The following is a 72,089-nucleotide window of genomic DNA, read 5'->3' on the forward strand; positions in this document are numbered from 1 at the left end:
TTTTTCCCTGTCTTTCCTTCCATTCTTTCTTGGTCTCCTTGCTGGTATGCCTCATCAACTTTTAGTTATGAACTATGTCAGGGTGCAAAGTAAATTTCTGTCCATTTATTCCCAATTGACTCTGTGACCTCATCTTGCCTTTCAGCTTTAGGAAACATCTGTAGCTAAGAAGCTTCAATTTGATCTCTCTAACTTGGATCCCAGGCTTGGATACCCAACAGTCTCATCAATATATCCACTTGAACATCTTACTAGGTGTCTTAACTTTAACATGTCTAAAACAAATTAAAATGCTCACTACTAAACTCCCAATTACCACCCCAACCCCTCTACCCATCTTGAAATCCTTCCCATCTCAACTAAGGGACACTTCAATTTCATCATTCCCATTCTTAGGCCATAACTCTTGGAACTACCCTCAACTCTTCTTTACATAGACACTCCTTTCAAAATACATCCAGAATCTGATTATTGTTTTTTTTTTCTATCACTTCCATTGATACCATTCTTGTCTACATTTCTGTCATTTCTCACCTAAATTATTGCAACAGCATTCTAATTGGTCTTCCTGCTTCTGCCTTGGCCTTCCTTGAGAATCTCTTCTGAATAAATTGACCAGAGTGAGCCTCTTAATATTTAAGTCAGACCATTTTATGCCTCTGCTCAAAACTTTCCACTGGTTTTCCCATCTTAGAGTGGAAGCCAGAAGCCCTACAAAGCACTACATAGGGCCTCACTCACTGACCCTCACCACCTACTGCTTGCTCAGTGCACTGTGACTCCGCTAAAGCCCTTCAAGATCTCTCACTGCACTAGGAACATTTCTGCCTCAGGGCTTTCCATGCTTGTCATGCTTTTCTGCTTTCCATGCTCTTCCCTAGGTAAGGAACCCTTTGAAAACAACCCTCTGACTCTCACTCTCCTGCCAGTCCACCACGTAAATATTCCGTTGCTTAAGGTATTATTCTTATTTCCTTTACAGTTTCTCCCCTTCTCTAGAATGTAGGTTCTACAGAGCAGGAATTTTTGTGGGTTCTCTAGGCAGCAAATTGAATAGTGCCTTGCACAAGGCAGGGACTAAATTCAATATTGGCTAAATGAATATATAAAACAAAAGTGTTTCGAAAATGGCTCTGGAAAGTGTTCTAAATAGATCTACTGTCAAAACTACTTTAACTGCTTACTTAAACTGGAATCAGGCAATGGGGCAAAAAGCATCAGGGAAAGCATAGGCAAATCCAATTCCCTCTGCTTGTTCACCTGTTTTCCTTAGTAGAACACATTCAAGGGTCATTGGTGTACATGTATTAGAACTTCCTTCCCTTTTATGGCCAAATAATATTCCACTTTTCACCAGGTGAAAAGTAATTGCATTGTTTCCAATTTTTGTTATTTTAAATAACACTGCTATGAACACTTTGTATATGTTTTGTGTGAATATGTGCTTTTATTGCCTTTTTTTCTTTTGTCAGTGCTGTGAACTGACCCAGGGCCTGATAGGCACTCTACCATTAAGCTACATCTCCCACTCCATTGACATATGCTTTTTATTAATTTATTTATTTTTATTTAATTTTCTGCTTTGATGTGGTGCCAAGATTGGAAACCAGTGCCCCACACATGCAAGGCAAGCATGCTTCTACTTATCCACAACTCTTGCCCTGGACATATGCTTCTAATTCTCTTGGATATATATCTAGTAGTAGTAGTGCTAGTTTATACGGTAACTCAATATTAGCTTTCTGAAGAACTTTTTATGACCTCCTCTTTCTAAGAGAGTGGATAATACAAAATCATATAAAATATTAAGTATAACCAGAAAAGTGGGAAAATGCATAAAGAACAAATGCAAAATGGAGAAAGCAGATATAAATACATTAAATACTACTCCAACTCTACCAATAATCACTTTAAATGTGACTAGTCTAAAATGACAATTAAAGAAAAAGTTTCAAACTGAATAAAGAAACAAGACTCTACCATATATTGTCTATAAGAAACCACTTTGATTAATAAGACTCAGATACAATTACAGCCAAAAGATGAACAGAGCTGCACTATACGAACTAATCAATAAGAAATCTGCAATAGCTTTATTAATTTTATATAAAGTACATTTCAGAATATGGAACATTATCAGGGATAAAGTGGGACAAACTCCAAGAAGACATAACAATTCTAAATATGTAAGCATTTAACAACAGACTTCTAAATATGTGACACTAAAACTGATATAACTCAAGGAGAAATTGAAAAAATTTACTCCTAAAGTTGCAAACTTCCAAACACATCTCTCAGGGCTTAATAGATGAAGGAAGCAGAAAATCAATAAGGATATAGTTGACCTGAGTGGCGCTGTCAATCAACTTAATCTTATTGGCATTTCTAAAATACTCTACTCCAAAAGAATAGAGTACACATTCTTTTCAAGTTTACATAAAATTCAGAAAGGTTCACCATGTCCTGTGCCATAAAAGAGTCAGCAATGAATTTAAGACATTAGAAATAAAATAAAACATATTTTTATATCACAATGAAATTAAGCTAAAAATCACTAATAGAACGAGAACTGAAATATCCTAAAATATTTGGGAATTCAATAATACATTTATAAATAACACATGAGTAAAAATAGTCTTAAGGGAATTTTTTAAATATTTTGAATTAAAATGAAGAAAATACAATGTATTTTAATTTCACAATTTATCTAAAGCACTGTGTAAGCATTTAGAGCACTTAGGGGAATTTATGACATTAAATATACAGATGAGAGAAGAAAAAGGAGATAATTCAGTAATCTAGCTTTTAGAGGCCAAAGCCAAAAAAACAATTTAAGTTAAAGGAAGCAAATGAAAAAAAAAAAAAGGAAAAAGAAAAAAAGGAAACAGAAAGAAAGAAAAAGAACAATCAATGAAATTTAAAACTATATGCCAGCTATATGCCAGCTTCATCATTCCTAATATCTGATCATAACATTATTCTAATGGCTAAATTGATAGTGCCTTAATATGGGTGTTTTCATAATTTAACCAATACCTTTTTTAAAAAATTTTTATTGTTGTTTGTTCAAAATATTACATAGTTCTTGATATATCATATTTCACACTTTGATTCAAGTGGGTTATAAACTCCCATTCTTACCCCATGTACAGATTGCAGAATCACATCGGTTACACATCCATTGATTTACATATTGCCATACTAGTGTCTGTTTTATTCTGCTGCCTTTCCTATCCTCTACTATCCCCCCTCACCTCCCCTCCCCTCCCCTCTTCTCTGTCTACCCCCTCTACTGTAATTCATTTCTCCCCCTTGTATTTTTTCCCTTTCCCCCCACTTCCTCTTGTATGTAATTTTGTATACCCCTGAGGGTCTACTTTCATTTCCATGCAATTTCCCTTCTCTCTCCCTTTCCCTCCCACCTCTCATCCCTGTTTAATGTTAATCTACTTCTCATGCTCTTTGTCCCTACTCTGTTCTTAGTTACTCTCCTTATATCAAAGAAGACATTTGTCATTTGTTTTTTAGGGATTGGCTAGCTTCACTTAGCATAATCTGCTTTAATGCCATACATTTCCCTCCAAATTATATGATTTTGTCATTTTTTAATGCAGAGTAATACTCCATTGTGTATAAATGCCACATTTTTCTATCCATTCATCTATTGAAGGGCATCTAGGTTGGTTCCACAGTCTTACTATTGTGAATTGTGCTGCTATGAACATTGATGTAGCAGTGTCCCTGTAGTATGCTTTTTTTAGGTCTTTAGGGAATAGACCAAGAAGGGGAATAGCTAGAGGTAAATAGGGAGCCAACATTTTGGGAACAAATATTTTCTCCTCACACTTCAGATAGATCCCTAATATCCAGAGTATACAAAGAACTCAAAAAATTAGACAATAAGATAACAAATAACCCAATCAACAAATGGGCCAAGGACCTGAACAGACACTTCTCAGAGGAGGACATACAATCAATCAACAAGTACATGAAAAAATTCTCACCATCTCTAGCAGTCAGAGAAATGCAAATCAAAACCACCCTAAGATACCATCTCACTCCATTAAGATTGGCAGCCATTAGGAAGTCAAACAACAACAAGTGCTGGCGAGGATGTGGGGAAAAGGGTACACTTGTACATTGCTGGTGGAACTGCAAATTGTTGTGGCCAATTTGGAAAGCAGTATGGAGATTTCTTGGAAAGCTAGAAATGGAACCACCATTTGACCTAACCAATACCCTTTAGAAAATCTTTGTAGACTTTAATTTGTGGTTATTACCTTTAAGTTTCTAGAAATAAAATTATATCTAATTAATGGATTTTTTAGTATAAATTTTAGGTTTTAAAATTGAGTAGACAATAGAGACCCTCACTGAGTTGCCTGTGACACAGGAAGAATACTTTAAGGGATCTTGCTGATCTTCTTCAAAACTGAAAAGACAACTAGAGAGCCTTGAAATATTTTTTATTTCAATGTCTATGCAGTTATAAAGCAAAACCTCCTTCTATGCCACTGACAATAAACTTATTTCTAGCATAAACATGTCTATAAATTGAACTTTTTCTTTCTAAACTGAAAATCATTTAAGGCAGTAAGGAGAGGAAACACCCCAAGTAAATGCAACAACTTGGAACAAGTGTCAGTCCCACTACCATGTTTAATTATAATGTATAAGAAATATGGAAAAAAGTAAAACATCCAATTCAATTTCTAACAAAACTATGAGATCAAAGTAATCCTCAGGTTCCAGAAGATGTTCAAGAGCCATTCAGACAGTTGAGAAAAAGCAGTTTCTATGTAGGAGAAAGTAGAGACAATATAGCTTAGCCTTTTATTTTTCCAGAAATGATCTTTTCATCTATCAGTGCTTCACAAGTTTCCATGTGATTCAGTGTTTTACCACTGTCTGATGTCTTACCAGGGGGAGTAAAGCTTAGATGTTTCTGCTTCACTGTGTTGAAGTCACGCCCACTGCTCTGGCATGCCATAACAAAGAGAAATTCAGAAATTAGTTGTGGTTTCAATTGCTCTAATAAATCATTTTCAGAGATTAATGTCAAGCATACATAAAACTAATCAATACACATAATTTTAGATTTGACTAAATTCTAAATGGTCTAGCTTTCTAAAATTCTATGTTTCTATATCTATTTTGCAAATGAACAGGAATGTTCAAAACGGAGTACTAGGAATGGAGTGCTGGGTTTTTTTGGGGAGAGGGACAGAAGTGTCAAATTTGTATTTCCTCCTGTTAATCACCCACTAGAGTAGTTCCTAATTTAAAAGGCTTAAGCTAAGAGCAAAAGTCAGGGGACAGCAAACAGGAAGGAAGATGCTTGCTTATGTCTGGTTCTGGTATAGGCTTTAGACCAATACAGAACACAGGGCAGCAGGCCCATTCCAATTTCAGCATTTCAGGAAATAAAAAATTAGGGTTTCTAAACCAGGAAGCCACCTTATACAGTGTTTACTGTTTCATATCTTTTTTTGGATGGAGAGGGAGGAAGGGGTACCAGGGATTGAACTCAGGGGCACTCAACCACCAAGCCATATCCTCAGCCTTTATATTTTTTAAGACAGGGTCTCACTAAATTGCTTAGTTTCTTTCTTAGTTGCTGAGTCTGGCTTTGAATTTGCAAACCTCTTAAGTCAGTTTCACAAGCTGCTGGAATTATAGTCATACTCCACTGATCCCAGCAATATATAACAGTTTTTTACCCCTAAATTCATTTAAAATAACCAAGTAGTACATTAAATGGTCATGCCACATTTTAACCAATTTACCACTAATAATATTTGAGTTGAGTTTTTGCTACATTTTGCTATCTAAATAATGGGACAAAACTCTTAATATATGCTGTTCTATTGTTTCCCTAGGACACATATGCTAAAAATTACATTTCTGGGTCAAAAGGTATACAGGTGAAACTAACATTTTTATTTGTGATTTGGGAAATATACATAAAGTTTTTAAAATTGTTTTTATTGTTTTCTTGGTGTTTGGGATTAAACCAGGGCCTCAAGCTGCTAAGTGTAAGCTAAACACACTACAAGTTACACATCTAGTCCCAAGATTTTAATGTTATGGAGTCATTTCCTCCCCCATCTCCTGGACTGAATCCAGGGGTGCTTTACCACTGAGCTTCATCCCCATCCCACAACCCTTTTTTAAATTTGAAGACAAGAGTCTTATTAAGATCCCAACACCTGCATCCTCCTACCTAAACCTCTGGAGATTCTGGGATTAAAGGGGTGAACACAGTGCTTGGCTTCACAAATTATTATTATTATTATTATTATTATTATTATTATTATTATTATTATTATTTAGTGTGTTTTTTTTCTTGAGACATAAGATCTCACTTTTTTCACAGGCTTATCTCAAAATCATGGACTCAAGTGATCTTTGTGTATGGGTCTGCAGAGTAGCTGGAACTACAGGCATGTGTCACCAAGCCCAGCTTTAAAGTTTATTCTTTTTTAAAAAAAATATTTAGTTGTAGATGGACACAATACCTTTGTTTTACTTATTTTTATGTGGTACTGAGGATAGAACCCAGGGCTTTGTGCATGCTAGGCAAGTATTCTACCATTGAGCCACAACTCTAATGTTTTTATTCTTTGTTTTGGGCAGTACTAGGTATTGAAGCCAGGATCATTATACCACTGAGCTACATTTACAACCCTTTTTACTTTGAGTTAGAGTCTTGCTAAATTGCCCGGGCTGGTCTCAAACTTAAGTTCCTTCTGCCTCAGGCTCCTGAGCTGCTGGGATGATAGGCTTATGATACTATGCCCAGTCATCTTAAATTGCTGTATTTTTATTCTGGGTTTCCTGTCACATGTAAAAGGTCTTATCAATATGAAATTATACAGCCAGGTATGGTGGTATGTACCTGTTGTCCCACCTGATCAGAAAGCAGCAGCAAGAGAATAACTTGAACCTACAAATTTGAGACCAGTCTGAGAATCACAGAAAGCCCCACAAGACCCCCAAAGAAAATGGGAAAAAAGATAAAAGTGGGGTGCTTCAATAACTAACAGGGAGAAAATAACCTAAATTTAAATGTAAGGTCTCTGGTTTGACTCAATGCCTAGCATGATCAAGGACAAGAGTTTCCATGCTTATTCATATTAGCCCCAAAGCAGAAATCTAAACTCTCAAATTCCTTCTATATGATAGAATATGTATGTATGTATGTATGTATGTATGTATGTATGTATGTATGTATATCCCTCCCCCAGAACTGGGGCATTGACCCCAAGGACATCCTACCACTTAGCTTTATCCCTAGCTCTTCTTATTTTGGGATACAGTCTTGCTAAATTGCAGAGGCTGGCCTAAAGCATGTGATTCTGCTGCCTCAATTTCCTGAGTCGCTAGAATTAGTCATGTGCCACCAAACCCAGTTTACAATCTCTTTTCTAGCCAGTCCAGTGGTGCACACCTGCCTTCCAGCACTCAGCACATTGACATAGGAGCACTCAGCACATTGACCTCAGGAGTTCAGGACTGGCCTGGCCAATATACTGAGACTCCACCTCAAACAAACATAAAAACCACAAAACTGATTGTCAATTTTTCTTTCCTTCTCCACCTCTGTGGATTGAATCCAGGAGTGTGTTACCATTGACCTACAGTCCTATGATTTTTAGTTGTTTTTATTTTTTATTTTGAGACTTAATCAATTATCTTTCAGTTACTGATCCTTGACTTGTGATCCTCCTACCTCAGCCTCTTGAGTAGCTGAACTTATAGATGTGCACCCCTGTACCCAACTCTATTATTAGTTTTTAAGTATGCAATAAATTAACTGCAACAACCATATTGACCACTATATCTCCAATACTTACTCATGTTTAACTGAAACTTTGTAATTTATGACTAATATACTAGCCTATTAGGACTAATAATAAACAAGTTCCCTCCCTATTTTATGAAATAGTTTGAGGTGCACTTGGTATTATCCAGGCTGGTAGGCATCTGCCCCTCTCCAGCCCTTGCCAGGAAGGCAGCCAGGTCAGTTGCTGTGATTATTACTGTTGCCACATTTTTAGAGTGAGAGACATGCTGAATGTTTTGCCCAAGGTCAAAGAGTCAGGCAGTGTTGAGCTTGAGTTCCTGAGCTTGAGTCTCCAGAGTGCAAGGATCTTCCCTTCCAGGAGGGCTCTATCCTAGCCCCTCTGAGCCTCCACTCATGCCCAGAAAACCCACTTCTCTGAACCTAGGACAGACAGCACAGAAGCCATAAGAAGCAGCAAAAAATATGAGTATATAACAGGTGTGGGGGTCTTAGCACTCTTATCAGGAGAGTGAGTGAGGGCTCAGGCACAAATCCCCCACATGTGGCTCAGGAGATGAACTTCTGTGTGTGTCCTGGCATTGCTGGGTATGAAGGGAGAATGGGAGGCCAAGCCTCCCCTGAAAGCCTCCCAATACACCACTGAGTTAATGGTAAGCTAAACACAGAGTAAGTACATGGGGGCTCTCCTTAATCTTCATCCCACAGATCACATTCAAGTCTCTGCGTGCCTAGAGGCAGGACAAGAAAGAGGGCTGGAACCACATCACTGCAAGAGACCATGGGGGGCACTGTTGGTGACCCATCCCATTGCACTTCTAATGCTCCACTCTAAATGTTTTATATCATATGTCAAAAAAATTCCAATAAAAGGTAAATCTGGGGGTGCTGGGGTTGTGGCCCAGTGGTAGAGTGCTTGCCTAGCATCATGAGGAACTAGGTTCAATTCTTGGTACCATATAAAAACAAACAAGTAAAATAAATATATGTGTCCATCTACAACTAATACACACACACACACACACACACACACACACACACATAAATATAAAAGAAACAGAATTTTCTTTAAAAAAACTATTGGAATAGTCTCAGTCCTCATTAATAGCTGAGAAAACTGGGAACAAAAAATGTAAGGACTGGCCCAAAGCCAATTAGAAAGTTAGTGTTTCAGTCTTTTCTTTCTCTTTCCAGGGACACCTTAGTGTGCTCTGAAGCCCTGTGACCTGGACCCTGCATCCTCCAAGTCCATAATCCCACTCTTATGCCCCAAGTGCTTCAGCTTCAGGGCCAGCCTGACATCAGGGGCTTCCCCCAACACATGTGCCACACACAGGCCCCCATGTTTCAAAGCACACCCAATACTCCTCACCTCCTGTAAGGGTGCAGACTTGCCACTCCTTGAGGAGACCTGAGTTGCAGACCTGGGCCCAGGAAGGTCTTTAAGATGGTGTGCTGAGTAGTGCACATCCATTGGCCCCCAGTTGGTACCCTGCTCCACTTGAAGGCATATAGCCTCCAACATGTACCTGCGAAGCAACAGACCAAATGCAAGGAGTCACTACCCACCTTGGCCTGGTCTCCTTGACCACTCTCACCCCTCAGCTAGAAAAGCACAGAGCCGAGGGCTCTCATCCAGGAGCCTTATCCAGGCTGCCATTCCCCTCTACCACATTTCTTGGGGCAAGAACCTACAATGACAAGGAAGAGTGAAATTCCCAGAAACTCCTAGAGCACCCTGGAGAAAACCCCAAAGGATAGGAACAGTGAGTGTCAGGGCCTGGGAGCTGGGGTCAGGGATCAGTTAAAAAGATCTGTCTTCACCCCACCCCACCAGCCCCAGGCAGGGTCCACCACTTGAGCCCTTGGTTTACCAACTCACTTGGGTCACAGGGGAGCACATATCATGATGGAACAGTTCCTGGTAAAGCCCTGGTCAAATGGATTATCATTATGGAGGGAGATGAGAAAGGGAAGAGGAGCTCAGAATCAGAAGGACTACATAAGACAATCTCCCAGTGACTCTCCCTAAGTTGGTCAGGTAAGCCAGGGCTCAACCTGGGCCTGAGGCCAGGCTCTAGGTACAGGGGTGCCCAAGAGTGAGTGACTCAGGGCCTCCTGCATTCCGAGGCTCCTAGGAAGAGTGACCTCCCTAGACCCACTTGTAAGTAGCTCTCCCCAGACAGTGCTGACCCAGCACCCACCTCTCCTACCTTCTCAGGGTTCCTCATTCCCTTGTGCCTCCCTTTGCAGGATCCTTGCTCTGTCTCCATTGGCCAAACCTGTTCTCCCACCATGTTCTTCCATGTACCTTTTAAGATTTTTCTAGTGCTGTTCTGCTCGCTAAACTGATCCAAAGATGGTGTCACCACCCTGCTCCTCCTTTACTCTCTGAATCTTGATTTTTTTCTAAAAATCTACCTTAACTGAATTTCACCATCTGGGAGAGCAGGGGCAGTGGAGGATACCCAGACATATTTTCCTAGTCAAAAATCAGATTTTCCAGAAAAACATGGGCTGCAGGCCTTCAGTATACAAAGCAGGAAAGGTCAAGCTCAAAGGTCATTTCCTTCCCTGGACACTGACTGGCATCTCCTCTCCCTTATTCCACTTTCTTCTTCTGCTGAGTCCATCCATCAGCCTCAACCCCTCCTCCTTCCAGACCAGGTTGAATTTCACCCCAACTTCAAGAGCTTCAGCTAGCAAACACTCTGTTATAATGGAAAGTGGCCCAGTAGCACCTCTATCCACCCCCAATTCTCCCATGGCAAACATATGAAGACTTTGATCTTCAATACTATTCTCCACCAGAAGGAAAGATGATTCCACATCAGAACAGTTCTGGAATATGTCCAAAAACAACATGAATCATGTCTTTTATGAGGTTCTGCCTCTTTTAAGGTGTTCACAGCACTTAAGAAATGAGTATACCACCAGGTGCAGTGGCGCACACCTGTAATCCCAGTGACTTGGAGCATCACAAGTTCAATGCCAGGCTCAACAACTTAGAAAGGGCCTCAACAATTTAGTGACACCCAATCAGAAAACAAAATATAGCAAGGTTGTGGATGCATCTTTGGTGGTAAAGTACCCCTGAGTTCAATCCCTAGTACCAGAAGAAAAAAATTAATAATGGCAGATTATTTTAAAAATTACAGAATTTTTAAACCTAGAGAAAAAATTTTGATTATAATACATATATATATTGTATAGAAAATATTGATTGTACATAAGGTATAGAAAATGCTTCAAGGAATGATAATAAATTCTTAAGAACTTATCAGTAAATGTGAATACCTTCCTCCCCCCACATGGAACCCTATCACACAACTGGAATCCAACAGCTCTGAGGCACATAGACCAGCCTCTCTCACTGGCTCTACTCCTGGCACTCCTGCTTCAATTCTGTGTCTTAAACACCCTCACACTCCACAGGACCAAAATCCAACAGCATCTTTTTCTTGCCCCATCTTCTGACCAACTTCCTGCTGCCTCTCCTTCTTCCCCTTATTCTGGGGGATCAGGGAATCAGGCTTCTCTGTTCCTTTCTCTCTTTCCTTCTATCCCCAAATGTTGATTCTTCTGTTTATTGGTTCACTCATTTATCCAGGTGTCTTTTCTTTGTGTGCTGGGATTGAAGAATTCAGGCCCTTGTACATGCTAAGCACAAACTCTATCACTGAGATGCACCCCCATCAAAAGTATGGGAAAGCCTTGAGCAAGCAAGAACCAATCCACTTACCAATCCACTTTAAGGTTGCTGAGCAGGATCCTTAAAGTCACAGAAATTACTTCCTTTATGGATAGGATTGGAGGCTTCTGTATAAGCACCTATCAGGTCTTGGCATCCCCAAGCTACTGCAGATGAGGTCCTAGTCCCAAGAGATCAATGCATGCAAAAGTACAGAAGGGAAGATGAGCCTGTTGGACACCACATATGTCTCCCAGGGGAATTCCCACAGCTTTTTTGGTCTTTGAAACCCATTTCTATTTCAGATCCACTGCCCTGGGCCGCCAGCCCCACACAGGAGCCCTGCAGATTCACACCTTCCTTGTTTGGGTTGGAAGGTACAAGGTGGAGTGGTGCCCAAACTGAACCTGGAATATCCAGCTATAGTAGCGTCTTGGTGCAGGCACACTTTCCATCTGTGTCCTTCGTATTCTAGACCTTTAGGAAGATTTTCAGATTAAATCAGCCTCTTTTGGTCTATAATAATATAATGAGATTTGTATTAATGGATTATAGTAATTGTGAGGGATTTTCTAAAAATATTTATTTAGTTGTAGATGCACACACAGTATCTATGTATTTTTATGTGGTACAGAGGATTAAACCCAGTGCATCACACGTGTGAAGCAAGCACTTTACCACTGAGGTATGGCCCAGGGAATTTTTCTAAATGACATTTTATCCCCTCTTTAAATAAAAGATAAAAAAGTAAGTAGTTATTTCATGAATTTAGTCAGTTAGTTGTAAAGCAGAAGAGCAAATTCCTCAGTGAATGGCAAAACAAAAGCCCCTTTTTTTGACATTTGCCTTTAGGTTAAGCCCCAACTTTTGTCTTGCCATTTTCAAACTTAAGCTCTTACCAGCACCAGATTCTGAGTTGGGCCCTGGCTACTATGCTACTCCTATCATTCAGAATCCTATAAGTGAGTTATCATTAGGTTTATCATAGAAAGCATATCATTTCTTATGAAAAATTGACATTTTCCCTTTTATCTTGTTTTATTCAGAGTGAGAAAACTAGAGGGAAATATGAAAAGCAAAGGGTAAAATATGAAAAAAATGGTCTCCTTTCAAGAATGAAGGAACTGGCAGGGGTTGTAGTTCAGTGGTAGGGGGCTTGCCTACCATGTGTGAGGCACTGGGTTGGATTCTCAGCACCACATAAGAAATAAATAAATAAAATAAAGCTATTGTGTCCATCTGCAACTAAAAACTTTTTAAAAAAGGAAGGAACTTAAATTTGATTAACAATTAGAAGTGTTTGGATAAATGATCTGCACACTTCTTTTACTGTCATTAGATATAAAAAGACAGACTCTTGATCTCCCATTGTTTATTAATGTTCTAGGTTTATGAAAAAGTTTTTAGAAAATAGAAAAAATATCTTAACTCATTGCTTAAGAGATCCTGACAAATCGTAGAGTGTACTTATTAATCACTAAAGGCCACTAAAATGAAAACAATGTTACTGAGATGTAAAAAAATTTTAACTACCTAAAATAAAACTTTCTTTCCCAGCAACATTAATACACCAGAGTATATCCTAACATTTGAAAGGGTGGATGTTGGAGCATCAGGGTGCTGAAGACCAGTGTGTCTCACTGATTCAAAGCAGAATCAAGAGGCAGAGGTTGTGTTGTCTTGCCTGCATAATGGCTCATTCCAACCACGCCTATTCACACCTCACCAAGCAAATATCTTCACTTTTGTTTTTTTTTTAATTCATTAAATTTTATTATTACTATATAATTCAACTGTATAAAAATTATGTTTTCTTTATTATAATTTCTTTTCAGTGGTGGTAGGTGTGCTGCAGCAGCCAGCAACAGGGTCCTGTTTGTGAATGAAAAACAGATAAGGCTATTTTAGCCTTCCCACTTTCTGCCCTGTGGGCCTGGGTCTCATTGGCTGTGGATTGTAGTCTAATGACTGCTGTGAGCTGTTCCCTGCTGGGAGGCCTTCACCTGAGAGCAGGCTGGAACTGCACTCTCGGGCTCCCCACAGACCAACTGAATCAGAATCTCCTGTTAAAGTATGAGCAGGTGATTCCTTTTGGTATTAGAGTTTGGGGAGCACTCTGGGAGTTAAAGAACGATTTTCTAAGGGTGTGGAAACCAGAATTAGACAGACATCAGTATAGATAAGTAAATAAAGTCAGGTCACATCTAGGAGGCCAATTTTGAGTGAGTCTGGAAAGTGGGAGACTGTCCCTGAGGGATCTTATCAGGAACCTGCCCCTGCTCCAACCTGTTGTCAAAGTAACCAGTCTCAGGAAAATCTCTGCTCTACAAGGAGCTATAAGGTTATTAGGGTGTTTTTCCTTTATTCCATCCTGCCCTTCCGCCTTCAGCCTACCTATTTCCCACCTTTTGGCCATCCAACCAAGCATTCCTGGGCCTAGTCATGACCACAGGAAGGAGAAAAATAAGGAGGGAAGGAGAACATCAAAGGAAGCCTAGGACATATAAAAAGGGCAGAACACCTGGCTTCTTGGGATACCAGGATAGCAGCTATGCCCCCTTTCTCCCTCGCAAGAGTAGTCTTTTAAATTAACCCTGCTTCATTTGCTTGCCTTGGCCTTCTTCTCTAATGTTCAAACTTCAACATGTGCAGAAGCAGCAGTCTTCACCAATAACCAGCAATATCATATTTGGAGGTTCATATTTTGAGGAGCTTACCTCTATACTGAGGTAAGCTCCTCTCCATACAACCCACATCAGTTTGAGGTACATCTTTCTTTCTCTTATTTTGGAGGATGATGGGTACCTGTCTGCTATTTAAATGCAGTTAGTGCAGCCACCACTCTTCAAGACTAGGGTGAAAGGTTTCTGCCCTAGGCAGCTGTTAATCACCTGTTAAACACAGAGCAGGTATGTTGGGGTCTGCTGAAGCCTCTTCCTACTCTTCTTTCCAGGCTCAGAGAGCAATTGGCTTGAGTACACAGTGTCCCTAGTCCCCATCTTCCTTGGATGTGTGGAAGTGGATGAAGAAGTATGGAACAACATGAGGAATTTCTGGCCTGAGCTACAGTCAGGGGAAAATCCTAAGGTTCCTTCTCTGAAAATTCCTCCCGGCTGCCCTAAGAGGTATAAAAGGTGATCTGTAGATGAATGACACTGAGGGAAAGCCCCAGTTACATTTGCCTCCATTTGAGCCACACAACACTCCCAACCGCATGTCCATTCCCTCCTGAATGCTCCCTTCCTTTGCAAATCAGAAACACTGGAAAACACTGGAGAAGGAGGAAAGGGTGGGGTGGGGTGGGGGGGCGCAAGAGGCACCGAGGGGAGTGCGTGCGGTAGGGGGCCCAAGCAAGGGGCTCCCGGTTTGACACGACGACCAAGAGCGACGCCACCCGACCCCACAGCACGCCACGAGACACGACGACGAACACGCGCATAGGGGCCCGGCACAGGAGCCAGGCCCCAGGACTGGAGCTTAAGGCTCCATGGTTAGGGAGGGCTGGCTTGGGTTAGGGGCAGCAGGCAAGGCAAGAGAGCAGGGAAGGGAAGGGAGAGGATCGCGCAGGCCAAGTTCAGCGCAGCGCCCACATCGACTGCCAGGTGTAAGGCTACGGGCAGCCAAGGGGGCCCAGGCGAGGGGCAGGGCTGTGTTTCCCCTAGGGAGCCTCGAGGTCTCAGAGGACAGCCCATTGCACTCCTCTGCAATCCTGGGGAGTAGATCCTCCAGACAGGGACCTGGAGCCAAGCAGGGCCAAAGGAGGGCCCTGGGTGTGGAAAGGCTGCCAGCGCCAGCATGAACCTTGGTGTCTGGGTGGGTAGGGACCCAGGACCCATGGAGGAGCCCAGGCTGGGGAGAATCAGGTTGACTGGAGGGTCCAGGCAGTGCAGGGATCCCAAAGCACCAGGGCAAAAGAGGGGAGGTTCAAGTGGAGGCACCAGCAAGGGGCCTGAGATCCAGAGATAGGGACAGGGCCAGGGTCCTGGAGATAAGTGGTCTGGGACTATAGCAAGGAGCCAGGCCCAGGTCTGGAAAGCCAGTTACCACACCTCCTTCCTGCATCTCCCCAGCTGCAGCCAGTGCCTTTCCTGGTCTCTGAAAACTGTGAGTACTGAGGTGAAGAAGCTGCTGGACAAAGTCCTAGGGTGAGTGCTGCTAAAAATGCACACAGGGCTGTGTGGATGGGGGTAAAGTGGGTCTGGAAGAGGGAATTAGAAGGGAAGTGGTGTAAGGTGGCCTGGCCCACAGGTGGACCCTCTTTCTTGTGTCAGACCCCTTGGTGGGTTTCTTGGTAGTCTGTCTTGCTTTGAAGTTTAAACTTGACTTGTGGACATTGACCGCATGATATTGATATGGGAGTTATAAGAATTTTCATCACTTGTGTGTTTTAAAAAATGATAGAAATAATGGACCCATGTGAGGACTGTAATGGAAATTCAGTAGAAGTAATTTGTAATGTCTGGCACATAGTTAAGTACCAGCAACATTTGCAAAATGAAGTAAAATAGTTGTATTCCATATAGTTACAGTGCTTAGGAACTTTGGTTTTTATGCTTAAGTGTTAGTAATAGTTGAGTGTTATCTTCTATAAGATGGAAGGGAATGATCAACTTTAGTTTCCACTGAGTATTAACTCAAATGGTTGAATATAGGTTTTCCAAGAAAAATGAAAATAAGATGTACTTAAGGAATACATTTGTTATTGGCTCATGTTTTTAGGCACTTGGTGGACATTTTCTTACCGTGAGGAACATTTATATTTTCAGTATAAAGATTTCATAGAAAAATAAGCAGAGTGCCTTTATTTTAAAATTAATGATAATTTCAGTTATGTATTTAAAAAATTAAAATACTTTTGTATTGATACTTGTCATCAAGTTCCTATAGGTTGACGCCTCCAGGATATTAATTGTGAGAAACAGAGTCTCAGGCAAGTGGTACATTTCTGGTGTTGTAACTAATAATTTTATTTAGTCAATATTTGTGGTTATATGATTGAGGTTTTATATATTTGGTAAATATTTTTAAGAATAACTTCAGGGCTGAGGTTGTGGCTCAGCGGCAGAGTGCTTGCCTAGCATGTATGAGGCACTGGGTTTGATTCTCAGCACCACATATCAATAATTAAAATAAACGTCCATTGACAAATAAAAAAAATTTCTAAAAAAGATGTAAAGATGCTATGTCAGTTTTTCATGGCTGTGATGAAAATAACCTAAACAAGAACAACTTGGAGAAAGAACAGTTTATTTTGGTTCGTGGTTTCAGTGGATGCAGTCATGGTCAATTAGCACCATTGATCTGGCACCCAAATGAGGCAGAATATCATGGCAGAGGGTATGGTAGAGAAAGCTGCTCAGCTCTTGGCAGTGGGGAACCAGGGTAGAAAAGGAAGGGGCCAAGGACAAATACTGTCCTCAAGGCCAAACCCATAATGACTTACTTCTCCATTCATGCCCCATATGCCTATACTTTTCACCACCTCCCTGTGGTCCCTTCAAATTATTAAGCCAACTAATAGATTAACCCACTGGTAATGTCAGAACTCTCATGAACATTCACCTCTGGAACATGGTGGCATTGCCTTAACCATGGGCTTTCCAGATTAAAAACAGTAACAGATTTTATTATTGGTTCTATTTTAGCATAATGTAGTTGTTATAACTGAGTTTCATGATGTAATTTGTTATATGACTTTGTATTGTCCAAGTGTCTAGAGTATCAGAAGAAACTCAGACTCAATAAAGAGCAGACATGAGGGAGGTTGTTTATTAGGGGCAGGGTTATAGCAGGGGAATTGATCCTATGAAGTCAACACAGGATTGACATGTTCACATGTGAGATGAGAAAAAGCAAATTCGCTTGAATTTGTTCTGGTTTGGTGGCCCCATATTGTTGGTGGAATTAGAAGACTAAGGCTCTAGGACTTGTTTTGTTCTTGTGATTAAAAACCAGGGCCTGGTACAAGCTAGGGAAGCAATCACTGATTGACACTCCTAGCTTTAGGCAGCAGGCTGTAAAATTTTAGGCAGCTTTTCTACCTTAGCCTCTCTTTGGAGCACAATAGACAATTTTAATTGTAAGGCATATAAGTAAGAGTAACTTATATAAAGGAACAAAATGATGCTTGTTCACAGGCATACACTTAAGGTATTGCTCTATGATGTAATGTTTTCTGACAAATGCATCCTGAGGTAATTTTGTCCATATGCAAACATCAGAGTATGTACCCACATAAAGTAAGATGGCTACATCACTAAGCGATCTAGTCTGATGGGACCAACTTATAAACTAATCTTCATTGACTGAAATGTTATGTCATATGTGACTGTAACTGGGACCACAGAGGTAAACCTTTTTGTCAACAGTTAAGTATTTTTTATGGGTTTGCATGATTCTCACACAAACAAACTGAGGTTTGAGCAGAAGACTTGTTCATGGACGTCTCCTATATCAGACTTCCAGAAAGGGCCAGTTTTACCCATTCCTAGCCAGTACCTGATGTGTGAGAATCATGTGACTGAAATGACTAGGAAGAAGCCCTTTTCATCTTGAGGGGCTATACTGGTGGCCAAGCCGGATGTCCCTGCTTCAGATGGTAAGTCTCCTTCCTTCATGTAGTGGTGGGGTGGGGTGGGGGTAGGGGGTTGACTAGAACTTTTGGTTTCCTGAGATTGGATTGTCATGGGACTGCTGGGCTCCTGTCACACCTGGGGCTGAACACTGGACACAGCAGCAGAGCTGGAAACATCACAGGCAATCAGGCCTCTCAGCTCTACCATGCAAGTGTGAGAAATAGGGTTATGAGGAAACGCCATAGGTGCACAGTAGGTATGTGTGCAGGAAATAAGATCCAGCTGAACAGTGCCAGTGTGGGCACCAGATATGGGGATTTGGCTGGGCAATGCAAGTGTTGTGGCCTTTTTTGGGGGAAGCTGCAGATAGATACTCCATAAGCCCCCCCCCCCATGCCCAACATCTCTTCCTTTTGGTGTTACTGGCTCTTTACACTTGTTGCCTAGATTTCTTGCTTTGGACCCGTTTAAATTCCTTTTTAATATTCCCTGCACCAGTCCCGTGCCATTATCCCATTCCCACATGTATACTGCCTGGTCGTAAAAACTTGGCCTCACATAATTATGATGTCATTGTGTACAACTTCCATGCCATAGATTCCCATCCTTGTCTAGGTTTCAAGACCCTTTCCTTAGATACATAGTCCTGGGACAGTAGGGATCATTAAGACATCCTCTTTCTCAGACCTGTGACCATGCTCCAGGACCCCAGACAGCCTGAGGTGGACCTGGGCCTTGAGCCTTCCTCCCTTCTGTGCAACCTGCTCCACTGTCTCCACTCCCTTCCTCCCATCCCCTGGGACTGATGGGGGGTGTGGTAACTGGGTCAAAGCTGAAGGACAAATGCAAGAGCTCATCGATGAGAAGAATCTCAATATCCAATGTACTATCCACTGCTTCCTCTTAATCCTCCTCAACTTTGTAACTTACTGCATCATCTACTAATTTTTTTCCTATTGCCAGTCTCTCCCCCACTAGAACATATACCCTGTTAAGGGCTGCATTTTTCCTGATAAGGAAAATACTGAAGCAAGGACCCTGCAGTCTAATTGAAAATGATCATGTTATGATTTGGACAGAAAGTGAAAATTGTTAATGCAGAACTATTCAAAAGTAAAATGATTAAACTTAAGGCTATGACCTAAATCAGTTCATCTTATTTTGAATAGAGTAATTGGGTGGTAATCATACACAGGTGGGGAGTGATTGAAGGAAGTAGGTCACTGGGTACCTATCTGGAATGGGTCCATATTCCCTATGGCCTCTTCCCCTTCCCCTCTTTCTGTCTCCTGGCCAACATCAACGGGGCAGCACTCCTCCATCATGCCCTTCCGCCATGACATTCTGCTTCATTTTGGGCCCAGAGCAATGGAGTACGTTCACCATGTACTGAACCTCTGGAACTACTTTTCTTGTCATGTACTTTGTAGTTAGTGAAAAAAACCTGACTAACACAGGCCACAAGCCTTGTCTAGGGGAGGGGAAGGATACAGGAATGCACATACTAGAAAATGCCTCCTTGGAGGGCCAACTAGTAAATAATTCTGCCTTGTAGGTCATCCAGTGTGCTCCACTACTCAACTCTGCTCCTGTGCCAAGAAAGCAGCCATGACTGTGTTCCAGTGAAACCTTACTTAGAAAAACATGTGGCAGGCCAAATTTGATGCAAAAAAAAACCATGCCCTAAATGAAGTAAAGTTCAAGTACACAGAAAAATGCCATCATTGGATTGGGTGGATCTGTCAAACAGAAACAACAATGGCAGAGGTTTTAACAAGTCTAACAGTGACACAAAAACCTGAAAATAATGCCCCATGCTGGGAGTGGTGGCTCCTACCTGTAATTCCAGCAGCTCAGGAAGCTAAGACAGGGGGATTGTTAGTTCAATGCCAGCCTCAGAAAATTATCGAAGCCCTAAGCAATTTAATGAGACCCCTGTCTCTATGTAAAATATTAAAAAGTGTTGGGTAGGTGACTTGGTAGTTAAGCACCACTGGGTTCAATCCTCAGTACCTAAAAAAATAAAAATAAAAATAAAAATAAAAGATACCACATTGTTAGCTAGAGATAGGACCACAAATGTAAACATTAAGAACATGAATCTAACCTGAATCTAATATCAACCTCACAGCCACAGGAACATATTTTGTAAGGTCAACACCCACTTGAGTTTATAAGGTCAACACCCACTTTAGAGTTTAACACAGGTACAACTGAATTCTATAACCAGCCTCATGGCGGAGCTAAAGGTCACAAGCTTTCAGGGACCAGACAGGAGTACTGAAGAACATTTCTACTACCTGATGATATTTGCACCAATTACACAAAGTAGAAAATAAGAAAGAAAGAAACAAAGAAAGAAAATGAAAATCCATCATTTCTTATTCTCATGAAAATTATTGTAAAAATCATTGAATCAGCAATAACCTTATATTTAAGTCCCTTTCAGGGCTGGGATACAGCTCAGTTAATAGAGTGCCTACCTTGCATGCACACCGCTTTGGGTTCAATTCCCAGCACCACCACAAAAAAAGTCTCCCTTTCACAACAGACATAAAATATTTAAATTTTCAGGAACAAACAACATAAAAAATATGCAGAGCCGGGGCTGGGATTGTGGCTCAGTAGTAGATCCCTTGCCTAGCAGGAGCAGGACTCGGGTTCATTCCTCAGCACCACATAAAAAAAAAAAAGAAATAAAGGCATTGTGGGGTATCCATCTAGACCTAAAAAATAAAGATTAAAAAAAATGCAGAGCCAAACTTCAGTAAGGGGCACATGTGCTGACTGCAGGGAACACATGCCCTGCATGGGTCAAAAAAACATTAATTTTTGAAAAAAGATGTCATAATGAATGTTAATTTTAATCAATATCACAAACTTTGGGAGCAAGATAAAGTTGTTAAAAAATATATTTGAAGAGGTATGGGGAAGGGGGCCAACCTTGTAAAGACTGGCTGTGAACAGTGGGAAGCCAGAGTGAATGCTTTGTCTATTTCTGGACCATACAGTCCTGTAGGCAGGAGCAACCACACTTTTTTTGGTTGGAGGGGGGTGGTGAGGGCACTGCTGGGGATGGAACCCAGGGTCACTCTATCATGGAGCAACACTTGTGGCCATTTTGATTTTGAAACAGCATTTTGTAAGTTGCTGAGGCTGGCTTCCAACTTGCAAACTTTCTGCTTAAGTCTTCCCAGTCTCTAGAATTATAGGCATGGGCCACCAGGGCAGTCAGGTTCTTCTTCTAAGAAATCATTTTCTCCACCCACTTACTCCTTAAAGCTCCTGGGTAGCCTTTTCAGACTCCAGAATTACAAAGGCTTGGAATAATGGCATCTTCTGTCCACCTGGTCATGGGTTGAGCCTGGAACCAGGGCAGAGGGTGGCTTTGTTTTGGTGCTAGGCCATATGTTATGTAACTATGAAATATTTCTAAATACTTCTAAAAGTTTGATGTTTGGGTGAGTTTTCTCTCCTTGCTAGAACATGATGTGTTGCCAGACCTTATGTGTCCCATCACACTCTCCATGTGTCAGCCACTGACCTAATTTACTGAGATTCAGAAAAGATCTCAACTTCAGAGTTTTGTCATACACCCTGAGAGCTTAGGTTAAGGTAGGGCCACCTCTGTCATGTGAAAGTCCATGATATTTCTCTGAAAGCCTAGAGCCAAGCAGTGACAAGGCTCATCAGCTGTGAATTTATCTCAGAAGCCTCATCCACTAATACCACCTGTTAATACCATAGCAAATAGAGACCTTACCTGTTATCCTGACTGTCCACCAAGGGGGTCAAGCTGGCTTCTCCAAGAACTTCTCCTGTACAAGAATGTCTCAGCTTCAAAGACACTTTACTTTTCACAAAGCCTGTTTCCATATTAATTGAACAAGTGGGCTTTAAGAATTTTGGGAACTATTCTTATGTGTTTTAAGTACTTCATCTATCTTCTGTATTCTATGAAGATTTTTCACATTATTCTCTTCCCTCTGAGCATGTAAACCTACACAACAATTCTCATTGAATTTCAATAAACTCTGATTCAGTAAATCATCTCCTCATTTCTGTCATATACAACAACTGGCAGCCAGCAGCATTTTATAATCCATTGAGGTGAATGATTAAACAAAGTTCAAATTTCAATTTTAATTTTAATGAAAGCATAGAGAATACAAATTTCATAGCATTCTTCTTCATGCTCATTATTCCACTGTATTTTCAACTTTGATGACCTGGGAAGAATTTCTAAAAGTGGCATAAACTATAAGAATTCTGTGCCATGCTGAAAAACACTCTGTTAAATTAATTGAGTAGCATAAAACTGTTTTCACTATAACTTCTGCTATATGCACTACCCAGTACCTTAAGATGATGGCATAATTGTTTTTTTTTTTTTGACCAGTAAGTATATAAAGGTAAATGAGTAAATTACTATTCTTAGTCTTTTCATTTTGAAATTTGGAAACTACTCTCTATCATAACAAACAAGAAAATTTTAATTATTTATATATTAAGGTAACAGGAATTAAACCTAAAGGAACTCAATCACTGAGCCACATTCCCAGCCATACTTTGTGTTTCATTTAGAGATGGGGGTTTCACCAGTTGTTTAGGACATCGATAAGTTGCAGAGGATGGCTTTGAAGTCATGATCCTACGGCTTCTGGCTCCTCAGCTGCTGAGTTTATGGGTATGCACCACCACACCCAACTAAATTACCAAGTTTTAAATACATGGTATACATAAAACAATAGGTTGGAAGCCGGGAAGGGTGGTATGTGCATGCAATCCCAGTGAGGTGGGAATCTGAGGCAGGAGGATCACAAGTTTGAGGCCAGCTAGGAAACTTAGTGAGACCCTGTCTCAAAAGCAAATTTAAAATAACTGGGGCTATAGTTCATTAGTACAGCACCCATATACCCCCAGTCCAGAAAATTAAGGTATGAAGATCTCCACTATCTACACCTAGTAAATTAAAGACAAACAATTTCAGATCATACAGATGGTTCAACTATGACCTGTCTACATCTCAGAACAAGGCTTATGTATGCATTTTAGAAGTTTCTTTCCAGGTTTAAGACCTCAAGAATACACACTGCTTTTTATGAAAACTCAACAACTGAGTGTTGTAAAGGCACACATCTCACAAGAAAAATTTACATACTCATGGGCTGATGATGAAATTTCCACATTCTTTATAATCCTACTGCCACTGTCTCTATCAAATGCCTAATACCTTGCTTAAATAAAAGCTTCAATTGCTTACTAGACCCTTAAAACAGAGACAAAAACCAAAGTTCTTTAGCAAGCTATTAAATCATTAAAAAAATGGAAAGCCCCAGCCCTTTGTAATCCCAGCAACATGGAATGCTGAGGCAAGAGGAATGCAAGTTGAAACCCAGCCTCAGCAACTCACCAAAGCCTTAAGCAACTCACTGAGGCCCTAAGCAACTCACCAAAGCCCTGTCTCTAAATAAAATATAAGAAACTGGCTGGGGATGTGATGCAGTGCCTCTGGGTTCAATCTCCAGTACCAAAACCTACCAAACAAACAAAGATATACATACAATAGCGACACTCCTGTGAAAACATTACTACCAGCAAGGATCACCAATATATCTTATTATACAGAAGATCACCACTGATTATCCTAAACACTTGAAAAGTCTTAATTAAAAACAGGAGAAGACTGGGGTTTTGGCTCAGTGGTAGTGAGCTTGCCTGGCAGGTGAGGTACTGGGATTAATTCTCATCATCACATATAAATAAATAAATTTTTAAAAAGGTCCATTGACAACTAAATATATACTAAAAACAAACAAAAAACATGAAAGCCAGGCACAGTGGTAACCATCTGTAATTCCCTCTCAGTCACTTGGGGAATAAGAAAGAAAGACAAAGTTAGTGAGCAGCCTGGGCAATTTAGACCTTGTGCCAGAATAAGTAATAAAATCTACTTTGGCTAAGCCAGGCGAGGTAGTGCTGAAAGACCCTGAGACCCCAAACCAGGATGGAGCACGTGAGACACTGGACGAAATCGGCAGGAGGGTTTATTCTCATAGGCGCCTATGGGTACACAGCAGCACCTCGGCCGTAGCTTCGGTGGCTTGCACACCCGGGCTCGGGGGTACAGAGTTTTTATAGGGAGAGGGGGTCAGTTTTCAGCTTAGCACAGCAACAGCCATTCTATAGGTTCCTCGGAATTCAGTCCTGGGGTCACCTGGGGGGTAAACTTGTTTTTTTCCACTTTACGTTCTCAGAAAAGAAACCCATAAATTACATCCCGTCCTTATTGTTCCCGTTTTTACCCTATTTCCTCAGGCTTGTCTTTCCCAAGATTATCTATATGGAACATCTGGCGGTGGCATTGTATAGCGTTTGGAGTGCTACACGCAGTCGGGGAGTGCTACGTGCGGCTGGGGAGTGCTTGTGGGGAGTGCTTTGTGCGGCTGGGGAGTGCTTGTGCATGGGGACTTTCTAGAGGGCGCGGGGGTTAGAATTCTTAACGTTGGGTCTGGGGCCCTGCAGTCTTTCAGTGCACACCTACAGTCTCAGTGGCTCCAGAAGCTGAGGCAGGAGGATTAACAATTCAAAGCCAGTTTCACCCATTTAACTAGGCAGTAAGCAAATCAGTGAGACCATCTGTAAAAAAATATTTAAAAAGGGCTGGGGATGTGATTTAGTGCTTAAGTGCCCAGGGGTTCAATGCCCTGTACATAAAAAAACCCAAAAAAACACAATGGCTGTAGCTCAGTTGTAAAACTCCCCTAGATTCAATCCCCAGTGTCAAACACACACACACACACACACACACACACACACACACACACATACACACAACATAAGAATGAATGTCCAACTTGTTTATAAAGTACACACTTTTCTAGCAACTCTGCAAACTGAGGAAGGAGGAATCAAAGTTTGAAACCAGTCTTAGCAACTGAGGGAGACACTTACTTAAAATATAAAGCAAAAAAGGACTGGGGCTGCGGCTAAGAGGCAGAGCACTCAGCTGGCATGTGTCAGGCACTGGGTTCGATCCTCAGCACCACATAAAATGTAATAAAGTTATTGTGTTCACTTATAATTTAAAAAATATCAAAAAATAAAATAAATAGAAAGCAAAAAGGACTTGAATGTAGCTTAGTTACAGAGAATATCTGGGTTCCACCCCTAAATGCTCACAAGAAAAAAAGAATGTTGGCCCATGAGTGCAGCTCTGAATTTAATCCCCACTCCTGCCAAAACCAGAGTACATATATTATCATTCATTAAATTGCTTATGTGGGCTGGGGATGTAACTCAGTGAAAGAGTCCTTGCCTAGCATATGTGAGGCACTGGGTTTGATCTTCAGCACCACATAAAAATATACAAAAACAAAACAGAGGTATTGTTTTTATCTATAATCTAAAAAAGTATTAAAAGTTCTTGTTTGAGTTATAAGAATACTAGAAAACAAATATCTTTACAAACAAGAATAGCCAGTTAGAACACAATGGTGGAAAATTCATTAGGAATAGACATGTTGGTTGTTGGTGCCTCCCTGCACAAGAACACTAGACATTAAACCCAGGGCCTCCACGAATGCTCAACATTGAACGTATACCTCAGCACAGAAATCAGCAATTGTTAAAAATATTAACAATTCAAAGCCAGTTTCACCCATTTAGAAATAAACTCACATGCAAGTTCTACAATTATAAAACTGCAAAACTTTTTTGAAATGAGAAAAAACATCACCCAACTTGAGTCAAACCTCTATTTCGATGAAAAACATGAGAAACACAAAAGAGGGCTGGGGATGTGGCTCAAGCGGTAGCATGCTCGCCTGGCATGCGTGCAGCCCGGGTTCGATCCTCAGCACCACATACAAACAAACATGTTGTGTCCGCCGAAAACTAAAAAATAAATATTAAAATTAAAAGAAAATAACACAAAAGACAAAAGCCTAAACCTGGACCCAGGGGGTACCAGCCTGTAGTCCCAGCTGCTCAGAAAGCTGAGACAGGAGGACAACTTGAGCCCCAAACTTTATTGCAAACCTGCACAACATAGGAAGATCCTCTGAAATAAAGAAGGAAAAAAGGAAGGAAGAAAAAAAGAAAACAAGCAACAAATATGAAATAACTCTACTCCGGAGCTGGGGCCAAGGAAGAAAAGTTGCAGTCTAACCTGCTTCTAAATAAAAACTGAAAAGTGCCAGCGATAAAGCTCAGTGGGAGATCACCCTTGGGTCAATTCCCTAGTTCCAGAAAATAAAAAAAATAAAAATAATAATAATAATAAAACCATAGAGCAGTTCACAAAGAACTGGACAGGCTGGCATAGTGGCACACATGAGCTTGGGAGGCTGAGGCAGGAGGAGCACAAATTCAAAATCAGCGTCAGCAATTTAGTGAAGCCTTAAGCAACTCAGCAAGTCCCTCTCTCTAAATAAAAATTAAAAAATTAGCTGAAGATGTGGCTCAGTGGTTAAACTCCCCTGTGTTCAATCCCCAGTATCAAACACACACACACAAACACAACACAATGAATGTCCAGGTGTTAAAGACGTACACTCCTTTAATGAATCCCAGCATCTCTGCAAAAAAAGGAAGGAGGAACCAAATTTGAAGCCAGCTTTGGTAACTGAGGAAGCCACTGTCTTAAAATAGAAAGTAAAAAGGGCTTGGGATTTAGCACAGTGGTAGAGAATCTCTGAATTCAATCCCTAAACTACCAACTTAAAAAAAGAGTTGGCCAATGAGAGCAGCTCTGAATTTAATCCCCAGTTCTGCAAAAAATAGAGCATTTAATATTATGAACCTTTAAAAAAAGGCATCAGAATGCTAGAAAACAAATATCTTTATAAACCAGAATAACTAATTAGAACACAATGGGGGAAAACTCATTAGGAATAAATGAGGGTTTGAAGAGTTGGGGGGAGGTGTACGTGATGATGCAGGTGAATGCTAGGCATTAAACCCCAGGCCTCCGCACACATTCTCAACATTCACCCTACACCCTCAGTACAGAAATCAGCAATTGTTAAAAATATGTAACACCTAGGAATAAACTCTTATGCAAGCTCTACAATTATAAAACTGCAAAATTTTCCTGAAATGAGGAAAACAAAAGACAAACACCTAAACCTGGACCCAGAATGTACCAGCCTGTACTCCCGGCTTCTCAGAAAGCTGAGACAGGAGGACACCTTGAGCCCCCAACTTTAACACTGCACTGGACAATATAGGAAAACCCTCTTCCAGAAAAAGAAAACAAACAACAACAAATATGAAATAACTCTACTCCAGAGGTGAGGCAGTAGGATGAAAAGTTGCAAAATAGCCTGATCTAAAAAAAAAAAAAAAAAAAAAAAAAAGGCCAGTGATAAAGCTTAGTGGTAGATCACCCCTGGGTCCAATTCCAGTACCTAAATAAATAAATAAATAAATAAATAAAGCAGTTCACAAACAACAGGATAGGCCTCAAAACAAACAAAAGAAAGACATATGTACAATAGCAACACTCCTATAGAAACAGTACTACCAACACCAATCATCAATACACTTACTATACATAAGATTACCACTGATTATCATAAACAATTTAAAAGGAAAACTCTTCATTACAAATTGTGAGAGGCAGGCATAGAGGTGACCATCTATAATGCCCCCTCAGTTGCTGAAGTTACACAGCGTCCTAGGAATTCAGACCTTCTGCCAAAATAAGCAATAAAAATTGTCATAATTAAACCAGGCAAGGTGGTGCACACCTGTTACCCCAAGGGCTCCAGGGGTGAGGCAGAATGAATGTGAGTTCTAAGCTAGCCTCAGCAATTCAGCAAGGCACTAAACAACTCAGTGAGACCCTGTCTCTAAATAAAATATTTTAAAAAGGCTGAAGATGTGGCTCAGTGCTTAAGTGCCCTGGATTAAATTCATAGGAAAAAATAACAACAAACAAACAAACAAACAAAAATGCATAGCTATACCTTAATGATGAAATTTCTCTGGTTTGAATACCCAGTATCAAAAACACACAATACACACACACACACACACACACACACACACACACACACACACACAAGCACACACAAGGGAATTAATGTCCACCTGCTTACAGAGATTCATTCCCTTAATCCAAACAACTCTACAAACTGAGGAAACAGGAATCCCAGTTTGAGGCCAGCTTCAGCAACTGACGGAGACATTGTCTTAAAAACTACAATAGGGGCTGGTTTGTGGCAAGGCACTGAATTCCATCCTCAGCACCACATAAAAATAAAATAAATTACAGGCAGTGGGTCCAACTACAACTGAAAAAAAGAAAAAGAAAAAACTTAAAAAACATAAAAAGACTTTGAGATGTATCTCCGTAGCAGAAAAATATCTGTGATCAACCCCTATATTCCTAATTAAAAAAAAAAAAAACTGGCCCATCAGTGCATCTCTCAATTTAATCCTCAGTTCTGCCAAAAATAGAGCATGTATATTATCATTCATTAAGTCATAAGAATGCTAGAAAACAAATATCTTTATAAACAAGAATAACCAGTTAGAACACAATGGGGGAAAACTCATTAGGAATGAATGAGGAATTTAAGGGTTGGGGGGTGATGAACACCGGGCCTCCACACATGCTCAGTATTTACCTATACTCTAAGCACAGAAATCAGCAATTGTTAAAAATATGTAACACCTAGGAATAAACTCCCATGCAAGCTCTATAGTTATAAAATTCAAAACTTTACTGAAATGATAAAAAACTTCACCCAAATGGAGTCAAACCTCTATTTGGATAAAAATCATAAGGAAAACAAAGACAAATGCCTGAACTGGACTCAAAAGGTATCAGCCTGTAGTCCCAGCTGCTCAGAAAGCTGGGACATGAGGTCAACTTAAGCCCTGAACTTTAAGGCTAAACTGGAAAACATAGGAAGAACCTCTTTCAGAAAAAGAAAACAAACAACAACAACAAATATGAAATAACTTTACTTCAGAGGTAAGGCAGTAGGATGAAAACTTTTATGGTAGTCTGCTTCTAAATAAAAAATAAAAAGGGCCAGGGATAAAGCTCAGTGGTAGATCACCCCTAGGTACCATTTCTAGTTCTTGGAGAAAAAATAAATAATAATAGAACTATAAAGCAGCTCACAAACAACAGGATAGGCCTCAAAGCAAACAAACAAAAGATATATGTACAATAGTGACACTCCTGTGTAAACATTACTACCAGCACCAATCACCAATAAACTTACTATACATAAGATTACCATTGATTATCATAAACACTTTAAAGGAAAAGTCTTCATTAGAAAATGTGAGAGCCAGGCATACAGGTGACCATCTATAATTCCCTCTCAGTCTCTGAGAGGGGAACTAAGGCACTAAGGCAGGAGGAATGAAAGTTAGAGAGCAGCCTGGGAATTCAGACCTTCTGCCAAAATAAGCAATAAAATTGTCATGGCTAAACCAGGCAAGGTGGTGCACACCTGTAATCCCAGCAGCTCCAGAGGTGAGGCAGGAGGATTGTGAGTTCAAAGCCAGCCTCAGCAACTTAGCAAGGCACTAAGCAACTCAGTGAGACCCTGTCTCTAAGTAAAATATTTTAAAAAGTCTGAAGATGCGGCTCAGTGCTTAAGAGCCCTGGATTCAATCCCTAGGGAAAAACAACAACAACAACAAAATGCATAGCTGTAGCTTAATGTTGAAACTCCCATGGTTTGAATCCCCAGTATCAAACACACACACACTCATTCACACACACTCACACACACAGGACACACACACGATGCACGCACACACACACAGGATGCACTCACACACACACACACACACACAAGGGAATTAATGTCCAGCTGGTTACAGTGGTACACTCCTTTAATCCCAACAACTCTTCAAACTGAGGAAAGAGGAATCCCAGTTTGAAGCCAGCTTCAGCCACTGAGGGAGACATTGTCTTAAAAAGTAAAATGTGGGGCTGGGGTTGTGGCCTAGCAGGTGCGAGATGCTGAGTTCCATCCTCAGCACCACATAAAAATAAAATACAGTCAGTGGATCCAACTACAACTAAAAAAAAAAAAAAAAAAAAAGGAAAAAACTCAAAAAATGTAAAAGGGTTTGAGATGTATCTCCATAGAAGAAAAATATCTGTGATTAACCTCTAAATCCCCAAAAGAAGGGGAAAAAAAAAGCTGACCATCAGTGCATCTCTCAATTTAATCTCCAGTTCTGCCAAAAATAGAGAATGTATATTATCATTCATTAACTCATAAAAATGCTAGAAAAAAATATCTTTATTAAAAAAAATAACCAGTTAGAATACAATGGGGAAAACTCATTAGGAACAAATGAGGAGTTGAAGGGTTGGGGGGTGGCTGGCGAGCCGCTGCAGGTGAACACTAGACATTAAACCCCAGGACTTCCACACAGGCTCAACATTCACCCTATACCCTCAGCACAGAAATCAGCAATTGTTAAAAATATATAACACTGGGCTGGGGATGTGGCTCAAGCAGTAGCATGCTTGCCTGGCATGCGTGCAGCCCGGGTTAGATCCTCAGTACCACATACAAAGATGTTGTGTCTGCCAAGAAGTAAAAAATAAATATTACAAAATTCTCTCTCTCTCTCTCTCTCTCTCTCTCTCTCTCTCTCTCTCTCTCAAATATATATAATAAAACACTTAGGAATAAACTCTCATGCAAGCTCTACAATTATAAAACTGCAAAACTTTCCTGAAATGATGAAAACTTCACCCAAATGGAGTCAAACCTCTATTTGCATGAAAATCATAAAGAAAATAAAAAACAAACGCCTAAACCTGGACCCAGAAAGTACCAGCCTGTAGTCTCAGCTACTCAGAAAGCTGAGGCAGGAGGACAACTTGAACCCCGAACTTTAGGACAACATAGGAAGACCCTCTTCCAGAAAAAGAAAACAAACAACAACAACAAATATGAAATAACTCTACTTTTGGAGGTGAGGCAATAGGATGAAAAGTTCCAAGCTAGCCTGCCTCTAAAAAATTTAAAAAGGCTAGGGATAAAGCTAAGTGGTAGAACACCTCTGGGTCTAATTCTTAGTACCGGCAAAAAAAAAAAAAAAAAAAAAAAAAAGAACCAAAATCAATTATAAAAAAAGACTGGCTGGGCAAGGTGGCACACACTCCATAATCTCAGCAGAGCTCAGGATGTTGAGGCAGGAGTACAAATTCAAAGCCAATCTCAGCAATTTAGCAAGGCCCTAAGCAACTTAGCCAGACCCTGTCTCTAAATAAAATATAAAAAACCACCTGGGAAAGTGGTTCAGTAATTAATCTCCCTGAGGTTTAAACCCCGGGACTCCCCCAAAATATAAAAAGACAAAATGTTCTACCACACAGGTGCTGAACAAAATGCAAAGGAAGTCTATCTACCGAACCGACAGAAATGCAGACTCACAACCCTGTTGCTGGACCTTGGGTACTGACCCAGAGATTTCACTTCCACAAACTCATTTTGAAGAGTTAGGGCCAATTCAACAAATATATTCCACAAACTCACTTAAATAAGGGCAAATAATGTGGGCGAACTAGTGCCTGAGTAGATCCCAAGTATTCCGGAGCACGAGCCTAGAGGATACCAATTTTATGCCAATCTCAAGCAAGTCAGTGAGACCCTATCGACTCAAAATAAAAAGTAAAATAAATAACAAAAATGGACTGAGGGGGCTGGGATTGTGGCTCAATGGTAGAGTGCTTGACTACCATGTGTGAGATGTGAAGTTCAATTCTCAGCACCACATATAAAAAAGTAAAATAAGATTCATGACAACTAAAAATATATTTTGGAGATGTAGCTCAGCAATAAAGTAGTCCTAGGCTCAATCCCCATTAGCAAAACTAGTTTAAACAAACAACAGCAGACTACTATGAGGAAGTATCAGAGCTTTGGCTCATTCAGGCTTCTAAAACAAGACCCCATGGCATCTCTACCTTGCAAACAACCATTTATTTATTACCGTTTTGCAGGGGTAGAAGTTGGCGATTGAAGACTGCTTCCAAATTGCTTAAGACACCTTCCTGTAGGCTCCTCACAAAACAGAGAATCACTTTGGAATTTTCTTTACATAGCCACAGCTATATCCTGGGGTGTGAACTCAACCCCCAGGGTCAAAAGGTGGAAGGGTCCTCCCCCTAGGAGATATGTTTCAGCACACTAATGGCACACTTCTGGCATCACCACTCCCTCAATAGGGTGCAGTAAATTAGAGTGCATCCAAACAAAATATCACTCAGCCTTTGGGAAACTATTAGACCATGAGGCAAACAAACTTTTCATGTTGTGAGACAACTAAGGAAATCCAAACACCACCAAACACAATACTAATGAATTACTGTTGATAGTCTTAACTATTTGTGAAAACAGCATTAAGAGATACACAATAGAACATTCAACGCAATGGTTTTGCTGGCCATGCATGGAGAACTATTGAAGAGGTGAAAAGTGGTAAAAGCACAATCTCTCAACTTTTGTGAATATTGAAAATGCTCCAGGGATTCCTTCTCAGTGAAGGAGCGCTCCTGCTCCTGCTCCTGCTCCCGTCATGATATGAGGCACTGGGTTCCATCCTCAGCACCACATAGAAATGAATAAATAAAATAAAGGTACTATGTCCATCAAAACTAAACATAAATAAAGTAAATAAATAAATACAAAAGAAAGAAAATGCTCCACTATTTTTTTTAGTTATTCATGTTTCCATTTACTGATATGAAAAACCTTAAGACAAACTGTCACATAAAGCAGCAGGAAACAAGCCAGGTGCAATGGCAAAGGCAAAGGCATGTAATTCCAATGGCTCTGGAGCTGAGGCTGCAGGCGTGTAAATTCAAAGCTAGCCTCAGCAACATAGTGAGGTCCTAAGCAACTTTGCAAGACCCTGTGTCTAAATAAAAATTTTAAAATGGGCTGGGGATGTGGCTCAGTAGTTAAGTGCCCCTGGGTTCAATTCCAATTTATTTATTAGTGCCAATAAATGAATAAATAAGAATCGAAATTTTAAAATACCAGGGAACAAAATGTGAGTTCATTCAGGTAAATTTATGTGTTATATGTGCATAGTAAACAGAAATCCAGGGTGATAACCTCAAATTAACTATTAAAATATTAATACTGAAGTCACATTAGACTATGATTTCCATGACTACTTCCTAATGAGACATTTCTACATTACTTGAATTTAAAATAAACTCTGTTTTCACAATTTAGTAAAATAAAATTATTTAATTTTCTAAATGATACAGAGGCACAAACATTAAGAAGCTCTACTAAGGTCCTAGGAACATAGCTCAGTGGTAGGGTGCTTGCCTAGGATTATGAGTCATATTTGATCCCCAATACCAAAAAGCAAAAAAGAACTATAAGGGGCCAACAAGGAGGAGATTAAAGCTGCAGACCTTAGGTCAGTTGAGGGTCACCCACAAAAAAATCCAAACAGCAAGGGGCAATAGAAGCAGATACCTTAACAGACAGTGGGCAGAGCAGCACAGTTCAGAGAACCACAGACCAATCAGAGTCAGGAGAGGTAGGGAGGGGTTGAGTGGGCAACCAAAGAATTCTGATTCTCCTTCACAAGACAAAAAAGACAAAGGAAAGAAAGAGCAGGCTGCTAAATTTAGCAACAAGATGTTGAGGACCTAAAGGAAGTGCTCAGCATAGTATTCTATGCAAATAATGTAAATTACCAGAGGGGCCCCCCAGTCCAACAGGAGTTCAAGCACAGATCACAATCTAGGGGGAGAGGGACTGTTCCCAGAACAGCCAGAACACCCACAGGTTTTCTAATAAGACAGCTCAGACGCTGAGGCCTAAGAATATTTTCCATCCCTTTGCACCTAAAAAGAAATCAATCTGATGCTAAAAATTTAAAATTATAATCCCTTCACTTCACTGAAGAAGTACATGATGCAGGTACCACCACCCTTGTGTTCACAACAGAATGAAAGGCCAGCAGTTTGTGCTAGATTCAGCATCTGTCTCCACACTGGACTTTAAAGCCCTTCTTAGAAGGTCACCCACAGGCCAAGAGCAGAGGCTCATGTTTGGAGGTCAACCACTAGGGGAGCAGAGGCAGGAGGACTGAGAATTCAGTGCCAGTCTCAGCAACTTATGAGGCCCTTAGCAACTTGGTGAGACACTGTTTCTAATTTAAAAAGTAAAAATTGGCTGGGGATGTGTCTCAGTGGTTAAGTGCCCCTGGGTTCAATTCCTGGTGCCAATAAATAAATAAATAAGAATCAAAATTTTAAAATACCAGGGAACAAAATGTGAGTTCATTCAAGTAAGTTTATGTGTTATATATGCATGGTAAACACAAATCCAGGGTGATATCCTCAAATTAACTATGAAAATATTAATACTAGAATCACATTAGATATGATTTTCTCGAGTACTTCCTAATGAGATCTTTCTACATCACTTGAATTTTAAAGTAAACTCTTTGTTTTCACAGTATAGTAAAATAAAATTATTTAATTTTCTAAATGATACAGAGGCACAAACATTAAGAAGCTCTACTAAGGTCCTAGGGGCATAGCTCAGTGGTAGGGTGCTTGCCTAGGAGTGTGAGGCATATTTGATCCCTAATACCAAGAAGCAAAAAATAAGTATAAGGGGCCAACAAGGAGGAGATTAAAGCTGCAGACCTTAGGTCAGTTGAGGGTCACCCACAAAAAAATCCAAACAGCAAGGGGCAATAGAAGCAGATACCTTAACAGACAGTGGGCAGAGCAGGACAGTTCAGAGAACCACAGACCAATCAGAGTCAGGAGAGGTAGGGAGGGGTTGAGTGGGCAACCAAAGAATTCTGATTCTCCTTCACAAGAAAAAAAAGACAAAGGAAAGAAAGAGCGGGCTGCTAAATTTAGCAACAAGACACCTAGGAAGTGAAGAGAGTGCTCAGCATAGTATACAAATTTCCAAAGGTGCCACCCAGTCCAACAGGAGTTGAAGCACAGGTCACAATCTAGGGGGAGATGGGATGTTCCCAGAACAGCCAGAACACCCACAGGTTTTCTAATAAGACCACAGCTCAGACCCTGAAGCTTTTAAGTGGCACTCCCTCTCTCCACAGGAAGGTCTTAACTGGGCTTCTCCAGAAATCTTTACCATGGCTGATTTTAGGACTGTCAGCAAAAGAGTCTCTGCAAAAAGTTCAATGTAGATAAACTTCCTATATTCTTGTTTCCCTGTTTTACTTGTCCACTGGCAGAGAAGATAGCAGCACTCCAGGAGCTGGACACCCCTTTCTAGTTTTTCACAAACATATTCAGTATAGTACTTTGGAGAAATGTGCAAACAAGGCCTCTGGCCTTGTTCTGGGCTTCACAGAGATGTCTATATTTTTAAGATAAGTTACAATTGGGTTCCTTGGTAACAACTGGCAGGGAGAGGAAAAAAGGGGAAAAGAAGCTCTCCCCTTCTCAGGTGTTGTCCTTGAAGAGTTGACTTGCCCAAAACAGTGAAAGAAAAAGCTGCTTTTATGTGAACTTCTGCAGACTGTGAACTTCTGAGACCCTCCCCTTACATGCTGGGTATAAAACTCTGGAACTCCCTGAACTCTGGATTCAGGGAATTGATTGATTACAGCAAAGGCTGTACCCTCTGAACCTGGCTACAGACAAATAAAATTGTTTCCTGCCATCTTCGGTGCCTTGCCTCGTTTGTCCCTACAAAGATCAACCTATGTTGGGTCTAGAGTACTGTCCAAGGTAGTTGAAGCTGAAATGAACCCGGGGAGTCACCAGAGTAGTCTCTGTTCAGGGACAGCGAGCAGAGGGGAAACCTTGACTCCCTTTTTGTTTGGTTGGGAATTATTGGAATTTGGGCGGTATAGATATTCTGTCCTGGCCATGTCTGAAGGAAAGTGTGTGAAACTTTGTGAATGAGACAAAGGGAAGGGTTCAGACCCAACCCAAGGGCCAAAGCAAGTGCAGAGTCCTGATCCGCGGTTCTGTGGCACCTTATACAGTCTATGGCGGAATTTCACCAACTAATATCCAGGTGAAAGCTCCAGGTCAGCGGTTGATACCGACTTGCAAGGCTAAGAGGGCCCTAAGTCCCCATGAAAGGAGCGGCAGGAGATGGACAAAGCAACTTTTCTCCTAAGTGTATTTTGTTCTAAGTGTGCTTCACCGATGCTGGGTGGAACATGGGAGGCACACTAAGGAAACTAAGCCTTCTGAAATGTGTTAGGAACCTTTAGAAAGTTTTCCTGGTAACTGTGGAGTGAAACTCACTCCACAAATATTGTGTACTCTGTGAATTAGAATGTGGGCTGGCCACCAGATGGATCTTTAGAAGAGAGAGTCATTTCTGAGGTCCTGGAACCCCTGAACCAATTTTCTTATATTGATTGCTTGCAAGAGATAGTTCAGAAACAGCCCCCTTGGTTGAAAGCCTGTCTAGATAGACAGTCCAAGCTGATGTTCACCAGGAGCATCTCTAATACCCAGCGGAAAGGAGCTAAACAGAAAATCTGACTAGGAAAGAGGAAGGCAAACAGTTTTTCCTGTGAGCCAGAAGACGACCCAATCCCTTATGTGCCACTCTACCCAACTTTGCCAAGACCACTGGGACAACAGACTCTCCTTTCAGCCCCCTTGTCCTCAGAGGCAACACATGATGGCCCCCAATACTGGCTATTCCTTCCTCTGTGATGTCCTCAGAGCTAAAGGCTTCCTAGGACCAAAGACTCTTTCACCTTCAAAGATGAAGGTAGAAGATCTGTCCTAAGACCATAGCCACAACTTAGATGAGAACTCTCCAGATGCCCCTGCAAGGGACTAAAGGACATACCCATGTTGACCAGAAGGGAAATGTCTGAGGGGGACAAGGCAGTTTTGTGTGCCAGCCTTTCACCACCACTGAGGTCATAAGCTGGAAAAATCATACTCCCTCCTACATGGAGAAAGCTTGGGCCATGACTGATCTGATGCAGCCCGTTATCCAGACCTAGGACGGGGCCTCAAGAAAGAAGAACGTCTAAAAATTAAGAGATGTCAAGGAGCCCTCATAGAAACTCTAAAAGAAAAGTAAAAAGAGAAGAAAACACAGTGTCTGGGCCCTGAGCCCCAGCCTAAGCCCAGTACATCTGCAGACAATCAGAGCTGAGATAAGCCTCCCGCTGCTCCAGCATCTCCATGTTGCACCCTCCATAGCCCTGAACATTTCTCTGGCAGCAATAATCAAAGAGATGTGCCCAACTGACTCAGAGCTAAATGTCCAGGCCACCTCCGCTGCCGCCCCTCTGTCTGCCCAGAGGTGTCCGGGGGAGGAGGGGCACATACAAGTGTAACAGCCACAATGCAAGTTTGTCAGTAAAGAAATGCACAGGTGCAAGCAACAGATGATCAATGCAGCCTTAGAGGGACAGGCTCAGAGAGCCATTTGCCAAAAATTACCATCCTAGAGGGCTTTACTGAGAAGTGTTCCAGTGAGTTGATTAAGGTGGCCACCACAGTTTTCATCAATCGAGATCCAGAGACTCAAAGACAGGCAGACCAAAAAGATGAAGAGGAGGATGGATCTTCTTACAGTGGCCCTCACAACAAACCCAGATGTCACTCAAAGGGGGCGGGGTCTCACTAGAACAAAGCCAATGGTCCAAATGTTTATAAGGAAAAAAAGTGTGGCCAGAAAAATGGGAAGCCTCCAGTGGCCCCAGCAGGCAAGCACCCACTGCCATGCTCAAATGCTAAGCCTTGAACAGAGAAAGAGTGAATATTTTCCTCCAGCCTTTGGCCCCAGCCCCTCCTTTTAGTTTCTTCCCTCTTGCTTGGAAGTTGATGATTGACGAATATGGCAGGGGTCCCATAGACACACAACTGCATCTGATACTCGGGACCCAGCACCTTAGGAGGGCTCAGCTGCTGCAAGCCTCCAAATGAACCATGAATATGTTCATGTTAACAGCCGATAGTGGGCCATAGGGTGCTAACTCCAAAAGGACATGCCACCCTGGCTCCTAGCCACATGCTGGGAGCCACCAGCAGGAAGGGCCACAGAGCCCCATACACCCAGGCATACTGAACAAAAACACAAGCGGGGCAGCTACTATGGACAATTAGAGCAGGCTTCCACCTGGCAGGAGGAGAAAGCCACACAGTCAAGGAGCAACACCTAGGTGGGCACAATGTGGCTGCCATACTGGGACCTGCACGGGACCACACCACTGCCCTCCATCCTTGGCAGACAGCCCATGACGGAGATTGACATAAGTGGCTTTTACACAAATGATGTGCCAGATCATCAGTCTCTGTTAAGATTTACATTAGATTTAAGAGTTGGAAAAACCTAGCAGCCAAGATCCTGCACTGGGAAATAACAACAACAACAAAAAATCCTGCATCTTAAAGTGCCAGAGGCTCTATATATGCCTCTCTTCCCTAAATGACAGTTCCTCCCAGGTGCTTGAGTACACCATCTTTGTGACAGCACTGGATTCTAACGTAAAAATCCACATCTATCAAGAAAAAGTCAACTGTAATGTTTTGAACAATCAATAAAAAAAAAAAAAAAGAAATAGCTATAAAAAAAAAAAGAAAAAGTCAAATACCATAGTCAGCATCTGACTCAGCAACAGAACAGAACAACCACTGGGCCTCAAAAGAAACAGGAGATCTGCTCAATTCTAGTCCCTTCAACCTGCCATCAGACTAGAGTATTCTTGGGGGCTACTGAGTTCAGCCACATATGGATCCCCATCTTTCAGTTAAGACAAAACCCCTCTATGAAGCCACAAAGAATGGAGAATGGGATCCTCTAATATGGGGGCCAACTAAGAAAAAGGCCTTTGAAGACATTAAACAAGCACTCACTGGGGCACCTGGATTAGGGCTCCCTGACCTCACAAAGCCTTTTTTTCTGTATGTCCATGATAGGTCTGGAGTGGCTATGGGAGTTTTGACTTAGATGCTAGGGACATGGAACCGTCCAGTGGCCTATTTGTCTAAACAGCTGGACTCTGTAGCAGAGGACTGGCCACCTGATTTATGGGCCCTTGTAGCAACAGCTCTTCTGGTATTGGAAGCTGATAAACTGGCCATGGGACAAGAGCTGGTTGTCAGAATTCCTCATTCAATTTTGACATTGTTAGAATATAAAGGACACTATTGGTTGGCTAATGAAAAAATGGTCAAATATCAGGGCATGATATGTGAAAATCCACGTATCCACGTCAAGGTCCTCAGAACTCTAAACCCAGAGAGTTGACAGAGAGGCCAGGCTACCTATCTGCAAGAAACAGGAAGAAAATCCAGTTCCAGGTTTAAATGCTGCCCTTCTGTCTGGCTGACTAGCTAACAGAATAGGAGCCAACATACTCTCAACATGAAAGTAAGTGATTTAAGACTGAAAAAGAAACTTTTCTCCTTGGTAGATGGTGGAGATTTTCTGATGGCTGGAATAGCCATCCCGGAGATTCTAGCCCCAGCCTTTATCAGGCAGTTTAGCAGGAAAACATGTTGGACCTATGTTACTGCTGATGAGTCCTTGCTTCCGCAATGCTGAAGTATAACACCAGAGAAGCACACCCAGGCAAGTTTAGAGTGGAAAGTAGAAACTTTATTAAGGACAGCAGAAAAGACTTCTACCTGGAGGAAGAAGGGTACCCAAGAGGTGGAATCTGTGGAAGGGATTATAGCTAAGGTCTTCTTTCATCTTTCCCACATTTCTGTCCTTTGTTCTGTTGTCTTGAAGTGATAGAATGTAGGTGAGCAGACTAAAGGTGAGGGGTAGATAGGCCAGAGGAGTAATCTGAGCAGAAAGGGCCTGGGGCTGCCTTTGATTAGCACTTCCCAGTTGGCTGGGAGCTGCTTCTTTAACATTTCTTTAGAGTGGGCTCTGGGCCTTAGGAATGTTAACTTTTCAATTTCCCCAAGAGGTGCTCTGCTTCCCTGGGCTCCATTCTCAACATTGCCTTCATTTTTTATTTTACTGGAAATTAGACCCGATTTACTAACTACATATATACCTATCTTTAAATGTGGCTTCACATACAGCACTTGAGACAGTTCTGACTTGACATTTCTATGTCCCCTGGTTCACAAGCAACACCTGGATGATCTGCAAACAATGTGAGGTTTGTGCTCACAACAATCTTTGTCAGGGGCTAGAGCTCCCAACAGAAATCCAAACTATAGGAGGAGCATCTTTTGAAGACTTGGAAGTAAACTTCACTGAACTACATCCTTAGGGGGCTATAAATAACTTTTGGTTTTTGTGTGTTCATACTCTGACTGGGTGGAAGCCTTTCCCACCTGCACTGAAAAGGCTAGAGAGATACTAGGATGCTTCTCTGGAAAATATTTTCACATTTGATGTCCTAATAATTGTTGGCTCAGACAATGGGCCAGCTTTTGGACAGAGGTGATATGATTACTGACCAAAAGTGTAAACATCAGATGGAAGTTACATACTGTCTATAGACTTCGGAGTTCTGGATGAAAAGGACTTTAAGGTTCAATTGGATAAGCGGTGTCAGGATACTCACTTACATTGTGATGAACTTCTCCCTATTATACTGTTGAGGATTAGATCTACTCCCACTAGGAGAAATGAAAGTATCCATGGAATTGGCTTCTTTCTCATTTCATTATGATTGTAGAGACCTGCCTTGTGGCCTTTCCTATGCCTTCTAGGAATTGAGGAAAATCCTTCAAACTTGATTCTCTATGATAGCAACACTTTTTCATGAACATTCTTAGATCAGTGTTTAGACAAGAAATTCATTGCTATGATGGATCCTCTCGTAGCCTGGCTGGAATGGAGCTTGCTTTGTCATTTGTTTGGTACAGATTCTGGAACAGCCTCCTCTGCTTTATACAGCTGGAACATGATGCCAGATTCACAGTCCAGAGTCCCAGGCTACATTCCCAGGCTTTCTCCTTACAGTATAAACAGTGTCTCTCACATGATCTTTGTTGAAATCTTGACAGGCCAGCAAGGCTCACTAAAAGAAAAAAAGTGGCTCTTCAGAAGAGAAACCTCTGCATGAAGCTGTTGCTGGTGTTCTTAAAGGGAAGTCTCTATCTGGCAGTGCTTTCTGAACTTGACTGTGACTCTGAAACATCTGGGGATGCTGCTAAAGTCAGATTCTGACGCTGTGGTGGGGTCTGAGATTCTGAGATTCTGAGATTCTAGCAAGTTCCCCGGTGTTGCTGCTGCTTCTGCTAAGGGAACAAGAACTTCCAGGATGTACACACCAATGCAGAGGCAGGAGATTGCCACATTAGCACAAGAAAGGTCCAGAGGGAGAACCCAAGGCCAGCCTGTTGCCATGACACCAGATTAATGACACTGAGCAGAAAGAGGGATGATCCCAGGAGTAGCTATCAAGTGATACCATCTTAATTACTCATTGAAAAGAGTTCTACTTCCACCAGAGCATTATTTCCTGATCAATAGTCCTGTCTTTTCAAATATGCTTTCTGGCCATTTATAACCAAACCTTTGTTGTACTTGTCCTGAGAAAGAGAATCAGCTTCTCAGCCATCTCTACTTATCAGCAGCCCACATCCCTCAGGACCCACAGAAGTTTCTGTGTGGAGCTATTCTGAATGGTTGGCAACTCCCCATCACTTACTGTGTGTCAGGGACTTTGGGCTATGGATTACAGAAGCTGGTATCTCCCCTTGTAGCCCCTGTGTTATGCCCCTGAGGCAGGCCTCTGTTTGAGGAAAGGGAGGGGGTTCTTGTGAGCCTTCTTTGAGGCATTTTGACCTGGGTTTCCTGTTGTTGCCTGAGGGCTTGTGGCTGGCCATTTCTTAATGTGCTGAGAGATGGTCTGGGAAGGCAGAGTGGCCCTGCCTTCCCTCCATGATACCACCTCATTGATTAGAAAGGTATTGATGAATACAGGGGATTGAATAGTGTCCTCCCCAAATTTCTCTGTATTCCCTTTTTCTGTTTGCCTCTGATTAGAGTTAACAGTTCTTTTCTTTTCTTTTTTAAAACATTGGTTTTTTTTTTGGGGGGGGGCTTTATTTTGTTTATTTATATGTGGTGTCCAGAATTGAAACCAGTGCCTCACACATGCTAGACAAGTGTTCTACCCTGAGCCACAACACCAGCCTGAGGCCTTTTCTTTCTTTGGATCTTTTGTCTCTTCACTGAGGAGGCCTGGAGACATGGCAGAGTTAGCAGAGCAGTCCTTGTCATAATGCAGTGATGCCAGCTGACACCATCCTGCTAAAGACCTCTGGACAGAGAAGATGGTCCTGATGCTTGGCAGTGATCTATAGAAGACCCTCTGTATAGAAGGGAAGTGAACCAGGAACCCAGAACAGCTGGCTTGAGCCTTGAGCACCCCTGTTGGCTGATGCCTTCTTGGGGTTCTCAAAAACTAAAGTGATGGGAATGTGTAGGATCTAGGGTGCCAGGTCCTGCTGCTCCTGATGAAGCCCTAGTTCTTTCAATTGACTATAATTCCTACCTGTTGATATACCTAGCCTAGTTATCTCATTAGATCAGAAGCCAGCTTGTCACAAGTTATGAAGGATTCATTTCTGTTTTCTGTAAAAATATCAGGATGTCTGTATGGCCTGGCCATTAGTTGATATTGTAAAGCTGATTGGAATGCCTGCCCGTGCCCTGAACTCACCAAGGTCTGGTTTTCCCTGACCATATAACAACCCTTTCCTAAACCTTAGTGACGCCTCATAAATTCTGGCCTTCCCTGGCCAGATAAGGACCCTCTCTGAGTTTCTAAGATCTCCATAAATTCTGATGCCGGGGCCAGCAAAAATGTAAACTTGTGTTATGCTCTTCAGAGTGTTGTTATCTGTAACCCCCCTTTGTGTAAGTTTTTGGGCTATAAAACTGGGCCCCAAAGAAGCCTCGTGGCTGTGCTTGGCTCCCACGATTTTGAGGGGCAAGGTAGCCCGGCCGGTTTAAATAATAAGCTTGCTTTAATTTGATTTTAATTAGAGTCAGTGGTCTTTCCTTGCATCGTGGTCTAACACCTGTGAGGGTATTGTCTGCACTCAATCAATTCTTCTGCCTAGTTTATCAACTGTGGTGTGTTGATGAGTCCACCTGTGGGGTTCCCAGCCTCAGCCCTGGTCAGGTGTACTACTAGAGGTCAGCAGGAGAGGGGTTCTCTCTGTTGGAAGAAGGCTGCTGGCTTTCCCCACTGGCCTGTGTGGAGCAGCATGGAGCACACAGACAAAGAGCACACTGATGGGCCTGGTAGTGATACTGTCAGCACTGTTACAGTAAGCAGCTATTGCCACCTGGCAGGGCCACTTTCCAGGGCTTAGCACCATGACAGGAAACGTTAAAATGATTGGGGACTTTGACATCCTGCCAAAGCGTGTCTGGGGAAGCCACCGCCAGAGGTTGATGAGCCAGACATATATGTGCAGCACTGAGAGGTTGGTCTGCCCAGAAAGCTCAGCTTCTGAATTGAGGGGCAGGGCTTGTAGCAGTGCAAGTACAGCCAGTCCCAGAGGATCTTCAAAGACCCCTTGGGCACGTTCTCCCTGCACTTCCTCTTGCCAACCAGGGAGAGAAGGCTTTGGTCTCCACCCAGATCATGTCCAACATGGTGTCTAGGAGCTAGACAGGACCTTGGATGAGCTTTTCTTGATGTCTTTCAGACCCACTTGGCCTCATCTGGGCATTCTGGGTGGGACAGGGGAACTGGTGTTGCACACAGCATATCGACCAGACCTGACAGCTCACAGTCTAACCTCCTTAACTTTTTTTTTCATATTTATTTTTTAGTTGTAGTTGGACACAATACCTTTTTATTTTATTTATTTATTTATTTTTTTGTGGTCCTGAGGATTGAAGCCAGGGCCTTGGACATGCTAGGTGAGCGCTCTATCGTTGAGTGACAACCCCAGCCCTAACCTCCTGAGCTTTAAGAGAATACATTCATGCTGTTTTAAGCCATTAAGTGAGTTTGGTAAATTGTCTACACTCAATCATTTATTCTGCCTTGTTTATCAACTGCTTAAAGTCTGAATGTCTAGCTTTCTATAATTAGATTTTGGGCTGTTGAAGGGAAAAAATATTATTATTTACATTTTTTTTTTGTTTTGAGTATTTCTTTTATTTCTGTGCCCCCAACCCAGTATTGGGAATTAAACCCAAGGGTGCTTTACCACTAAGCTTCATTCTTTGCCCCTTTAAAAAAATGTTTTGTTTTGAAACAGGGGCTTATCAAGGTCCTAAGGCTGGCCTCAAACTTATAATCCTCTTTCCTCAGCCTCTCAACTTGCTGAGATTACAGGCAGATGCCATGGTGCCCAGCTTTTTTTATGTACTTCTTAGTAACCAGAAAATTGCATACACATATATAATCACCTCTAAATAAGTATGCAACTTAATGCAATAGTATTTTACTTTTTAATTTTTTCTCCTCTTTTTAAAACTTGTTCTTTTAGATATACATGATGGTAGATGTATTTTGACGTATTTTACTAACATGGGGTACATCTTATACTAATCAGAATCCAATTTTTGTGGGTTATACATGATATGGAGTTTCACTGGTCATGTATTCATTTATGCACCTAAGAAAGTCATGTCCAATTCATTCTATTGTCTTTTCTATTCTTATCCTCCCTTCCTTTCATTCTCTTTTGTATAATCCACTGAACTTCCATAACTGCTCCCATTGTTAGATCTGCAGATCAGAGAGAACATTTGACTTTGGGTTTTTTAGAACTGGCTTTATTTTACTTAGCATGATAGTTTACAGAGCCATCCATTTACCATAATTTCATTCTTCTGAGAATATTCCATTGTGTATGTATACTACATTTCCTTTATCCATTCATCTGTTGAAGGATAGGTTGGTTCCAGAGCCTAACTGTTATAAACTGAGCTGCTATAAACATTGATGTGGCTGTGTCATTGTATAATGCTGATTTTTAGTCCTTTGGGTATATAGCATGGAGTGGGATAACAGGGCCAAATGCTAGTTCCCATTCCAATTTTTCTGAGGAATGCAAGAGCATTTTAAAAGTCAAAAATTTTAAAAATAGGGCTGTGAGTATAGCTCAGTGATACAGTGCTTGCCTAGCAAGCAAGCACAAGTCCCTAGGTTCAATTCTCAGTATTGCAAATAAACAAATAAATAGATAGATAAAATTTAAAAATTAAAATCTCCAATTGTTGTCATTTCAAAAATGATCATTGAACTCATTGATGAAATTATAATGTAATTCATGGAGGAAACAATTCAATTGTCTAAGAGCCTTCCAAGGAAGCAACACTTGTAAAGAATGGTATGTCTGTGTCTATGTTAGTGGCAAGTTAAGCTGCAATAGAAACGAGTGAGCTTTCTTTGTTGCAAATGAGTTACCTACAGATGAAATATACCACTTTCTTACTAGCTTGGGGAGGAGATCAGCCTGCTTGCTAAGGAGAATAAATTGTTAGTGCTTGAGAAGTGGGGAAAACTCTGAAGGGTCCTGAATTCCCAATGCTTATCTGGTGCTTTGTGTATGTTTTGTTGAATTTAATTTTGTACCTTAAAACAGAAAACTTCCCCTTTAATAAATTGATACAGTTGACATTCTACTTAGTATTACACATATAATAAAATGATCTCAGGGGCTGGGGCTGGGGATCAGTGGTAGTCAACTTGTCTGGCATGTGTGAGGCACTGAGTTCAGTTTTCAGCACCACATGTAAATAAATAAAACAAAGGTCTATCAACAACTAAAAATAAATTTAAAAAGAAAGAAAGTGATTTTAGTCCTGATATTCTGCCACAGAATGCACACACCATTGAAAAAATGATAAAAGAGTTCTTGAGCCTCTTAAGGAAAATAGAATAAGCAATAATGCAAGCATGAAATGAGACAAAAGGAGATTCTCTTTTCTTTTAACACAGTTGATTTCTTGATATACTGATTTGCTAATCCCTGCTGCTGCTTTTATGTAAGAGAACATTAGTCGTCTTGACCCATTGGCTTTAATGATTTTGGTAATTGTTAATTCCATTTGCAGTTTCCTTTTGGAGGGGGGACCAGAGACTGAACTCAGGGGCACTTGGCCTATTTCCAGCCCTAGTGTATTTTATTTAGAAACAAGGTCTCACTGAATTGCTTAGCACCTCACTTTTGCTGAGGCTGGCTTTGAACTTGCAATCCTCCTGCCTCAGACCCCTGAGCCGCTGGGATTACACCACACCCAGCTGCATCTTCCTTCTGAAGACGCAATTGTGCTCCAATGGTAGAGGAATTTTTCAGCAGTGTCTGAAATTGAGCAGAAAAAGATTAATCTCATTGAAAACACTTGGGTAAACAGGGGAGAGAAAAAAAGAGTGTGCTAGTAACACTAGTCCCTGCTGCATGTCTGCATGTACTCTGGATGAGATTCATGGCTTATCAACAGCCATAGCTACTGTCTGTCATTGTTGCTGCTTCTTTCTCTTGGTCCCCTGGGTACCAAAACAACTTAACTGAGATGGAGTCCCTAGAAAGAAAACGTTTATTTTTCTGTTTCCCTCAAATTGGTGGCCAGGCTGTATTGCTCCAATGCTAGTCTTCCATCCATCAAAACTGTCTGTTTGTCCTTGGCCAGCTCCTTAAAGTACACTGGACATACTATTAGGCATATTGGCTGAAATGATGAGAAATAAAATGCATCAATTAAATTACAATACATAAAAATATTTCCTTATAAACTCACGATACCTGAAATTAGCAAGTGTATGGCTTATCTCAATTAATTTACCCCTAAAACTCTTCAAGAGCTTGAGGATGAAGGTGGCAGGTGATTTAAGTGGAAGACAGAACTTAGCTCTTAGCTGAGGTGCTCTGAGCTCCTCCCCTTGGTTTGAGTGTGGTGCTGAAATCCCAGTGCCAAGGGTGAATGGGTTGTCGTCTCATTCTGGTCCTCTTATTTTGTGATTGTGTCTTGTCAAATGTCATTTTCTTCTTCCTCTGTTTCCCATTGCATCTGTTTTGTGCTTTTCCTGTGTCATTTTGCCTTTAGGGTAATTTTGGTTGTTTATCTTGGGTCTCAGCTACTATTAAGATTAAGTTCCTTGACAGTCAAAAATTTATTACTCAGGCTGGGGCTGGAGCTCAGTGGCAGAGAACTTGCCTCGCCTGCGTGAGGCACTGGGTTCGATCCTCAGCACAACATAAAAATAAATAAATAATATAAAGTCATGCTGTCCAACTATAAAAATTTTAAAATTATCACTCATATTTGTCTCTCTTACAACATATCAAAGCTCTGTACACATACACATTTGCTGAGTATTTTTTGACTGAATAATGGCAACTGATTGAATTATTAACTTACAGATTTTCACAGGGCCAGGTCTGCAATGGTCTGGAAGAGTTACCTGGTAGATGCTTACCAAGGATTTTTACTGGATCCTTTTAAAAATTATGTAGAATATAATTTTGTAAGCAAATTCTTTTTTTAAAAAAAACTTAATGTATTTTTTTAGTTGCTGATGAAACTTTATATTGTCTTATATGTGATGCTAAGAATCAAACCCAGTGCCTCACACCTTCCAAGCAAGTGCTGTATGGCCGAGACACAACCCCAGCCCAGCCCTGCTTTTTGTTTTAATTGATGATGTTTGCATTCATAGAAAGTTTTACTTTTTTTTTTTTCTTTTGGTGGTGCTGGAGATTGAACGCAGGGCCTTGTGCAAGTGAAGCAGGCAGTATACCAACTGACCTATATCCCCAGCCCCATAGAATGATTTTTAAAAAGCTGTATTTATCCATCAAATCTACCTTATTTTATTTGTTGCCATACTGAGGATTGAACTATGGTCTGGCACATGCTAGGAAACACTCTTCCACTGAGTTGCATCTTCAGCCCTACTTCATTCTTTGGACAAAGAACATGTATATAAGGATATTTTAGAATTTTTAAAATGACCAAGCACATCCCAAGATACTGAAAGACCCTAGCCCAGTCAGCCCAGTTACCTAAGGCCAAGATATGAAACCAAGATACCAGGCAGGCCATAAACAGGTTCAGGCGCCAGGCATGCTCTCCGGACAACCGGTTGAAGAACAGAGCACCCGAATCCTGAGGCATGAATGAATAAACCGGAACAGATAAGCAGGAACAGAAAGAATAGAATGCAGACCTGTGGTTTTTGGAATGCAGACCTGTACCCCCTAGGTGGCCTATATGCTAGATTTAAACAAACCAATAAGAAATCTGTTGCTTCCCGTGCGCGCGAAACCTGTCCTAAACCCTATAAAAATCTCTGTATCCCCAAGCCCGGTGTGCCAGTTCACCAAAGCTCCGGCTGAGGTTCTGCTGGGCACCCGCAGGCGCCTGTGTCCCAATAAACCAACCTCTTGCTTTTGCAGCCAGTGTTTCGTGTGATTCTCCTTGGACAGGGATACGGGGGTCTTTCATTGGACGGGGGTCTTTCAATACTTATTATTTGAATAGAATTTATTGTTTGTAGAAGTCTTGGAGCTTCAACTTTCATTGAAAAGAAATATTGATGAAGTCTAAATCAATCACAGTAAGACAAAAATGAAGGTAAATTTGTCACATGGAGTCATTGGTTTCAAACTAGCCTTTTTTTCCTTTTTTCTCTTTTTGAAAATGATGTTCAGTTAATCTATATAGCCTTTTACATAGATAAACTAAAAGCACATTGTAAAAGCTATACCTTTAGTCATTAACTACTGAAATCAAACTCTGATAGCTTTTAAAAATATATTTTTAGTTATACATGGACACAGTATATTTATTGTATTTATTTATTTCCTGTGTGGTGCTGAGGATTGAACCCTGTGTTTCACATGTGCGAGGGAAGCGCTCTGCCACTGAGCATAACACCAGCCCTCAAACTCTGCTAGTTTTGATTGTTTATATCAGTAAGCCCTTACTCCACTGGGTCACCATATCCCTTTGTTGGAAAAAAAAAGAAAGGTGTTAGGAAGAGGAAAGAAAGAAGGGATGTGACAGCTCATGCTGAGAAGAACCCCTTCTGTCCATTCACCTGTCCATTTAGAGCACAGGTAACTCTAAAATATGTCCTAGACCACCTGGATTATTTTTACCTATGATACCCAATTATCAAGAGTCCCATAAAACCGTGTCAGGCTAAACCAAATAAAATAAACCAAGGGTGAAAAAAAATTGAGAACATTTGGAAAATTACACAAAAAAGTTAATAAAAGGGTAGAGATCATTCAGTCATATTTGAATTAAATTCTATAGTCATATAATATATTAAATAAGAAGTATTGGGTCTCTGATTACCATGTGTTTCTGACATTATCTAGATCTTGAGGCCAGATATGAGTGCTCAAATGATCTGGTGCTGTGCACTGCCGTATGTGAAATGAAAATATTTCTAACAAAAATATCACAGAATGTATCTGATTCAGCTACTTACAGTGGAATTTGAATTCTGGAATTATCAAAGAAATCATCAATTTCTTTGTTATTAAAAAGGACTGAGTTGTACAAAATAAGTGTATTGTCTATTATTTATGACTCAAGTCTAAGATTTTTTTTGGAAAATGAATAAAATATTTATGTAACTATTAATCTGACATCTGGTGGTTTACAATACCAAATAAGAAATTGCTGACATTTTATAATTTGTTGCTGACACAAACCCAGGAAATGAAATGTCATCCTGTACTTATTTATTGATACCAACCTATCACAATTCTTACACTAACTTTGAAATGTGCTGTATTTAATTTTCCGGTACCATCAATCTCCCCGCAGCATAACTCAGGTGACTCAACATAATCTTCAGATTAAACAGTGCCTCCTGTCACTCTATAAACACTCTATGTTCCAATAAGGTTGAACAATGTGTGAATAAGTTCAGTTGCAATCACTAAGACAGGCTTCTGATTAAGGGCTGTTAGAGTAACCACCATCCTTTGAAATGAGGGAAATTTTTATTCTATAAGTTTACAATTGGAATAACCATTTGATGAAGAAAACTCACTCTTCATTAAAGTTGGCAAATATGAGAAATGGCTGATATAACCACTTCCTAATTTATTCATTTGTTTAATTCTTTTTTTGGTACCAGGAATTGAACTCAGGGATGCTTAACAATTGAATCACCTCCCCAGCCCTTTCTCACTGAGTTACTTAGAGCCCCGCTAAATTGCTGAGGCTGGCTTTGAACTCACATTCCTCCTGCCTCAGCCTCCTGAGCCATTGGGATTACATGCATGTGCCATGGCATCTGGATATTCATGGCATCTTGTTTATTGTTCAAAAAATATTGATACTACTGTGTGCCACCCACTTGCCAACTGCAAATACAAAAGAACAAAGTAGACATGGTCTCTGCCTCAAGGAATTTGCATTGAAATTAAGTCACTCATGTGTTGCCACATGCACTTTTTAAAAATTTTATTTGTTCTTTTTAGTTATACATGACAGTAGAATGTATTTTGACATATTATACATATGTGAAGTATAACATCTCATTCTATGATTGTTCATAATGTAGAGTTACACTGGTCATGTGATCATATATGAACATATGAAAGTTATGTCTAATTCATTCTACTATCTTTCCCATTCCCATCCCTTCTCTCTTTCCCCCATTCTTCCCTGACCAATGCAATAAACCTCCAGCCCTTCCCTCATTCTCCCACTTATTGTGAGTCAGCATCCACATATCAAAGACAATATTTGGCCTTTGGTTTTTGGAATTGGTTTATTTCCTTTAGCATTCTACAGAGCCATCCATTTACTGTCAAATGCCATAATTTCATTCTTCTTTGTGACTGAGTAATATTACATTGTGTATATATACCACATTTTCTTTATTCATTCATCTGTTTTTACTTTATTTGTTCTAATTAGCTATACTTGACAGTAGAACACATTTTGACACATCATACATTAAGGGAGAACTACTCTCTCTTCTGGTTGTACACAATATAGTATCACACTGGTCGTGTAATTGTATATGCACACAGGGCAATAATGTCTAATTTATTCTACTACCATTTCTACTCCCATATTCTTTCTTCTCCCTTCACTCTCCTCTGTCTAACCTCAATTAAATCTGTTCTTCCCTAGCCCCCACCCCCTTATTGTGAATTAGCATCCACATATCAGAGAAAACATTTGGCCTTTGGGTTTTTTTTTTTTGTTGTTGTTGTTTGTTTGTTTTGTTTTGTTTTGTTTTTTAAAACTGGCTTATTTCCCTTAGCATGGTAGTCTACAGAGCCATCCATTTACTGGCAAATGCCATAATTTTATTCTTCTTTAAGTCTCAGTAATATTCTACTGTGTATATATACCACATTTTCTTTATCCATTCATCTGTTGAAGGACATCTAGGTTGGTTCCTCAGTTTGGCTATTGTGAATTGAGCTGTTATAAATATGGATGTGGCTGTATTATTGTAGCATACTGATTTTAAGTACTTTGGATATATAATGAGGAGTAGGATAGATGGGTTAAATGGTGGTTCCATTTCAAGTTTCTGAGAAATCTCCATACTGCTTTGCATTATGGTTCCACCAATTTGCATTCCCACCAGCAATGTATGAGTGTACATTTTCCCCTACATCCTCACCATTATTTATTATTGCTTTTGTTCTTAATAATTGTCATTCTTACTGGAGTGAGATGAAATCTTAGTTTCGATTTGCATTTCTCTAACTGCTAGAGATGGTGAACACTTTTTCTTATATTATTTGATGGATTGTATTTTTTCTTCTATGAATCATCTGGTTCCATTCTTTAGCCCATTTTTTGATTGGGTTATTTGTGTGTGTGTGTGTGTGTGTGTGTGTGTGTGTGTGTGTTTGATTTTAAGCTTTTTGAATTCTTTATATATTCTGGTAATTTATGTTCTATCTGAGGTGTATGTGGTAAAGATTTTCTTTAATTCTGTGGGCTTTCTCTTCATGTTATTGATTGTTTCCTTTGCTGAGAAGAAGCTTTTTAGTTTGAATCTATCACATTTATTAATTCTTGATTTTACTTCTTAACACTTTAGGTGTCTTGTTAAGGAAATCAGTTTCTAAGCCAACAAGGTGAAGAGTTGAACCTACTTTTTCTTCTAGTAGGTTCAGGGTCTAATAGAAATAAAAAATGAATAAAAAATTTTAAAGACATCAACAAATTTCTGAAGACATATGACCTATTCAAATTGAATCAGGAGAACATACCCAATTTAAACAGATCAGTTTCAAGCAATGAAGTAGAATATGCCATCAAAAGCCTACCAACCAAGAAAATCCTAGGACCAGATGGATTCTCAACTGAGTCCTACAAGATCTTAAAAAAAAAAAAATTAATACCAATACTTTTCAAGTTATTCCATGAAATAGAAAAAAAGAACCCCTTCAAACTCATTTTATGAGGCTAATATCACCCTATGCCAAAACCAGACAAAGGCACATCAAGGAAAGAAAACTTCTGTCCAATATCCCTGATGGATATACATGCAAAAATTCTCAGTAAAATTCTGGCAAATTGCATACAAAAACAGTAAAAAGATAGTGCATCACAATCAAGTGGGGTTCACCTCAGGGATTTAAGGTTGGTTCAACATACAAAAATCAATAAATGTAATTCATCACATCAACAGACTTAAAGACAAGAATCATATGATCATTTCAATAGATTCAGACAAAGCATTTGACAAAATACAGCACTTCTTCATGTTTAAAACTGTAGAAAAACTAGGGATAGTAGGAGCATACTTCCACTTTGTAAAAGCTATATATGCTAAACCCAAGACCTGCACCATTCTAAATGGAGAAAAATTGAAAACATTTTCTCTAAAAAACCAGAACAAGGGGCTGGGATTGTGGCTCAGTGGTAGAGCACTCCTCTTGCACATGTGAGGCACTGGGTTCAATCCTCAACACCACATAAAAATAAATAAATGAAATAAAGATATTCTGTCCAACTACAACTTTTAAAAAATATTTAAAAATAAAACTAGAACAATATAAGAATGCCTTTTATAAATCACTTCTCTTCAACATAGTCCTGGAAACTAGCCAGAGTAATTAGATGAAAGAAATTAAAGAGATATGAATAGGAAAAGAAGAACTCACTATTTCTATTTGCCAATGACATGATTCTATATTTAGAAGACACAAAAATTCCACCAGAAAATCTGTAGAACTTATAAATGAATTCAGCAAAGTAAGAGGATATAAAATTAACACCCATAATACATCAGTGATGAATCCACTCAAGGAGAAATTAGGAAAACTACCCCATTTGCAATAGACTCACACACACACAAAAAAAAATATTTGGGAATCAATCCAACAAAATAGGTAAAAGACCTCTACATCGAAAACTATATAACTCTAAAGAAAGAAATTGAAGAAGACCTTAGAAGAATGAAAGATCTCCCATTCTTGGATAGGCAGAACTAGTATAGTCAAAATGACCATACTACCAAAAGTGTTATACATATTTAATGCAATTCCTATTAAAATCCCAATGAAATTCTTCATAGAAGTAGAAAAAGCAATCATGAAATTTATTTGGAAAAATAAGGGACCCAGAAGAGCCAAAGCAATTCTTAGCAAGAAGAGTGAAGCAGGAGGCATCACAATATTAGACCTTAAACTATACTACAAATCCATAGTAACAAAAACAGCATGGTATTGGCACCATAACAGACATGTAGGCCAATGGTACAGAATAGGAGACACAGAAACAAACCCACATGAGCACAGTTATTTCATACTAGACACAGTCACCAAAAACATTTGTGGAGAAAAGATAGTCTCTTCAACAAATGGTTCTGGGAAAACTGGAAATCCATATGTAGCAAAATGAAATTAAATCCTTATGTCTCACCCGGTACAAAACTCAACTCATTCTTCTGTGGAAGGGCATCTAGGTTGGTTCCATGTTTTAGCTATCGTGAATTGAGCTGCTATGAACATTGAGCCCCATGCACTCTTGGAAAGAACCATTGTCCAGGGGTTTTCCTGTATTCAACCACACTTCGTTCAAAGTATATTTTCCACAGATAATATTCACAGGTGTGACTTAGGAGAACTTGATCGTGCTGTAAAAAGTTTGAAACAATTTTCTAAATGAAGGCCCACAGAGCAATTGAGAACATCATTTACAATACCTTGAAAGATTGACAAAGCATTATCTAATCTCAAAAGACTATAATCCTATGGTCAAAATGTTCAAGATTAAAAGAATTTTTCATTTCTACTACCTAATGTTTCTCAGCTTTCTGCATCAATAAAGTTCTTTGAGACATTTGAAATCATTCTTTTGCAGTGGTAAGGGCCCATAGTCCTAGATTCTTGGGAGGCTGAAGCAGGAGAATTGCTTGAGCCAGGAGTTCAGGGCCAGCCTGAGCAACACAGTGAGACCTCCGTCTCCAAATAAATGAATAAAATATAACATTAAACCACTTTAGCCAAGAAGGGCTGCAGGTAAATTGATTTTCAAGGATGGAAACACATGGAGGTCACCACAGTGGACCATCTTATAGAATTGTTACATTTTTCTCAACTTCCCATCATTTACATCTGCCTGTCTCCAGCAATAGGATGGTGGTGAATGTGGCAAAAAGCAATGTTCACAGGTCCTCTGCACAGTCCTGGCACATACCAAACACTGAATGTAATATTTACTAACATTGCTGATTTATCTTATTACTACTTGTATTTATTTTATAACTACTTTGGGTTGTTAACAAATTTTTAAGCTTTTTGATAAGTATGATTTTAAAATACATAAAATCAACTGAAATATTATTCTAGAAAAATATAAAAATCTCAGGGAAATCATCTCAAGCCCCTTCTCCCAAAACCACAGCCCACCCCTTCCCCTAAGGGAAAAAAAAAAAGAAAGGAAAAAAAAAACTCTGAAGGAACAGTTGAGGTATTTTCACTCCCTGGATCCAACAAATGAAAATTTTGAAACGTGGCATGTCATATTTCACAAATCCAGCAGGTGGCAGGATTCCCAAATGTAAATGCTCTGGGGCTGAGAAACAGAGATGATGTTCTGAGGGGAGGGCAGTGTGGAATCTGTGGACTTTCAGGAATGTAATACTTCCTTCAAGAAAATAAGAAATCAAAACAAACAAACAAACAATGTTTTAAGGTCTGGAAACCTTCCTCTTTGTATGTCATCTGCCTGCCCTGGCCTGCTGCAAGCTTGTGAAATAAACAAAGACCATGTCTGGTATTCACAGTCACTCTTCTCCTTGCCTTTGCCCTGGAACTCTGTCTGCTTCCTCCCACTTCTTTGTTTCCTTCCTCTATGAAAAACTATCTCCAGGAGAATAACTGGGATATAAATGTTAAAGAAATGGAAATCCTAGGGCTTTGACTTCATTACCAACACAGTCAAGATTGTCACTAACAATGGGACTTCACGTTTTTCAGATATGCTGGCAACATTCATAATAAAAGTGGCCCAGTAGGAGTGGTTTAATGCAAGGGCATTACAGGGACTCACAGTTTCTTCTGTGCTCCTGTCTCAGGTAACTGTGCCAGGAAGACTTCTTTGCTGTGACAAAATACCTGAGAGATAAATTTAAAGAAAGAAAGATTTGTTTTTGCTCATGGTTTCAGAGGTTTCAGTTTATATCCCTTGTGTCCATCACTTTGGTCCTGGGGTGAGGCAGAACATCCTGGAAGAGGGGTGTGATAGAGAACACAGCTGATTACCTTGTGGCAGCCAGGAAGCAAAGAAAGAGGAAGAGAGAGGAGCAGGGTCACTATATGTCCCTCATTGGAAGGTCCCAATTGATTTTCTCCACGTAGGCCCCACCACCTCCCAACAGTGCCATCAGCTGGAGACCAAGCCTTCAAAAATGGGCTTTTGGGGGACATTTAATATCCAATCCACAACTATAATTTTACTCACTGACTATATATAGAGAGAACATTTGTTCTCTAGTGCAGCTTCTCCCCTACAATCCACAGAAAATAATAACAACCACAAATAATTAGAGGGACCAAAGACCAGAAGAAGAAGTAGTTCTAGTAACAACAAAAACCAACAAACCATGTCAACAGCCCTTTCTTTATTCTGGTCTTGGTCATGTAGTCATGATGGTGTTACAAAGTGCTAACAATCCCTCTTGACTTCCAAAATCTCCAATCATGTGTTAGAGCCAATGCATGGGATACACTCACTTTTGTAGAAAACAGATTTGTTTTAAAATTTCATGACTTTTGAAGCAGCCATGTAATAAAGACCTAAATTTCAAGATTTCTGTCATTTCCTCTCAGTGGAGAGTTATCAGAGATAAACAGAAAATTGGTTTAAAAAATTATATTTAAATGAGTGAAGCTATTTTGTCCTAAAGTAGTGAATCCTAACTTTTTTACCAAAGGGTTTAGGGAGGCATTTTAGTGACTTAGACTGGTAGACAAACGTCTCTCTTCTTTCCTGACTTTTCATACTCACAGGTAGTTCTGGAACATTCTGGTTCCCACTCAGGTCATCTCTTGCTATACCCAGAAGTGTGACTTCTCTGGTGAAAGGAAAAAGTCAAGTTGCTTTCCTTGTTTCAAAACTATGATCTCAATCTTAAGTTTTTGTTATTGTTATTGTTGTTGTTTAGTTGTAGATGAACATTATACTTTTATTTTATTTATTTTTATGTGGTGCTGAAGATCAAACACAGTGCCTCACATGTGCCAGGCAAGCACTCTACAACTGAGCCACAATCCCAGCCCTTCAATCTTAAGTCTTAAAAACAGATATTATGGGGTAGCTCATACATTCCTTTAAATTTTCTCATTCTCAGAATTACTTAATGTAAGCCAAGTATGGTGGTGTATGCCTATAATCTCCGCAATTCAGGAAGCTGAGGCAGGAGAATCACAATTTCAAAACTAGCCTCAGAAACTTAAATGAGACAGTAAGCAACTTAGCAAAACAAAACATAAAAAAAGGTTCTGGGGTTGTAGCTCAATGGCAGAGCACTTGTCTAGCATGTGTGAGGCACTGGGTTTGATCCTCTGCACCTCATAAAAATAAACAAATAAGGTGAAGTGCTGGCACACACCTGTAATTCCAGTGACTCAGGAGACTGAGGCAAGAGAATGGCAAGTTCTATGCCAGCCTAAACGAATTAGCAAGGCCCTCAGAAACTTAAAAAAAAAAAAATAGGTCAGGGAATGTGGCTCAGGAGCATAGTGCCCCTGATTTCAATCTCCAATATAAAACAAAACAAAACAAAAAAAACCTATTTGCAACTGGGCAACATTATAGAAATCCTAATGCAACAGTAATCAAAGAACTCATATTGATTTGTCTATATTGCTTGTCTATATTGTTGGCTTCCCATGTTCATTTTAAAGTGTAGTTTTTTTTTAACTCCCTTTTTTTTTTAATTGGTTGTTCAAAACATTACAAAGCTCTTGACATATCATATTTTTACCCCAAATACAGATTGCAGAATCACATTGGTTACACATCCACATTTTTACATAATGCCATATTAGTAACTGTTGTATTCTGCTACCTTTCCTATCCTCTACTATCCCCCCTCCCCTCCCCTCTCATCTTCTCTCTCTACCCCATCTACTGTAATTTATTTCTCTCCTTGTTTTTTTTCCATTCCCCTCACAACCTCTTATATGTAATTGTGTATAACAATGAGAGTCTTCTTCGATTTCCTTGCAATTTCCCTTTTTTCTCCCTTTCCCTCCCATCTCATGTCTCTGTTTAATGTTAATCTTTTCCTCCTGCTCTTCCTCCTTGCTCTGTTCTTAGTTGTTCTCATTATATCAAATAAGAAATGTGGCATTTGCTTTTTAGGGATTGGCTAGCTTCACTTAGCATAATCTGCTCTAATGCCATCCATTTCCCTGCAAATTCCATGATTTTTGTCATTTTTAGTGCTGTGTAATACCCCATTGTGTATAAATGCCACATTTTTTTTTATCCATTCATCTATTGAAGGGCATCTGGGTTGGTTTTACAGTCTAGCTATTGTGAATGGTGCTGCTATGAACATCGATGTGGCAGTATCTCTGTAGTACGCTCTATTAAGGTCTTCAGGGAATAGTCCGAGAAGGGCAATAGCTGGGTCAAATCGTGGTTTCATTCCCAGCTTTCCCAGGAATCTACATACTGCTTTCCAAATTGGCTGCACCAATTTGCAGTCCCACCAGCAATGTACAAGAGTACCCTTTTCCCCACATCCTCGCCAGCACTTGTTGTTTGACTTCATAATGGTTGCCAATCTTACTGGAGTGAGATGGTATCTTAGGGTGGTTTTGATTTGCATTTTTCTGACTGCTAGAGATGGTGAGCATTTTTTCATGTACTTGTTGATTGACTGTATGTCCTCCTCTGAGAAGTGTTTGTTCAGGTCCTTGGCCCATTTGTTGATTGAGTTATTTGTTATCTTATTGTTTAATTTTTTGAGTTCTTTGTATACTCTGGATATTAGGGCTCTATCTGAAGTGTGAGGAGTAAAAATTTGTTCCCATTATGTAGGCTCCCTATTTACCTCTCTTATTGTTTCTCTTGCTGAGAAAAAAACTTTTAGTTTAAGTAAGTCCCATTTGTCGATTCTTGTTATTAACTTTTGTGCTATGGATGTCCTCTTAAGGAATTTGGAGCCTGACCTCCCAATATGTAGATCTGAGCCAAATTTTTCTTCTATCAGATGCAGAGTCTCTGATTTGATATCAAGCTCCTTGAACCATTTTGAGTTAATTTTTGTTCATGGCGAGAGAAGGGGATTCAGTTTTATTTCCTTGCATATGGATTTCCAGTTTTCCCAGCACCATTTGTAGAAGATGCTCTCCTTCCTCCATTGCATGCTTTTAGCCCCTTTATCAAATACAAGATAGTTGTAACTTTGTGGATTAGTCTCTGTGTCCTCTATTCTGTACCATTTGTCCACCAGCCTGTTTTGGTACCAGTACCATGCTGTTTCTGTTACTATTGCTCTGTAGTATAGTTTGAAAGCTGGTATCGCTATGCCTCCTGATTCACACTTCCTGCTTAGAGTTGATAATTAATTTATTTTTTATAATTATTTATACATGAGAGCAGAATTTATACATGAGAGCATTTTGATTCATAGTACACAAATGGAGAACAATTTTTCATTTCTCTGGTTGTGCAAAAGTAAGGTCACACTATTAATGTCATTATATGTATACTTGGGTAATGATGTCCAACTCATTTTACCATCTTTCCTATCTTCATGACCACTCCCTTCCCCACACTCCCTTTTGCCCTATGCAAAGTTCATCCATTCCACCCATGATGTACCCACTATGGATCAGCATTCACTTATCAGGGAAAACCTTGGTCTTCAGTTTTCTGAGACTGACTTACTTCATTTAACACAATTCTACAACTCCATCTATTTATCTGAAAATAGATGCCATGATTTTATTCTCTTTTATTGCTGAATAATATTCCATTGTGTATATATACCACATTTTTTTATCCATTCATCTATAGAGGGAATCTAGATTGGTTCTTCAGTTTAGCTATTATGAATTGTGCGGCTATAAATTTGATGTGGCTGTGTTTTTGTAGTACGCTGTTTTTAAGTCCTTTAGGTATAAACTGAGGAGTGAGATAGCTGGATCAAATGGTGGTTCCATTCCATGTTTTCTAAGGAATCTCCATCAATTTGCAGTCCCAACAGCAATGTATGAGTATGCCTTTCCTTCCATATTCTTGACAACACTTAATATTACTGACTGAAGTGAGATGAAATCTTAGAGTAGTTTTGATTCTCATTTCTCTAATTACTAAAAAAGTTAAACATTCTTTCATATATTTGTTGGTCAATTGTATATCTTCTGAGCAGTGTCTGTTCAGTTCCTTAGCCCATTTATTGATTGGGTTATTTGTTTTTTCAGTGTTAAGTTTTGGGGTTCTTTACATATCCTGGACATTAGTGCTTTCTCTGATGTGCATATAGTAAAAATTTGCTTTCATTCTGTAGGCTCTTTCTTCACCTCATTGTTTCTGTTTCTGAGAAGAAGCTTTTCAGTTTGAATCCATATATTTATTGATACTTGATTTATTTCTTGTTCTTTAAGATTCTTGTCAATAGAGTGTAGTTTTTAAGAATGGGTTTTATGAATAAGTTTGTCCAATGAGCTAGGAATGGAATACAAGACAAATGAGTTCTAGGTGGTAGTAGAAAAAATAGGAAAAGTCTTAATTTATTACATAAGAGAAAGAAAGTTTAATAATATATTTGGAGAGGTAGCATAGTGGAGAGATAATGAGTCTGGAGCCAGATAGCCTGAGTTCAAATCCCAGCACTGCCACTCCTGAGCTGGGAGATCTCGGGGAAGTTACTTAATGTTCTACCCCTAAGTTTTGTCAACTGTCTTCATCTCCAAGTGGTGGGTAATAGTGAGGCTTGCTATTTATAAAGAACTCAATATAGCACCTGTTTCCTAAGAAGTTCTGAATTTAGGAAAGCCATTGTTTTTCTTCCCCAGGTCTATTTAGGTAAGGTTTTGTTAAGGTCGGTCTCTCATTCAGGTCTGTGGTACATAACATACTAAACTTATCCAAACTTGCTCTCCTTCTACTTTGACCAATAGTGCAGGAATGGGGAAGTCTCCTGGAGAAAGTCCCCTAGGATGTCATGTATGGTGCTCACCCTAAGGGCAGACTTTGTGGAAGTTAAATTTACCTTTTGATAATACACTCATGTTATTCTATTTTTGGATAGCTTTAGGAATCTGGATGCTATTTAGGTTTATAGTTAATTTAGGGTTTGGGTGTCTCCTCATCTACAGTTTGATTAATATGAGTAATTCAGTTAAATATTTGATGAACCCATCTCAAATGCAAGGCAGTTTATGTACAAAGTTCTGTAAAAATGACTAAGAAACAGTTCTCAGTCTTGGGTTTGACAAGAAAGTCTATTTAACAGATTGCTAACTACATCTAATGACATTCTTACATGAAATAGGGGAGGAAAGAATCATTTATACAAGATGATCACATTGTCATGAATTTCTCCCAAATGTCTCTTATCAACTGCTTCTAGCGTCATAACATAATCCTAAACATCCATCTCTGAGGTTTACTTCACTACATTTATCCCTGGTAAACTGAGAAATTTATTATATATTATCAAAGATAATTCTGATTGTCAACAAAAGAAAGGAAGGTTGTTTTTATGCAATAATATAAAGACAGTTCCATAAAATAGAATGTGCTGTTGCTCCCAAACTCACAAGGATATAGAGCCATAAAAGGAAGAAAATTTTAAAAAACACTGGGTTTGATCCTCAGCACCACATAAAAGTAAATAAACAAAATAAAGATACTGTGCCCATGTAAAACTAAAAAATAATAATTTTAAAAAGGGGGGGCTGGGGATGTGGCTCAAGCAGTATCATGCTCACCTGGCATGCACAGGGCACTGAGTTCGATCCTCAGAACCACATTATAAATAAAATAAAGATATTGTGTCCATTGAACACTGAAAAATAAATATTTAAAAAATTATCTCAATCTCTCTCTCTCTCTCTCTCTCTCTCTCTCTCTCTCTCTCTCTCTCTCTCTGTCTCTCTCTCTCTCTTAAAAAAATAAAATAAAAAAGAGCTGACAATACAATGGGGAGTTTCAGCAGGTGGTGTCGAAAGTAGAAGTGGAAGGAGAGATGAAGGTAAGCAAATGAACTTCCTTTCCTCTCTCAGTGAGAAGCTGGTTAGAAGCAGCCCTGAGAACTGGGGATGTGGCTCAGTGGTAGAGGGATCCTAGCATGCATGAGGCCCTGGGTTTGAACACCAGTATGGCAAAAACAAAAAAGAAGAAAGAAGAAAGAAAGGAAGGAAGGAAGAAAAGCAGCCCTGGAAGGACAAGTTGCACATGCAGTGCTTTGCGAAACAGGACATATTTTTGCCCCTAGAAATTCTACTGCAATCAACAGATGGAGTATATGGCAGGTGTTTTCAACCTGAATTGTATTTTGGTGGGTCAGGGCCCAGATACCATCAGTTCTTTTGAATGTTTTTAGTGTCCAGCCAGGATGACAATCCTGGTCTTGTAAATGTGGATTTTCCAGAACAATTCTTACACTGGGAGTTTGTATTGTCTTTGATGGCAAGTTGCTAAATTATAACTGAGTAGAGTTTATTTTTTTAAAATTTTGTGTTTTTTTCTTCAGTCATCATCATTTTGTTTAAGCTTTTGAGATGGAATCTCACTTCATATTGGTCCTAAATTTGTGATTCTCCTGTCTCAACCTCCCAGTTCCTAGCACCCCAGGGCAGAGGTCTTGCTGGTGTTCAGATGGAGTGGATTTGGCTTTTGCATCTGAAATAAGAAAAAAAACAATATAAAAAGAAAAAATGAATTTAATTGTAGTTTGACCCAAACTGAGAAGGCAGCTACTTTTTCTTCTCTAATCCTACACTAGTGTTGCAATTTATAGGAACAAAAGGCAGGAATACACATATGCAGATTTAGCCAGGCTGTGCTACTCCAAGATATGTTACAATTCCAGTTTCCAGCCCATTATCCAGACCTAGGATGGGGCCCCAACAAAGAAGAACGTCTAAAGATAAAGAGATGTCAAGAGACCCTCAGAGAAAGTCTAAAAAAAAAAATAGAAAAAAGAGAACAAAACACACTGTTTGTGCCCAAGAGTTAGAAGGAATCAGAGCCAGCCCTGAGCCCTAGCCAAAGCCCAGAACATCTGCAGACAAATCGAGCTGAAATAAGCCTCCTGCTACTCCAGCATCTCCCTCTCACACCCTCCATAGCCCTGAACATTTCTCTCGGCCCCACATCTGCCCTATGAAACTGGCAGCAATCATCCAAAAAGATGTGCCCAACTGACTCAGAGCTAAATGTCCAGGCCACCTCCGCTGCCGCCCCTCTCCCTGCCCCGAGGTTACCAGGGAAGGAGGGGCACATACAAGTGTAACTGTTTGTCTATTGTCATTCATTTGGATGCAGCAATCTGAGCTGTTGAACTCTCCATATATTTATTTTTCCTCAGCCAGTTTCCAAACTCCCAGGACCCAATTTGCAAAGTGCACCTCAAACTCTAATGCAAAAAGGAATCACCAGCCCATACTTTAAAAAGAGATTCTGATTCAGTAGGTGGAAGTGCAGTTCTAACCAGCCCTTGGGTGAAGCCCACAGAAAGGAACCACACCACACAGTACTAATAGATTAAAAACCACAGCCAACATGACCTGGGCATACAGGGCAAAGTCTTTTCTATTTTCTTTTCACAAACCAGATCCTGGTGTTTGCAGCTGCAGCATGTCACCTGCCATTATAGAAAAGGGAAGAGAAGATCTTTGCTTCATGAGGTATGAAGAGCTGTGATTTCTATGTGCCATTAGGCAGGGAAGTATAAACAAAACTCTGAGCTCTTGACTTCTCCTTTGGATCAGTTAAAAACACTAGTCATTGGTACCCTGGTGCCCCAACATCTGCCCTTTCAAATATTTGGATATACTTGGGGGTTTTGATGGCACTAGGAAATAAAGTTTTATTTTAGGCAATGAAAACTTATGTCTCAGCAACATCATTTTAATTTCAGTTGCCTTTAGTGATTAAAAGATACCCTTTGTGATTTATCACTATCTCCTACTTTATCTTTGGCTTTAGATATCTTTCTCTATTTTTTAAAACACCTTTTAATAAACCTAGAACAGTAAAGAGGAATGGGAGATCAAGAGTCTTTGTCTTTTCACATCTAATGGCAGGAAAAGAGTAGAGTCCATTTATCCAAATGCATTCAATTTAAAAATCAAAATTAAGTCCCTTTTTTATTGATAAAAAGGGAAAAAGAAGTTTATTGCTTTGCTAGCAAAGGAGAAACACAGGGGTCTCCTGTCCCAAAGGCTGTGATTCTGCCCATCAGCAGGAACAGGGAGCATTTATAGAGGTGATTCAGAGAAAATGAGATTAGGGAGAAGAGATCAGGAAGGTGAAGATCAGGGGAAAAAAGGACAGGAAAAAGATTAGGAAGAAGATCAGGAAAAAAAAAAAAGGTTGGACAAAAGAAAAAAAAATGTAAGTTTCAAAGCCCCAAGGGATATAGTGAAAGCATCAAATGAACCCCTGTTACATTTCTCCATTGTCAATTTCTAGCCTCCATTTCTATGAAAAGTGGGCAATGAAATCTCCAAGCTATTTTTTGCTGAAAGGGGCAAAGTCCTTGTTCTCTATTTGACAGGGCATGGGCAGTTAAGGGCATTCAGCATCAGAACAGTCCAGAGCTCCACAGTGGCAAATGGCAGGTGACTGGACAGGGCATACATAGAGCAGGGATGCAGCCACCTTGGATCCTCAGCATGGAACTAAGTTTCTTCATTTTTGAGAGGGACTCTTTTATCATGTTTCAACCTCTGCCTTTCATAATGGCCCTCTAGTTTTTCACTCTAAAAAATAAAACAAGATGAATTAGGAAATCTCAATTTTCCATAACAAATTATGTACTTTCAATGATAGGTGTGGTGTGAACTCACTTAAGGATTCTGAAAGATAGGGATAGGATTGTAGCCAGGGCCAAGGAAGAAGCTAGTGCTGGTAACAGGGAATAGAAAGGCAAAAGTCAGGTCAGAACCTAGAGGCAAACAGACAGAAAAGGGTCTTCTGTTGCCCCAATCACTGAGGGTTTTGCTCTCCTACTTAACAACTAACTGAATAAATTCATGAAATGATGACTTATTTTTTTCTTTATTAGAATAGGGGATAGAATGCCATTGAGAAATATTCCCTCACACTCCATAAAACAAATTAAGACAAATATTATTATATATATTACTATAAACCAAATAATGTTGATTGAATTTGCGAAACTTCTTAAATGTCTAGAAAGGAAAGGCACAGAAAGGAAACTGTCTCTTTGCCAAGGCATATTCCAGGCTCAAGATCTGGGCACCACTCCACCCTGTGCCTTTCCAACCCAACCCAGGAAGATGTGAATCTGCAGGGCTCCTGAGTGGGGACAGCAGCACAAGACAGTGGATCAGAAACAGAAATGGGTTTCAGAGACAAAGAAAGAAGGAGCAGGCTGTGGGAAAGCCTCTGGGGGCACATATGGCCTCCATCAGGTTCTTCTTCCCTTCTGTTCTTTTATATCTCCTAATCTACTGGGACAAGAACCTCATCTGCAGCAGCTTGAGGCTGCCAATACCAGACAGGTGCTTAGACAGAAGTCTCCAATCCTATCCTTGTTGAAGTCATTTCTGTGCTTTTAAAAATTCTGCTCATCAGCCCCAGGAAACTAGATTGGAATCTGGTCTCCTGAAGGTCTTTCAAGCTGAGGAATTATTCTCTAACCCTGTTCTCTTTCTAGGTGGTGCTCTAGGGTTGTAGAATTTTGTGCCTGCTCCTAAAGGAGAGGGAATAATGGATTTTATTCATCTTTGCTTATGTAATGCCTTTAAAATTGATTTACTTATTGGCACATATTAAACAGTACATATTGGGGAGGGATTAATGTTATATTTCCATATATAAATATGGAGTGTAGTAGTCACATCCATCCACTCTTCTTCTACTTCTCTTGATGCCTTCCCATTCCCTAATAATTCCTATTCTACATTAAAGTAATGTTTTTTTCAAAAAATTCCACGTTTGAGAAGGAATATGACATACTTATAGCTATTTTCATAACATCTGGCAAAAGGTAAGCACTCTGTATATGCTTAAGTTAATACTAATGCAGAGTTCATGACATTGAAAGTAAAAGGATAATTAATCACCATAGACTTTAATCCTGTAAAATGCTAAATATATGTAGTTCTGACAATTTTAAAGTGAATCCGATAGCCAGGCAACAGTGCACCATGCATGTAATCCCATCCACTCAGGAGACTGAGATGGAATAATTTCAAGTTCTAGGACAACCTGGGAAATTTAGTAAGACCCTTTCTCATAAAGAAAATAAATATATAGTTGATCTGGTACAAGAATGTGAAAAATCCTCTTACATTAGGGAGATGTTTAAAGGGCCACAGTCATGCATTTGTCCTTCATTGGAGTTATGTCTTTAGCATAATAGTACCAATCACGTAAGAATAAATATAATTTTAAAAGAGTTATTAGTCGTATTATGTCTCAGGAACTGTCACTTTGTTTACATTTTCTTTTATCTTCTTCAGTACTGGGAATTGAAGCTGAATAGCTTTAGAACAGAGATATATCCCCAGCCTTTGTTATCATTCTGAGACAGGATCTCCTTCAGTTACTCAGCCAGGCCTCAAACTTTCACTCTTTTCGTGTTAGCTTCTCTAGTAGCTAAGATTACATGTGTATGAGACAACTGTGCCTGACTGGTCTCTATGATTTTTTATTATCTACAATCTGCTTTTTGAAATTAACAATTTGGTTCTCATTCAGAGGTTAATCAATAGCCACCACCTGTGGCTTGGAAAAATTAAATAACACTTAAATTAGTTATAAGTTGAGACAAGAATTTGAATCTGAACTGTATTTAGTTATTTGATATTTAAGCTATAGCTTTCCCTCCCTCTCTTTCCTTCCCTCCCACCACCTCTCTCTTCTGCTTAGTCCTTTTGATGTAGAAATTCATCTGGACAGAAACACAACAGGCAGCTGAGAATTCCAGTGAAGACTGGAGAATTGATCTCCATCTTCTTTCAAACATTCCATTCTTTTGCAATTGTTAAAAATAAAAGAAGAGAGATCCAACATGGCGGCCGGCGAGGAAGCAGTAATTCTAACATCTCCACTTTAACCGGATAAGAAAGACCCATCGGAACAGCGACAGCCTACCTACGAAGAAACTTCTAGCATAATTCCATGAAGAAGAGAGCTGCCGTGAACTGGTAGGTTTATTGGAAGTGACAGTTTGTCCCAGAGAAGTGGATCTTGGACGGCCACGCGGGCACAGAATTCTAGTCCCACAGACATCAGCCGCTCCCGCAAGCAGCTCCCCCGGGAGGTTTAGCTCTTGCTCTGGGAGGAGCCGCATCACCCACCCGGTTCCTAACCACGTGGCCACAGCTACCCAACTAGACAGGTGGCCCCGAGGCGGGTGCAGAAAACATCTTCTGTAAACAGCAGCCGTTTTTGCAAGCGGCGGACACCTGGAGCGACTTAGCCCGCCCCGCCCGAACCGGAATTCGGCCTCCGCCATCCGGGCTCCCCTGGGAGGCCTAGTGCTTGCTCTGGGAGCAGCCGCATCATCCACCCGGTCCCTAACCACGCGGTCACAGCTTCCTGGCTCTACAGGTGGCCCCTCCGGCGGGCGCAGAGGTCCAATCCTGCAACCACCAGCAGCTTCTGAAAGCGGTGGTGGCCCAGAGCAGAGTGGCAGCCCAAACCGGCAGACGCCTCCACCATATCGGCTCTCCCGTGAGGCCCTGCTCTCGCTTGGCGAACAGCCAAACCACCCACTCGGATCTTAACCACGCAGACACAACTACCCCGCTCTACACGTGGCTCCCGGTGGCCCGACTCAGCTAGAAGGGTCCCCGCATGGCCCCGTACATGGCCATGCCCTCCAGGCTCTGCTAATAGCCCCGCACACCTGGCGAACAACCGGGAAACTTCAAAATCTCTCTGTGGGCGTGACCGCAAGGACCAAAGGACTCTCGACACCCAACTCCCCTTACTGCCAGAGTCAGGCAGACCTGAGACACACCAATGGAACAGGCCTAGAGGCCTGCCAGCATGGTAGATACGCCACTCCATTTGGAGTAGGGGGGCAGAGCAGAGCAGCCGCCCGCATCCGGATCAGGCCCAACGACCGGAGGGGGTGATAGTCATATCGCCACAATTGGAGGGGGGGCAGAGCAGAGCTGCCACCCGCTCCCGCAGGGTAGGCAGACCTGCGAAAAACCGGCAGAGCAGGCCTAGCGGCCTGCCAGCACGGTATTGAGATCACCTCAACTAGAGAAGGAGCACAGCCACTACCCACCCTGCAAGGGAGATTTTTCAACTATAAAAGAGCAATATAAATAATTAGGGGGGGAAACTCATAATCACAACAGTTTCACCAAGCAGAAAAAAACGTGAGCAGCATAAAAAGACAAGGAAAGAAAGGACCACAAGCAATGCAGATCAACTCAACTTTAGAAGAGGTAATAGCTGCAACAGATGGAATGTCAGATAAAGAGTTCAGGATATATATGCTTCAGATGATCTGGAGTCTCAAGGAAGACATGAGACAGCAAAATCAGACAATGAAAGATCACATTGACAAACAAATCCAGGAAGTAAAAGATCAATTTCACAGGGAGATAGAGGTAATAAAAAACAATCAAATAGAAATCCTAGAAATGCAGGAAACAATAAACCAACTTAAAAACTCAATTGAGAATACTACCAGCAGAGTGGATCACTTAGAAGAGAGAACATCAGACAATGAAGACAAAGTATTTCAACTGGAAAAGAACATAGAAAGCTCAACAAGTCTGCTAAGAAACCATGAGCAGAACATCCAAGAATTATGGGACAATATCAAAAGACCAAATTTAAGAGTCATTGGGATACAAGAAGGCACAGAGCTCCATACCAAAGGAATAAACAGTCTATTCACTGAAATAATATGAGAAAACTTCCCAGACTTGAAGAATGAGACAGAATCCCAAATCCTAGAAGCCTACAGGACGCCGAATGTGCAAAATCATAAGCGATCCACACCTAGACACATTATAATGAAGATGTCCAACATACAGAATAAGGAGAGAATTTTAAAAGCTGCAAGAGAAAGAAAGCAGATTACATTTAGGGGCAAACCAATCAGGATAAGAGCTGATCTCTCAACACAGACTCTGAAAGCTAGAAGATCCTGGAATAACATATTTCAAACACTGAAAGAAAATGGGTTCCAACCAAGAATTGTGTATCCGGCGAAATTAAGCTTCAGCTTAGAAGATAAAATTAAAACCTTCCACAATAAACAAAAGTTAAAAGAATTCGCAGCTAGAAAACCATCTCTTCAAAAAATCCTTTGTAAAACATTACAGGAAGAGGAAATGGATAATAACATTGAAAACCAACAATGGGAGGTAGGACAGTAAAGGGGAGAAAGTAGTCAAAGAGAATAACAAATCAGGTTTAGTAACATCAATAAACAAATATGGCTAGAAGAACAAACCAGATCTCAATAATAACCCTAAATGTTAATGGCTTAAACGCACCAATTAAGAGACACAGGCTAGTAGAATGGATCACAAAACAAGACCCAACAATATGCTGCCTACAGGAGACGCATCTGATAGGAAAAGATATTCATAGACTGAAGGTGAAAGGTTGGGAAAAATTATACCACTCATATGGAATGCGGAAACAAGCAGGAGTGTCCATACTCATATCTAATAAAATAGATTTCAAGCCAAAGTTAATCAAAAGATATAAAGAAGGACACTTCATACTGCTCAAGGGAACCATACACCAACAAGACATAACAATCATAAATATATACACCCCAAATAATGGTGCAGCTGTGTTCTTCAAGCAAACTCTTCTCAAGTTCAAGAGTCTAATAGATCACCATACAATAATCATGGGAGACTTCAACACACCTCTCTCACCACTGGACAGATCTTCCAAACAAAAGTTAAATAAGGAAACTATAGAACTCAATAACACAATTAACAACCTAGACTTAATTGACATATATAGACTATACCACCCAACATCAAGTAGTTACACCTTTTTCTCAGCAGCACATGGAACCTTCTCAAAAATAGACCACATATTATGTCACAGGGCAACTCTTAGACAATATAAAGAGGTAGAGATAATACCATGCATCTTATCTGATCATAATGGAATAAAACTGAAAATCAATGATAAAAGAAGGAAGGAAACATCAAGCATCACTTGGAGAATGACAATAGGATGCTGAATGATCAATGGGTTTTAGAAGACATCAAGGAGGAAATTAAAAACTTCCTAGAGTTAAATGAAAACACAGACACAACATATCGGAATCTATGGGACACATTGAAAGCAGTTCTAAAAGGAAAATTCATCGCTTGGACTTCATTCCTCAAAAAAAGAAAAAAACAACAAATAAATGATCTCTTACTTCATCTCAAAATCCTAGAAAAAGAAGAGCAAAACAACAGCAAAAGAAGTAGAAGGCAAGAAATAATTAAAATCAGAGCTGAAATTAATGAAATTGAAACAAAAGAAACAATTGAAAAAATTGAAAAAACCAAAAGTTGGTTCTTTGAAAAAATAAATAAAATCGACAGGCCCTTAGCTATGCTAATGAAGAGAAGAAGAGAGAGAACTCAAATTACTAACATACGGGATGAAAAAGGCAATATCACAACAGACACTTCAGAAATACAGAAGATAATCAGAAATTATTTTGAATCCTTATACTCCAATAAAATAGAAGATAGTGAAGGCATAGATAAATTCCTTAAGTCTTATGATCTGCCCAGATTGAGTCAGGAGGATATAGACAACCTAAACAGACCAATAACAATAGAGGAAATAGAAGAAACCATCAAAAGATTACCAACTAAGAAAAGCCCAGGACCGGATGGGTATACAGCAGAGTTTTACAAAACCTTTAAAGAGGAACTAACACCAATACTTTTCAAGCTATTTAAGGAAATAGAAAAAGAGGGAGAACTTGCAAATTCATTCTACGAGGCCAACATCACCCTGATTCAGAAACCAGACAAAGACACTTCAAAGAAAGAAAACTACAGACCAATATCTCTAATGAACCTTGACGCAAAAATCCTCAATAAAATTCTGGCAAATCGGATTCAAATACATATAAAAAAAATTATACACCATGATCAAGTAGGATTCATCCCTGGGATGTAAGGCTGGTTCAATATACAGAAATCAATAAATGTTATTCACCACATCAATAGACTTAAAAATAAGAACCATATGATCATCTCGATAGATGCAGAAAAAGCATTTGACAAAGTACAGCATCCCTTTATGTTCAAAATTCTAGAAAAATTAGGGATAACCGGAACATACCTCAACATTGTAAAAGCAATCTACGATAAGCCACAGGCCAGCATCATTCTGAATGGAGAAAAATTGAAGGCATTCCCTCTAAGATCTGGTACAAGACAGGGATGCCCTCTCTCACCATTTCTGTTCAACATGGTCCTTGAAACACTGGCCAGAGCAATTAGACAGACGAAAGAAATTAAAGGCATAAAAATAGGTAAAGAAGAACTTAAATTATCACTATTTGCAGATGATATGATCCTATACCTAGCAGACCCAAAAGGGTCTACAAAGAAGCTACTAGAGCTAATAAATGAATTCAGCAAAGTGGCAGGATATAAGATCAGAACTCATAAATCAAAGGCGTTCCTGTATATCAGCGACAAATCCTCTGAAACGGAAATGAGGACAACTACTCCATTCACAATATCCCCCCAAAAAATAAAATACTTGGGAATCAACCTAACAAGAGAGGTGAAAGATTTTTATATAATGAAAATTACAGAACCCTAAAGAAAGACATAGAATAAGACCTTAGAAGATGGAGAAATATACCCTGCTCATGGATAGGCAGAACTAACATCATCAAAATGGCGATATTACCAAAAGTTCTCTATAAGTTCAATGCAATACCAATCAAAATCCCAATGGCATTTCTTGTAGAAATAGATAAAAGAATTATGAAATTCATATGGAATAATAAAAGACCCAGAATAGCAAAAACAATGCTAAGCAGCAAGTGTGAATCAGGTGGTATAGCAATACCAGACTTCAAACTATACTACAGAGCAATAGTAACAAAAACAGCATGGTACTGGTATCAAAACAGGCGGGTGGACCAATGGTACAGAATAGAGGATACAGTAACCAATCTACAAAACTACAACTATCTTATATTTGATAAAGGGGCTAAAAGTATGCAATGGAGGAAGTATAGCATCTTCAACAAATGGTGCTGGGAAAACTGGAAATCCATTTGCATCAAAATGAATCTGAATCCCTATCTCTCGCCATGCACAAAAGTTAACTCAAAATGGATCAAGGAGCTTGATATTAAATCAAAGACACGGCATCTGATAGAAGAAAAAGTTGGCTACGATCTACATATTGTGGGATCGGGCCCCAAATTCCTCAATAGGACACCCATAGCGCAAGAGTTAACAACTAGAATC

At 40.1% G+C, this 72,089-nt stretch overlaps 1 long non-coding RNA gene across 2 annotated transcripts; it reads right to left on the reverse strand.

The window, feature by feature from the left end:
• Nucleotides 1-4,639: 4,639 nt before the first annotated feature.
• Nucleotides 4,640-32,212, reverse strand: LOC144376447 (uncharacterized). Of its 2 annotated transcripts, none has more exons than XR_013436944.1 (5): nucleotides 32,054-32,212; nucleotides 21,834-21,936; nucleotides 9,177-9,333; nucleotides 4,921-4,978; nucleotides 4,640-4,795 (listed from the first exon to the last, which is right to left on the reverse strand). It is a non-coding gene; the product is annotated as an uncharacterized LOC144376447 (long non-coding RNA). The 2 variants fall into 2 exon arrangements; XR_013436945.1 differs by lacking the exons at nucleotides 21,834-21,936; nucleotides 32,054-32,212 and adding exons at nucleotides 11,547-11,676; nucleotides 11,852-12,562.
• Nucleotides 32,213-72,089: the final 39,877 nt, after the last annotated feature.

Source organism: Ictidomys tridecemlineatus, chromosome 3 (assembly GCF_052094955.1).
Source record: "Ictidomys tridecemlineatus isolate mIctTri1 chromosome 3, mIctTri1.hap1, whole genome shotgun sequence".
Classification (NCBI taxonomy): Eukaryota; Metazoa; Chordata; class Mammalia; order Rodentia; family Sciuridae; genus Ictidomys; species Ictidomys tridecemlineatus.